General features: G+C 34.7%; 6 protein-coding genes, 1 long non-coding RNA gene and 2 other non-coding genes across 11 annotated transcripts in view; 4 read left to right on the forward strand and 5 right to left on the reverse strand.

The window, feature by feature from the left end:
- Positions 1-739: 739 nt before the first annotated feature.
- On the reverse strand, positions 740-2,739 carry LOC126722836 (uncharacterized). The gene is made up of 3 exons (XM_050425977.1): positions 2,707-2,739; positions 2,116-2,484; positions 740-1,126 (listed from the first exon to the last, which is right to left on the reverse strand). Exons 1-3 carry the CDS (start codon positions 2,737-2,739, stop codon positions 740-742), a joined length of 789 nt encoding a protein of 262 aa, XP_050281934.1.
- Positions 2,740-8,698: 5,959 nt separating this feature from the next.
- On the reverse strand, positions 8,699-11,062 carry LOC126724153 (uncharacterized). Its single transcript, XR_007654637.1, has 2 exons — positions 9,856-11,062; positions 8,699-8,951 (listed from the first exon to the last, which is right to left on the reverse strand). It is a non-coding gene; the product is annotated as an uncharacterized LOC126724153 (long non-coding RNA).
- An 11,711-nt stretch (positions 11,063-22,773) lies between these two features.
- LOC126724155 (uncharacterized) lies at positions 22,774-23,851 on the forward strand. The gene has a single exon (XM_050428495.1). The coding sequence runs from the start codon at positions 23,174-23,176 to the stop codon at positions 23,603-23,605; it is 432 nt and encodes a 143-aa protein (XP_050284452.1). The 5' UTR covers positions 22,774-23,173; the 3' UTR covers positions 23,606-23,851.
- A 3,550-nt stretch (positions 23,852-27,401) lies between these two features.
- LOC126724612 (small nucleolar RNA snoR116) lies at positions 27,402-27,487 on the reverse strand. The gene has a single exon (XR_007655055.1). It is a non-coding gene; the product is annotated as a small nucleolar RNA snoR116 (small nucleolar RNA).
- A 1,048-nt stretch (positions 27,488-28,535) lies between these two features.
- Positions 28,536-28,617, reverse strand: TRNAS-GCU (transfer RNA serine (anticodon GCU)). The gene has a single exon. It is a non-coding gene; the product is annotated as a tRNA-Ser (tRNA).
- Positions 28,618-29,492: 875 nt separating this feature from the next.
- LOC126724156 (uncharacterized) lies at positions 29,493-33,829 on the forward strand. The gene is made up of 2 exons (XM_050428496.1): positions 29,493-30,453; positions 33,566-33,829. The coding sequence occupies exon 1, from the start codon at positions 29,700-29,702 to the stop codon at positions 30,444-30,446; it is 747 nt and encodes a 248-aa protein (XP_050284453.1). The 5' UTR covers positions 29,493-29,699; the 3' UTR covers positions 30,447-30,453; positions 33,566-33,829.
- A 2,703-nt stretch (positions 33,830-36,532) lies between these two features.
- Positions 36,533-37,116, forward strand: LOC126724157 (uncharacterized). The gene has a single exon (XM_050428497.1). The coding sequence runs from the start codon at positions 36,678-36,680 to the stop codon at positions 36,954-36,956; it is 279 nt and encodes a 92-aa protein (XP_050284454.1). The 5' UTR covers positions 36,533-36,677; the 3' UTR covers positions 36,957-37,116.
- An 8,833-nt stretch (positions 37,117-45,949) lies between these two features.
- LOC126724158 (GTP 3',8-cyclase, mitochondrial) lies at positions 45,950-51,075 on the reverse strand. 3 transcript variants are annotated; one of them, XM_050428499.1, is made up of 8 exons: positions 50,946-51,075; positions 50,758-50,831; positions 49,426-50,046; positions 49,070-49,237; positions 48,790-48,981; positions 47,369-47,437; positions 46,697-46,786; positions 45,950-46,533 (listed from the first exon to the last, which is right to left on the reverse strand). In XM_050428499.1, the coding sequence occupies exons 2-7, from the start codon at positions 50,821-50,823 to the stop codon at positions 46,703-46,705; spliced, it is 1,200 nt and encodes a 399-aa protein (XP_050284456.1). In that variant the 5' UTR covers positions 50,824-50,831; positions 50,946-51,075; the 3' UTR covers positions 45,950-46,533; positions 46,697-46,702. The 3 variants fall into 3 exon arrangements, with proteins under 3 accessions (XP_050284456.1, XP_050284458.1, XP_050284457.1); XM_050428501.1 differs by lacking the exon at positions 50,946-51,075 and having other exon boundaries at positions 45,950-46,380; positions 50,758-50,931; XM_050428500.1 differs by lacking the exon at positions 50,946-51,075 and having other exon boundaries at positions 45,950-46,528; positions 50,758-50,931.
- Positions 51,076-66,494: 15,419 nt separating this feature from the next.
- The window catches only part of LOC126724159 (citrate synthase, mitochondrial), a 7,863-nt gene continuing 2,879 nt past the window's right edge, over positions 66,495-71,478 (forward strand). The window contains exons 1-14 of the mRNA XM_050428502.1: positions 66,495-66,601; positions 66,756-66,816; positions 66,942-67,007; positions 67,505-67,546; positions 67,876-67,941; positions 68,119-68,184; positions 68,315-68,428; positions 68,720-68,783; positions 69,102-69,184; positions 70,021-70,070; positions 70,148-70,225; positions 70,826-70,954; positions 71,159-71,201; positions 71,435-71,478. The exon at positions 71,435-71,478 is cut by the window's right edge and continues 43 nt beyond it. Of these exons, the coding sequence (XP_050284459.1) occupies positions 66,772-66,816; positions 66,942-67,007; positions 67,505-67,546; positions 67,876-67,941; positions 68,119-68,184; positions 68,315-68,428; positions 68,720-68,783; positions 69,102-69,184; positions 70,021-70,070; positions 70,148-70,225; positions 70,826-70,954; positions 71,159-71,201; positions 71,435-71,478 (890 nt within the window). The 5' untranslated portion in view covers positions 66,495-66,601; positions 66,756-66,771. The remainder of the gene's footprint in view (positions 66,602-66,755; positions 66,817-66,941; positions 67,008-67,504; positions 67,547-67,875; positions 67,942-68,118; positions 68,185-68,314; positions 68,429-68,719; positions 68,784-69,101; positions 69,185-70,020; positions 70,071-70,147; positions 70,226-70,825; positions 70,955-71,158; positions 71,202-71,434) is intronic.

A 71,478-nucleotide genomic window follows, 5' to 3' on the forward strand; every position in this document is an offset into this window, starting at 1 on the left:
AGCCGATTCCCGTTTTAGTCCCTAAGTTTTTTTTTTTACCGCTTTTAGTCCCTATCCTGAAAAACGCTTCCGTTTTGGTCCCTGCCGTTACTCATTTAACAGAAATATCCTACGTGGCAAACGGTCTAACAGTAAATGCTGACGTGTCTATTAAAATAATATTAAAAAAATATATTTGCATTTTTAAAAATGCCATGTCAGCAATTTAATTTTTGAAAAAAGCCACATCAGATAAAAATAATATAAAAATTTCTAACCTAATTATTTTAAAAAAAAAAAGAAAAGAAATTAGTTAAATTAATTTTTTTTCCTTTTTTTTTTTTGGAAGAACATGAAGAACATGAAGAACATGTTCTTCATTTTTCTTCCCCAGCTAAGCTTGCCCAGAAAATAAAAAATAAAAAATTTACTTTTCTTTTCTTGCATTTTCTTAGCCAATGTAATTAAGGAATCTAATGTATTACATTTTCTTCATTTGTATTGCATTACAAATTTATTTTTAGACTACACCATTCTTGGAGACCAAATAAAAATAGAGCAAAGATTCAAATTTTAACAATCATTTATGGTGTTCTCCTTTCAGTCAAGTTATCAAAATAGCAAAAGAGTAAGCACAAATAGAACACAGAGCATTTCCATATCAGATCTGATGCAAAACCCAAAAGATAAACTAGATCTAGAACTTAAATCAAATCAAAATCTTATCTAAAAAAGACAAACACAGATCTAAACGAAAATGTCAAAAGACAATGTTTTTAGTTATTTCCTTGCTCTTGGTGACGTAGTCGTTAACGTTAATAGCAGGGAACAAGAGGGTACCATTGGCCTGCATCTGGTAAAGCCTCTTAACTCCAGTGGTTGTCTCTTCAAACACACCAACCAATCTTTGCTTCATCTTGTGGTACCTCTTGGGATCTGTCTTCAACCCATCTCTGATAATGGTCAGCACAATCTGGAACTCGGCATTGTCGGTGGAAGCTGGGTCCGGAAGAGTCCCGATCTTCTCAAACAACTCCTCGGCCTTAACGCCCTCGTGGATGAGCAGAGTGGCGTCACCACCGCCCTCGTGGATGAGCAGAGTGGCGTCACCACCGTCATCAACTATGAGATCGGCCTTAACCCATCTCTGATTGCTCTATTTTTCTTTTCTAATGTTTTTAATTTTTTGGGCAAGCTTAGTTGGGGAAGAAAAATGAAGAACACGTTCTTCATGTTCTTCCAAAAAAAAATTAATTTAACTAATGTTTTTTAAGTTCTAGATCTAGTTTATCTTTTGGGTTTTGCATCAGATCTGATATGGAAATGCTCTGTGTTCTATTTGTGCTTACTCTTTTGCTATTTTGATAACTTGACTGAAAAGAGAACACCATAAATGATTGTTAAAATTTGAATCTTTGCTCTATTTTTATTTGGTCTCCAAGAATGGTGTAGTCTAAAAATAAATTTGTAATGCGATACAAATTTTGAAAATGTAATACATTAGATTCCTTAATTACATTGGCTAAGAAAATGCAAGAAAAGAAAAGTAAATTTTTTATTTTTTATTTTTTGGGCAAGCTTAGTTGGGGAAGAAAAATGAAGAACACGTTCTTCATGTTCTTCCAAAAAAAAGGAAAAAAAATTAATTTAACTAATTTCTTTTCTTTTTTTTTTTAAATAATTAGGTTAGAAATTTTTATATTATTTTTATTTGATGTGGCTTTTTTCAAAAATTAAATTGTTGACATGGCATTTTTAAAAATGCAAATATATTTTTTTAATATTATTTTAATAGACACGTCAGCATTTACTGTTGGACCGTTTGCCACGTAGGATATTTCTGTTAAATGAGTAACGGTAGGGACCAAAACGGAAGCGTTTTTCAGGATAGGGACTAAAAGCGGTAAAAAAAAAACTTAGGGACTAAAGCGGGAATCGGCTGAAAATGTAGGGACCAAAATGTGTTTTTCGCCAAAAAAGAATAAGTGTGATACCAACAAAGGATCTTCGGATGAAGAGAGCAGTGTCATGAGGACTCGAAGTGAAACCCTGCTAAGCAACAATTGAGCTGAACTTCTCAAACCAAGCACGAGGAGCCTACTTGAGGCCATAAAGAGCACGACAAAGGCAACAAACTTGACAGCCTGAGTGAGTATAGCTAGGGGGTGGTTGTGTGTACACTTCTTCTTGGAGGTCTCCATTGAGGAAAGCATTCTTCACATCCATCTGATAAAGAAGCCAACGACAAACGGCAACCACAGCAATGAGACATCTAACAGATGTAAGGCGAGCAATATGAGCAAATGTTTCCTCATAGTCAATGCCATATTCTTGAGTAAAGCCATTGCCAACGAGGCGAGCCTTGTATAGTTCAACAAATCCATTAGCCTTGGTCTTGACCTTGTAAACCCACCTACAACCTACTACAGACTGACCAGGAGGCAAATTAACCATATCCCAAGTATGATTTTTGTGAAGGGCATCTAGTTCTTCAAACATAGCTTGCTGCCAAAAAGGGTCAGCATGGGCCTCACGATAAGTGTGAGGCTTATAGGAAGTGGAAAGAGCAAAAGAGCAGTGATAATCAATGAGATAAGGAGGAGGAATGCTTAGAGTGTGGAACGCTTAGAGTTTATCCACACTAGGAGAAGAGATTGTTCTTTTATGACTAACAAGCATAGGAATTTCATCAGTAGTGTAAATAGAGATGGGATGTGCTAAGGATACCTTATCAAAGAATTGTGATTCATTAGGGGCCATATGGTTACGACATGCAGTATCAAAAAACCAAGAAATTTTTCCTGAGGTGATAGAAAGGGCAGTGGAAGTTCGGGATAAAACCTATTGAACTACTGCCTCAATATTAGCTGTAGCAAGTGAAGAGACCAAAGATGGACCTATAGGAATCAATTGATCTGAAGGACACACAACAACTACTTGAAGAAGAGGAGCTTTGTTCTATTCTTACATGAATTTCTGCAATTTGTGACAAATAGAGATATCATGGCCTTTGGCATGGCAAAACTCGCAGCAACTACCTTTGGAAGATTGAGAGGTGGGACGCTTAGAGTTTATCCACAAAGGAGCAGTGAATGCAGCAATGGGAGGTAGTGGAGGAGGATAGGATGTAGCCAACACATGGTTAGAGGATGGATATGTGATAAGTAGGCCAATGATTCTCCTAGGAGATGAGCTCATTGACAGCAGCATTAAGAGAAAAAGTAGGAGACCAGCTAAGTAGAGAAGCCCGAGTAGGCTCAAAATCCTCATGTAAACCCATCATGAAATGCATAAATCAACAATGATCCTGATATTTGGCAAAAAACTCAATGTCCTTGGGATGCTTTAGTGGAGGATCTACAGTAGAGAGTTGTTCCCACATAGAAGAAGCTTGAGAATAATAATCAGAAATAGACTGACCTGTCTCTTGGCATATCTAATAAAGCTTGAATTAAATGTGGAACTCCAGACTTGAATCATTAGTGTAATTGTAGCGATTGGACAAAAATGTCTAAGCAGCCGTAGTAGTACTAAGACGAGAAAAATGACTATGAATGGAAGGTATAGAGGTATTGATAAACCAAGACAGAATCTTACACTAAATACTCTCTCATTCCTCTAGGTGTGCTTCATAATTATCCTTTGTTACAACAATAGTCTTAGAGGCATCGATGTCAGCAGTAGCTTTGGACTGAGGAATTGGCACTAGCTTGGGAATCGAACCAGTTACATACCTCCATAGGTTCCAACCTTTGAAAAAGATAGTCATATTTTGGGACCATGCATGATAGCTAATAGGATCATCCAAGATAACTGTGATAAGACAAATAATGTCTCGTTCGTTTTGTTGAGCCATCATGAAGAAAATGACCACAAAGAGGAATTTAGAGACCTCAAACAAAGAAACAGGGACCAAAAAAGGAATCTACGCGAAAAACTGAGTAAGATAGACCCTGTTGAAATTTTTTAACTTTGGTCAAAAAGTCAATGCAAAGTCAACGGTCAATAGTACTGGTCGACGGATAGAAGTCAATGGCCAACGGTCAGAAGGCAACTGTTGATGTGTGCTAATGTAGGCAGATGATGCAATACACTGACATGGCAGGATGACATATCCCTAAGGCTGACGTCACTTGATGCGAAATAGTTTTGGCACATGACGGCGCTATTTCCGGCACATGGAGCGCGTGAATTGTTCTGGCAACGAGTGGAAGTGCATGCTTGTGAGGCAGAATCTTCAGGCGATGCATGTGGGCACATGTCACCTGATTTCGGGCTGTCACCGGTTGGGTTTTTTCTCAGAATCGATAGATTTGTCAAGGTATGCCTTTGGTTTGGCAATTTGATGAACAGAATGGCAAGATCCAAGTGTTGCAATGGTTGTGAGCATGACAGCGGTAACTCGCATCTGAAATTGGCTACTGGATGAAGGTAAGGGCAGCGGAAGAACACGGGAGATGATCACAAGTACTGGAAAGTCAGAGCTATGGCTCTGATACCATGTTAAGAATATAAAGAGAGAGAGAGAGAGAGAGTGAATAGTCTGTATATTGATGTATATTCTATGTGTATATCACTGTTCAATAGAGAATATGAATATAATACAAATACAGTATACTGGGCTAAGCCCATTGGGCTAGGCTAGACTAAACTATATACTAACAAGTATCACTATAAATAGAGCATCTTAATTTCCTCAATATTCATCCATTTCGAACTTCTGCTAAAGAATCCACAAGCCTCTTCACCTGTTCAAAACTTTTCAAGTAAACACAATGGCTCTTTTCTCAGCCTTGTTCAAATGTTTCGTGCCCTCCTCATCGTCACAGAGAGGATGATGCCATGAAAGCAGACTCTTCAGAGAAACCCAAAGGCAAAGACAAATCAAAATCATCTCGAGCTCCCATTGTACTATCCTACTTCCCAGTTAATTCTAACATCTCCCGCTTTTAGTGATCATATATTATATATGTGACTACAAGTTGTTGAACTGGAAGATGGTATGGTTGTTCAAATTTCCATACAGTCTGCAGTATCTATAACTGTGTTTGAAACTAATTCCTGGGACAGGGAGCACGGGAATAAATAAACTATAGCTTGGAGATTTTCATGGGCGTCTTAGTATGTAGATTGTTGATTTGAGAGTGGGGTCTGTAAATAAATAAAGCTTGAAGAAGATGTTACCATGTATATTTATCTGAATTTGTCAAAGCTTTTTTTTTTTTTTGGGGGGGGGGGGGGCAAGAATAAATATTCAATTTTGATTTTCAATATGTATTTATCAATAATTTATTGTATTGCATTCACAAATTTATTGTAATTGTGCCTATTTTTCTTTATATTTATGCATAACTTGACTTTATTTTTTGAAATATATATACATATATATATATATATATATATTATTTAATAGAGAATTAAATGTGCATGTGAGTACAGTTTCGGAGATGAAAAACTATATCATACTACCGAAAGTCAATGGGAAAATAAATAAAAACTTATATATATATATATATATATATCAAATTCAAATTGTAATTTGGCTCGATTTCTAAGAATATATGGTTGAAATAAAGATATGATGTGTTCAAGTAATAATCTATTGGTACAGTTTGAATCCCATCTCCCCCTCTCCCTCTCCCTATCTATCTCAAAAAGATATAAAAACTTTAAAAAATTGTGAAGCTTAAAAAGAAAAATTTATTCTTGACTATATCAAAGTAGATAAGAAGCAAGGAACCATGCCCTAACAATAGTGCGAATCCTTCAACCAATAAAACAAATTTCTACAAAATTTTCCCAAAAACAAAAAAACAAAACAAAAGAGAATCAACTACAGTCTACAGAGCACTCTCCTTGCAAGGAAATTTGGGCCCATTTGGTACATGCACTTGAACAACAGTTTTCAGTCTTTAAACAATATTACACATATTTTCACATACTTTGAGCCCGTTTGTTATCGTTGTTTAAACAACAATTTCCAGAATTTAAATAACATTATATGTATTTTCACACACTTTTTTACCCACACGTATTTTCAAAAAATACAAATAACGTTATTAGAAATCTCTTACCAAATGGGCCCTTTTTACCCATACATATTTCCAAAAAATACAAACAACGAGGTTACTGGACTCTTTGAACATTGAAGTCTCCATGTTTAACTTGCAGAATAAGGAGAGCAATCCCACTTAAAAACCTCACCGTAGTCATAGCTGGACCTTTGTGTTCGACTAATAGCACCATATGGGCAAGTAGTGTGATCATCAAAATTCTTCATAAGACCTTCGGTTTGTGTCACAAGGATTTTCCCATATCCATGATACATGTAATAAAACAAGCCTTCTGTTCTTTACGCATACTAGAAACTAGAATTACTTTTGTAGTCTAGAATTGTAGGGGAGCAAGCAGCTATTAAACATTTTTTGTGCTGTTGTTAGAAGTATAAGCGGAACCTTCCTATTCTTTCTTGCTTCCAAGCTATTTATTTCCTCCTCCTTGTCCCTCTCCAAAAGAATCACCTTTTTCCACCTTAATAGATATATACTAATCGCTAACCCATGCGATACACATAAAAATTAACTCTAAAAAAAATTTAGCAATGTGTAAATAGACATTGAAATTAATCCAAACAAATAATAAATCAACCAAAAATATAGTTTTTAATAAGAAAACAAAAAATCACATGAACCTAAATAAAAAACATTTAAGGTGAAGAATTAAGATCAACCTACTGAGATGCAAATACCAAAAACCTCAAGACTTAAAATTTCAAAATTTATAAAATCACCAAATTCTACTTCAGAACCAAACCAAATTCAACAAATTTATATATATAACATACCAAATAAATATTTATCGTTTCCTAGACTGGAAGACAGGTTACATCTTTGATTTTTCTTCCAAAAAATAGAGATGGTTTATCTGCCATGTACAATATAAATAAAATAAAATAAAATAAAAATAGAAATTTCAACCCAAAACCAAACCCACGATTATGAACGTGAGTCTTTTTTTTTTTTTTTTTTTTCGTCCTATCATAATTTTTGTTTTTATATAGATTATCAACGTTTGAGTTTAAATTTAAGTTGAACTTATTAGAGGGATAAGTTTCACTTCTTGTTAAGTTTAGATTAAATAAAAATAATTTTATTTAAAAAAAATGATAATGATGAGTTTGAGTTTAAGTTGGACTTATTAGAGAGATAGAATTTCACTCATATAAAAAAAAATAATTAGTAGAAATTTCAACCCAAAACCAAACCCACAATTATGAACGTGAGTCTTTTTTTCTTTTTCTTTTTTTTTGAGTCCTATCATAATTTTTGTTTTTATATAGATTATTAATATTTGAGTTTGAGTTTAAACTAGACTTATTAGAGATATAGAATTTCACTTGTAGTTAAGTTTTGATTAAATAAAAATAATTTTATTTTAAAAAAAATGATAATGATAAGTTTGAGTTTAAGTTGGACTTATTAGACAGATAGAGTTTCACTCCTAGTTAAGTTTTGACTAAAAAAAATAATTTTATTTAAATATTGTACTAACGTGAAAAATTGTGAGAGTTTCAAATGTTTCAATTATATATATATATACATAGAGAGAGAGAGAGAGAGAGAGAGAGAGAGAGAGAGAGAGAGAGAGAGAGAGAGAGAGAGAGAGAGAGAGAGAGAGAGAGAGAGAGAGAGAGAGAGAGAGAGAGAGAATACTAAGTATATATATATAGATATATATATAGATTATTATTATTATTATTATTATTATTATTATTATTATTATTATTATTTTAAATAATATAAATGATATTCATTGAATTTGATCTCTAATTTCTATGCATTGTCTTTAATTTATTTGTCTTCCTTTCCACCTTATGCATGAAATTAAGAAATACCTTCAATAACGTCTTTTTTCTTTTCTTTTTAGTAAATATTTCCGCAAAACATTTTATTTCCATACCCTACTAACTCTTGAAGTGTTAGATAGGTATTGAACCAATGATATTTGATGGCTTATTGTGCATCATTGTAATATTTGGATTTTCCATTTTTATATCCCTAATTGAAAATTCTAGATTTAGACTTCAAAGTCCAAACAACTAACCGATGGATTAATTGTGGTGTCCTCGAGAACTTTAGCAGTTTTAATTAAATAAAAATAATTTTATTTAAAAAAAATGATAATTATGAGTTTGAGTTTAAGTTTAAGTTAGACTTATTAGAGAGATAGATTTTCACTCTAGTTAAGTTTGGACAAAAAATAATAATTTTATTTAAAAATTGTGCTGACATAGAAAATTGTTCGGAGACTTCGGTTTTATATATATATAACCAAAAAAACCTAATGTGTCCACCTCCCACATGTTTTGTCTTTAGTGCTTAGATCATTTTCATTAACCTACTTTGTTTATCAAAAAACTGAATGAAAGTACAGGTTTATCAGTTCAAGTTTATCCAAAAAAAAAAAAAAAAAACACCCTCAAAAAAGAAAGTTTATCCAAAAAAGAAAAAGAAAAATCGAAGTCAGACTTTAAAAATACTATACACTAGTCGCTAACCCGTGCGTTGCACGGGATAATTTTTATAATTTGGCTCAAAGCATATTATGGCTCAAAGCATATTATAATTTTTTTTTAACCCATAATAGTACAGAATGTTAAAGCAAGAGCAAAATGGGGGAAAATATAAGGAGAATACAAATTGACTAAAAAAGGGATGAGAATCTTAACAAATTTAAGTTAAGAATAAGCAGTTGCCAATGTAAATCCTTCAATTTAAGAACTTTCATGGCCTTACAATTAATGCCCAAAAACCAAGTCTTGTCTGGTTGAAAATAGCTACGGAATAAATAAAAAATTTTAAAAAGGGGGGCTCTCTCCTTTTCTTCTAACCTCAAGTGTCAAGCAAGGATCATAGGATGGATTATGGGCAATAATAAAAGTCCACAACACAAATTTGGGTAAAAGAAACTACCTGCAACATTTAACATTTTGTGAGGCAAAAGATATGACAATCCAACTACAAATTTGAGTTAAAAAATTAATTGCAAGTAATATAGAAAAGCATGATTCCAATCCAAAATCTGGATTCTAAAACAATAATAGGTTCAGTAACAAAATATGATCCAACTCAGATTTTCAACAAAGATGAAAAAATTGATGTGTAACCCCAAAGTCTTAGGGCATAAAGTTCAACCTAAGCAATCTATATATTAAACTCTAGGAGTTTAAACTTTCTTTTTCAGTTTTAGATGTCTTTGTGATTCTCATTATAAAAAAAAAAAAGCTTTAAATGTAAATAATCACCCTTTCATCAACATGTTTAATATAAACACAGGCTAGGGAAAAAAACCATAACCAAAAAAAAAAAAAAAAAAAAAAAAAAGAGAAGAGAATCCTATAGAGATGAGAACAATTACATCTCAGCGAAGAAGCAATTAACAATAAAAGAACTAAATTTCTAAACTTTGTTTTATCAACATAGTACAACTTTTTCATTAAAAAAATTAAATTAAAAAAAAAAAAAAAAAAAACATAGTACAACTTAAAATGATGAACCATAGAACAATGGAGAACTTTGTTATGTTTTTTTTTAATAGTAGAAAAAGGAACAAAACGGAATAGTAGAAGAATTAAAACCTTCTAGGTTGTGTTCCTTGCAATCCTCCAAAACCAAAGGAAACCCATCAAACAAAAAAAAAAACATAAAAAATAATCAAGCAATAGGGAACCAAACGAAATAAAAGAAAAATCCATATGGAAAAAAGAGAGGAAAAAATAGGGATGTACAGAGATTCAATGGTGGAGTTTACAAACAAATAGAGAGACAAACGGATATAATTTAGGAAAACAAATTTGAAAAGAATTGGGAGAATTACCTGACATGAGAAACCAATCAAAATCTCATCCTGATTATATTTATGCTGAATAAAACTTTGGAGGCTATACTTATTTTGCTAAATCTTGTCTTTGCCATTGCAAGGTGAAAACAACACAACTTTCTTATATCCTTTATGCAACATAAATTTCAATGAGGTTGATGGCATGCTAAGCATGGCTGTAGCTTTGTACCTGCAATTACATATATGTACTTACATATTTGTATTGTAAGAGTTCCAATTAAAACAAATTAGAGATAATTAATAACTTCCCTAATATGAAAAAAATTCATCAAGAGCATTTACAAATATAATAAGTCTAGAGGATAATTCAGTGATATAACAATAAAGGAAGTGGCAGAATAAATAAAATCTAAATGCATCTTATAGGGAGTAACAATTAGCATAGCTGCTCCTTTTGGAATTTAGATCAAACATATCTTTGCAGCTCTCCATACCATTTTAAATCACAATCATATCATTGAAAAAACTATAACACTATAAGAAGAAACTATACAATGTATAAAAGGAATTGAAATGGAACAGAGCTGATATTGTACAAAATTACAACAGAAATTGCTATGATAAGCCTAAAGACTGAGCTAACCTACATTTTTTTTATAAGTAAGATACACATACATTGGCTGGATCTTGAACCCAAGACCTCACCATCTACTTTGCTCTTACTAACATACAAGCAGGTTTAGAACACAAAGAGCCTCCACAAAGCTGATCAAGCTTGCTCTCCAAAATTCTTCACAGGTTTGATACCCAATAAATTAAATCAAAACCAACCAACCAAAATACAGAAAACTAAATCCTACGAAATGCAAAATTAAAAATATTTTTGTTAGTGTTCATATATTTTGATGAAGATTAAGTCTTTCAAACATGGAAGACTCATAGCTTGTCTACAATTATATGGATAACAACAAATAGAACCCAAAATATATTTAAAACCTTATTCAGAAGTTTTGAATTAAAAAAACACAAATTAGTAAGCCAAAGTGCTAAACTGGACCCAAAAACCACAATTTCACTCCTACTAACAAATAAATAAAGAGAACAGGTTAGGGAGGAAATCCTAAATTAAATTAAAACCTCAAAACACAAAGAGACAAAGCATAGGTAGAATTTGATCTTCTATGGTGTTTCCCTGGGAAAAACAAAAAAGAACAAAGAGGAAACATATTAGCAATTGAAATCTATAATTCCAGCAAACCCTAATTAGGAACCCCAAAATCCCAAAACTAATAAAAACCCCAAATCAATCCTTCAGCCTCAAAGTCATCTTGATTTCGTCCTAATTCAAGAATGTTCAAAAACTATGGAAACAAAAACCACAAATTAATTATAAGCAAATAGATTAGGACAACAGCAACAAAAAAGGAAGAAGATAAGGAAGATTGAGGATTCAAGGTGATCTTACCAAGGAGTTCTTGAGAAATTGAACCGGGAGATTTTGGGGCAACATTCACTTTTACCCTCTGCTTCATCCTGAAAACAAAACCGTCACATGCATGTGATTGGTCCTTATGAAAAACACCAAAATTATTGAATTCCTCTTTGTTCAATAATTTTAGCGGTGTGTAAGAAGAGGTTTAGGGTTTTATCGGGGAACTTACACAAAAGATAGTATATAATAGAAAAATTAGCACGAACAATCAATGTTGGTGATGATGATTCAGTGGCTACGTGATTGACCTGTCAATGAAATATGCAAGAAGCAAAGAATTAATTTAGATAATAGCAGTGATTCAACAACAAAAAAAAACAGAAAAGAAAAGAACGTAATTGGGCTAATTAGTACTCTGATGTTTAGGGTTTTAACGGGTTTGTTTGAAAAATAAATCAGAGGTTGAAAGGGTAGAGAAGAGAGATGAAGGAGAGAAATAAAGAACAAAGAGGCGGTGTGTAAGAAGAGGTTTAGGGTTTGGGGAAGGAGAACAAAAATTTGGGTATCGGGTTTGGTTTTGTCGTGGAAATAGAAATAGGTTTTTTTAGCTTTTTTTTTTTTTTTTTTTTTTTTTAAATAATGCTGATGATTTTTTAAAAAATGATGACGTGGATTGAAAAATAAAAATAGTTTTTTAATTTTTTTTAAATGGCAATGATGTGGAAAATTGTGGAAACTTCAAAAGCTTCGGTTTTATATATATATATATATATATAGATTATTTAGGGGTAAATATAAATTGGCATGTTAAGTTAAAAAAAAAAAAAATACCTGTTTCCCAAAATAAAAAATACCTATAATATAGCTTTATAAAAATAACAAAAATTTACATAAGTCGTACTCTTTTTGTGGAGAATCTAAATTAGTTGAACTTGATGTTTATTCAAAAACAACTAAAAAAAACATCCTACTTGTAAGTAGAATGATGAATTTGAAAAAATAAATAAATAAACAAATGCATTATTTATGTGAATAAACCCCCTTATAGACACCTCTTATTTTAATTGGATTTTCTTGCATTCAAATAAGTGGATTTTCTTGCATTCAAATACCTCTTAGCGTACCCATGGATGAATTGTACTTTTCAAATTGATCTCAAATGCTACAAGTATGTTCACATGTGTAATTGTGCATGGCAAATGTAATTTCTGCCCCCGACTTAACTTCATCCTCCTCCATTATCATCCAAATAATCAAATAATTATTTGATGTTGTGTTCGCACATAAATAAATAAAATTAAAAAAGGGGGGCTAGACCAAGGCATAGTGTACTCGTGACCGACTAGACCAGTCAAGTTGTTGGTGACTCCACGGTTTCCACCTGCTACATTTGCATAACGTAATTCATATGTAAGCTTTGGTCAAGCGCAGCCACAAAACCATTTGACTGGTGAGAACCATCTGGGAATTTTCAAATGGCCATGGACCCACTCAACCTTTGGCCGGTCCTCTCCGTGCTTTCCAAGCAAAGAAATTTGGACACACTCCCCCATCTCCCACCTCTCTCTCTCACTTGCAGTCTCTTCAATCTCTATAAAATAGACCATCTTTCCTCAATTCTCATCCATCACACTTTGCTCACCCATTTCTACTTTCTTTGCCAAAGAAACTACTAGCTTCTTTCACTCCAATCAAAAACTTCTACTAAGTCAATAAAAGAAGGGAAACGTAATGGCACTTTTCTCAGCTTTCTTCAAATGTTTCGTGCCCTCCTCATTGTCACAGGTCTCAGATGATGCCATGAAAGCAGAGCCATCAGAGAAATCCAAAAGCAAATCAAAATCAAAACCATCCGGAGCACCGATTGTTGTATCCTACTTCCCAGTCAATTCAATCCTCTCCCGGTTGTAATGATATACTAATATATATGACTACAAGATGTTGAGCTGTATAATGGTATGGTTATTCCATGCAATCATAAAATTATGCGGTATTTACAACCGGGGACAAAGTTTTCCTCTAAACCAATTCAAATGAATATTTTCTAATTTACTACATGATGATTTATAAGATTATCCACGTGTATTATTATTATTATTTTTTTAAATCACGTGAAAAATGTCATATGACTAATAACGCAAGTGGATAGTCTTTTCAATTTCCAAGTAGTAGGTGGGAGGAAAATTGATTTGGAGATAAACTTTTCCTGTTTGAAAATGCTTCAATTGAGCATGTTTGTCCAAGAAATATAGATAGAAATAGTCATATCATGGAAATCTCAAATATGGCTTGGATTTTTCATGGTAGTCTTTAGCATGTTGTTTTGATGATTTTTTAGAGTGGAATTATGGGGAGGAAGCATGGAGTGAATAATTTGTAACAAAAAAATATAGCATGAAGATGTTGCAATATAACTTATCTGAATTGGTGTAAGCGTTTGCTTGTTTGTTTTTTTTTTTTTTTTTCAAATAATTAGCATTAACATACAATAAGCAATGTAGGATCGATTGCAGCATTGATTTCAATACAATTGGGTATGCGATATTACAATTTCAAGATTTCAACCACATAAAAACGGTATTTTGAATAAGTGTTGGCTTTTTTGGGAGGGACTAAGGAATAAGGACCAAATTTATACAAGTCAAAAACGGCTTCATCCGGCTTCATACGGCTAACAGCATAATATTTTGTGCTTTTGTGAGTATTGCATTAACATTAATTGTAAGCTGTAGTCAAAGCTAGCGCTGCCACAAAACCAAGAGAAACTTAGATCCGTTTAGATAAAATTTATTTTGCTAAAACTGAAAGTTAAAAATTGAAAATACTGTAACAAAATAATTTTTAAATGTGTGAATGGTACCGTGGGACCCATTTTTAATGAAAAAATTGTTGAAATTTGTGGGTTCGTAAATAGTGCACTAAACCCAATGATGTGTTGAAAAATCAAATATTACGGCTACTGAGTGCATGAACAGTAGCCGTAACAATGTTATTTGCTCCTGAAACGTGTGACAAAAAAAAAAAAAAAACGCGCAAACATGCAAATGTGGGTGCCGTTTGGATTCGGCTGAAACTTGCGTCTGGCGTCTGCGTTCCTTCATTTTTTTTTTTTTTTTTCATTTCACGCGTTTTGCAGAAAGGAGGGGACAAATAACATTGTAGCGGTACTGTAGCAGTACTGTTTATATATTGTTTATGGGACCCATAGCCATTTTATTCATAAAAAAATATTAAAAATGGGTCCCACGGTACTGTTTACACATTTAAAAATTATTTTGCTACAGTGTTTTCAGTTTTCAATTTTCAGTTTCAGCAACAATAAGTTCAATCTAAACGGACCCGTGGACGCAGAATCATGTATCCAAACGAATACTTGGTGTTAGTGACAAAGTGTGTGTTTGTATTCAGCTTCTGCGTTTCCAAGCTCCGTTTTGCTCTTCTTCTTTTTTTTTTTTTTTTTTTTTTTTTGTTTTCACGCGTTTTGAGTATTGCGGTTACTGTTCAATGAACAGTAACCGCAAAAGTTGACTTTCTGCGGTGAACAGTGCATATATGCACTGTTCACGGACCCAAAATGCACTGTTCACGGACCCACAAATTTCATTTTTTATCAATTTTTTCATTAAAAATTGGGTCTCACAGTACTATTCACACATTTAAAAATTATTTTGCTACAGTGGTTTCAGTTTTCAGTTTTCAGTTTCAGCAAAATAAGTTCTATCCAAACACACCCAAAGCATCTAGGAAATTTGGAATAATACACAAACGCACATTTCGGGGACCTACTAGTCTACCCTGCCTGGTCTTCTCCGTGCTCTCCAAGCTTTGGACTCACTCCCAATTTTCGTAGTCTGTCACTGTCCCTTACTTACTCTACAAGCAAATGGACTCATTGGTATCACTATAAATAGAGCATCTTAATTTCCTCAATTCTCATCCATTTCAAACTTTCTGCTAAAGAATCCACAAGCCTCTTCACCTGTTCAAAACTTTTCAAGTAAACACAATGGCTCTTTTCTCAGCCTTGATCAAATGTTTCGTGCCCTCTTCATCGTCACAGGTCTCTGATGATGCCATGAAAGCAGACTCTTCAGAGAAACCCAAAGGCAAAGACAAATCAAAATCATCTGGAGCTCCCATTGTACTATCCTACTTCCCAGTTAATTCTAACCTCTCCCGCTTGTAGTGATCATATATTATATACGTGACTACTACAAGTTGTTGAACTGGAAGATGGTATGGTTATTCCAATTTCCATGCAGTCTGCAGTATCTATAACTGTGTTTGAAACTAATTCCTGGGACTGGCAGCACGGGAAGATGTAAACTATGGCTTGGAGATTTTCATGGACCTCTTAGCACGTAGATTGTTGATTTGAGAGTGGGTCTGTAAATAAATAAAGCATGGAGAAGATGTCGCCATGTATAGTTATCTGAAATTGTAAAAGCTTTTTTTTTTTTTTTTGGGGGGGGGGGGGGGGGGGGGGGGGTGGTGCCGGGGGCAAGAATAAATATTCAATTTTGATTTTCAATATGTATTTTTCAATAATTTATTGTTTTGCATTCACAAATTTATTGTAATTGTACCTATTTTTCTTTATATTTATGCATAACTACTTGACTTTTATTTTTTGAAATATATATAAGTATTATTTAATAGAATATTAAATGCTTTCAAGTTAGCAATTTTAGAGATGAAAAACTATATCATACTAACAAAAGAGGATGGGAAAATAAAGGAAAAGCGATATATATATATATATATATATATATCAAATTCAATTCGTAATTTGGCTAGATTTTTAAGAATGGTTGATATAAAGATATGATGTGTTCAAGTAATAATCTAGCAGTAAGTTTGAATCCCACCTTCCTTTCTGCATTTATCTATCTCAAAAAGATATAAAAATTTTAATAAATTATGAAGCATAAAACGAAAAATCTATTCTTGACTATATCATACTAGATAAGGAGCAAGGAACCATGTCCTAACAACGTATTGCAAACCCTTCAACCCAAAAAATAAAAAATAAATCTGCAAAATTTTATTAAAAAAGCAAAACAAAATAAAAGAGGATCAGTTACAGTCTACATGGCACTCTCCTTGCTAGGAAATTTGGGTCAAACGAATAGAGAGAAGCACCTTTTTCCACCTGATATTCCCACCTCCCACTTGCTTTTTCTTTAGTGCTTAGATTATTTTCTTTAATCTATTTTGTTTATAGAAAAAAACTGTATGAAAGTACAGGTTTATCCGCACTGACCGTAGAAGTTTATCCAAAAAATAATAATAATAAAAAAGTGAGACTTTGAAAAAACCATACATTAATTAGGGGTAAAATTATAAAAATAAATTAGCACGTTAAGTTAAAAATGAAAATACCTATAATATAGCTTTATCAAAATAACAAAAATTTACGTAAGATGTACTTTTTTGTGTGTGTGGAGATTCTACATTAGTTGTACTTAATAATGTCTATTCTAAAAAGACTTTCTGCCGAATAGAATTATGACTTTGTAAAAATAAATAAATAAATAAATAAATGGATTATTCATGTGAATAAACTCCTTATAGATAAATATATAATATAAGAAAATAAATTATTTTATTATGGATTTTCATGCATTCAAATACCTCTTATTATTTTCTCAACAACCCAAAAAAAAAAAAAAAAACTCTTATCATTCACATGGATAGATTGTATTTTTCAAATTGATCTCAAATACTACGTGTATATGTTTACATGTGAAATTGTACATGTTAAATATAATTTCTATCATATCTCGAGTCATATCTTGAACTCACCGTTACCTAACTCATCCAAACCTCACCTATCTTATGTAGATATTTCTTTTTCTTTTTTTCTCATACCTTTTGGATGAGGTGGAGATGAAATACCTTGATTTAACCTCATCCTGCTCTGTTATCATCTAAACAATTATTCGTTGATTTGCTTGCACCCAAAAAAAAAAAAAGGCGGGGGGGTGGGGGGTGTGGGGATGTGTGGTAAACGAAGGCGTAGTATACTCGTGACTGACTAGACCAGTCAAGTTGTTGGTGACTCCACGGTTTCCACCTGCTACATTTGCATAACGTAATTCATATGTAAGCTTTGGTCAAGCGCAGCCACAAAACCATTTGACTGGTGAGAACCATCTGGGAATTTTCAAATGGCCATGGACCCACTCTACTTTGTTCGGTCTTCTCCGTGCTTTCCAAGCAAAGAAAGTTGGACACACTCCCCCATCTCTCACTCGCTTGCAGTCTCTTCAATCACTATAAAATTGACCATCTTTCCTCAATTCTCATCCATCACACAAAATATTGCTCATCCATTTCTACTTTCTTCTGCTGCTAAAGAAACCACAAGCTAACTAGTTTCTTCACTATCCCATCAAAAACTTCTTTTAAGTCAAACAACAATGGCTCTTTTCTCAGCTTTCTTCAATTGTTTCTTGCCCTCCTCTTTGTCACGTGTCTCCAATGATGCCATGAAAGTAGAGTCTTCAGAGAAACCCAAAAACAAATCCAAATCCAAATCCAAATCCAAATCATCATCCGAAGCTCCTATTGTAGTATCCTCCTTCCCAGTTAATTCATACCTCTCCCGTTTGTAGTATTACGATACTATATGACTACATGATGTTGAACTGGAAGATGGTTATGTTTATTCAATGCAATCGTGAAATTCAGCAGTATCTAAAGCCGCGTTAATTTGAAACAAATATGTGTCAGAAGTCAGAACGTTTGCTGAAAGAATGATATGAAAATATTTGAAGAGCTTGCAAGGGATAATATTGTAAATATTGTCAACTATGGGGTTTTTCATGGTGGTCTTAATTTAAGGTGTCGATTGATTTGATGATTTGGGACTCTGATTGGAGGAATAAAAGCGCGAAGAAAAGATGATTCATTATGTATTCATTTGAATTTGTCAAAGCTTTTTTTTTTTTTTTATTCTTTTCACTGTATTCCATACAATAAGGATAATCAATTAATCTTTCATTCAATTGAATTTGTAAAATCCTTTTTTTCTCTTCATTGTCTCCCTTTCAAATTACAATAAGGATAATCAATTAAAGGGCGAACCTAGAAAAAGGCATGCCAGTTTGGTAAGTTGGCTATATCTAGCTACAATATGGACAAGGTTAGACTATAAAATATACATAATTTATCCATATGTTACTTAGTAAGTTAATATAATTTCGAGAGCCAACCTTGTGAAAACCGTATTTGAGGCATGTTTACTTTTTTTAATCAGTAGAAAAATAAAAGGCTAAAAGCATTCACTATTTTATTTTTTTTTTTCTAAGGTAGTTTCTTACTCTTCTGTGTATGCATTGCGCATGCATTATTTCATATTTCCTTAATCAATATTTTTTATTTTTTATTTTTTATTTTTTCCGAAAAATTTTGTAAAGATTGTAGTAGTTTCAAAGCACGCGTGTTTAGATTTTATTCCAAATAGTTGGTAAGAATTAAATGATTGATAACCTACCAACTTGCTTATAAGGTGATTGTACTTATGATTATTCATCTTGTTTCTACTATAATAAAAGAAATTCAGTTATTAATATTATTTTGTACATTCTTCTAAAAAATATATATTATTTTGTAAATACATATGGTAGTTGTGTAGTTGAAGTTGTGTAATATTGAAAAGGAAAGAGGAAGGTGATGGGGGGATTCACCGAAGAGGAGGTAGAAGAGTCCCAAAAAAGTGAAAAACGCGTTATTATTATTTGGTCGTTGAAATGTTTGTCTATTCCTCCTCTCTACGCTAATTTTTTCTGCTATGTCTCTCTCCAAAGGATCAACTCAATTGATCCACCTTCAAAAGTCAAAGTAAGAAAACAAAACAAAACAATATAAATTTTAAATATACTTGCACTTGTTTGTCATCTTGGAACCCGGTCATAAATAACTTTTTTTTTTTTTTTTTTTGATGGGCCGGTCATAAATAACTTGATTGCATCACTTTGTTGTTGTTAAATTTTCATTAAACAATAAGATTAGTGAAAAATTCAATTTGAGCACCTTTGAGCATGTTACTTGTCCACAGCGATAGCAGCACAAACAATATGTTTTTTTTGTTGCTAATGCTATAGTTGATGATGTACATCAACTAAACTTCTTTTTAATTATATAATATTTTTTTGGATAAATTCCGGCACACACAAGGAATTGCGTATCCAATATCTCATATACATATTCATCCAAGTCAATTAATATATGCTATGCCCACTATCATAGCCCTATCGAGGCTCCGATGATATAGCAAGTCAATTAATATATGCTATGCCCACTATCATAGCCCTATCGAGGCTCCGATGATATAGGTAGTATTCTATTGTTGTCACATGGTATAAAGTCAATGAATTCACATCAAAAACTCTCTTTTTTGTCTTAAAAAAAATGAAAAGTCCTATCGAGGCTCCGATGATATAGGTAGTATTCTATTGTTGTCACATGGTATAAAGTCAATGAATTCACATCAAAAACTCTCTTTTTTGTCTTAAAAAAAATGAAAAGTCCTATAATATCTATTTTTAAATATTAAGCAGATTTTGGCGGATACAATATATGTTTATCATAACGGTGGTTTCCATGTAAGTGATGTTATCCTAATCATATTTTATCTCAACAAGTTATGAAATATTATGAAATTTATTGTGTTTGTAACTTTATCATTAAGTATACAATTGTTACAGGTACAATTTAGAATTAAATATATCATGTGCATACTACCTTAACCTGTTTCTAATTTCTAGAATAGCTTGAGAATGGATAAGCTTAGGAATATTATTATTTTTATTGCATAATGATGTTTAATTAATAAAAAAATTTAAACTTTTTTTTTTTTTTGAGAAACTTGTTTACTATATTATTGAATTGACATTGAATTTTTAAGTCATTGATATTAAAATTAGTAGTAATTTACTAATTTTAACATTTTCCTTAAAAAAAATTGCATCAAGAAAAATCGAGCCACCTCGTTTCCCAAATTGCAATAAATTAAAAATTCATTGATCATATATCTCTGTCCCTTGTTCCACATGTCATGATCTTACACCAATCAACTTATTGATTCCACATGTCATGATCTTACATAACTTGTTGATGTCAATTCAAATTTCCACATGTTATTATATTACTTGTAAGCTGTGACTAAAGCGCAGGTACAAGACCGTAAGACTAGGGAGAACCATCTAGGAATTTACAAACATTAATTTGGTTCTCTCCTTGCTCTCCAAGCTCCTCCTTTTTTCTTTTTTTCTGTTTGTTATGATGAGTGCTCTCCAAGCATTTGGAGTCACCAGCAATATAAAATTCATTAGTCATATGTATCACTATCCCTTTTCTTGATGCTATATCATTGGCCATTGCCATCTCTGATTTATCATTATAAATAGAGCACCTTACTCCTCAAATTCTCATCAATCACACACTTCATTCATTTCAAACTTTGCTTTGCCAAAGAAACTACAACCTTCTTTCACTCCAATCAAAAACTTCTTCTAAGTCAACAACAGAAGAAAAAAGCAATGACACTTTTCTCAGCCTTCTTCAAATGTTTCGTGCCCTCCTCATTGTCACAAGTCTCAGATGGTGCCATGAAAGCAGGGTCATCAGAGAAATCCAAAAGCAAATCAAAATCAAAACCATCCGGAGCTCCGATTGTTGTATCCTACTTCCCAGTTAATTCAAACCTCTCCCGCTTGTAGTAATATACTAATATATAATATATATGACTACAAGACGTTGAGCTGTATAATGGTATGGTTATTCCCTGCAATGATGAAATTTTACGGTATTTACAGCCGAAAGGTAAAGTTTTCCTCCAAACCAATTCAAATAAATCTTTTCTAACCCACTACATGATGATTTATAAAAATATCCACATGTATTATTTAAAAACAAAATCACACTACTCGTGAAAAATGTCATATGACTAATAATACACGTGGATGGTCTTTTCAATTTTCATGTAGTTGATTGGAGGAAATTTGATTTGGAGGTAAACTTTTCCCATTTGAAAATACTTCAATTGAGCAATTTTGTCAAAGGAATATTGATGGAAATAGCTGTTTCATGGGAATCTCAACTATGGCTTGGATTTTTCATGGTAGTCTTTAGCATGTTGTTTTGATTATTTTCTTAGAGTGGGGTTATGGGGAGGAGGTATGGACTCTGAATAATTTTTAACAAAAATCAACAAAAATAAAGCATGAAGAAGATGTTGCAATATAACTTATCTAAATTAGTGTAAGCATTTGTTTATCCTTTTCAAGTGTATATTTGGCTCCATATTAAAAAAAAAAAACCAATTTATTTTACTATTCAGCTTATTTTTGGTACTATTCATGAGTCCTACTGCACTTTTTGATACTATTCATGAGTCCCATTGTACTATTTTAGCCAACTTTTACGTTTATCTACAGTACTTTTAACAAAAAATTTTCAATTTCAACAAAATAAACAGATTCCAAACAAACCCTAAATATAAGCATTAACAAGCAATAAGCAATGTAGGATCGATTGTAGCATTGATTTCAATACAATTGGGTATACTATATTACAATTTTGAGATTACAACCACACAAAAAACTGTATTTTGAACAAGTGTTGGCTTTTTTTGGGGAAGGACTAAGGACCATGTTGTATAAGTCAAAAACGGTTTCATATCGCTTCATTTCAGCAAACGGCTAACAGCATAATATTTGTGCTTTAATGTGTAAGCAGAGACAAAAATTAGAAAACGAAAGGAACCTACCATTCCTTGTATGCGTACCTTCGCTTGTATGCAAACTAATTCGTTATACCCTTTTGTCTCTCTACAAACAATCCAGTTAATCTATTCACCTAGATTACATCAATATGATGTTATCACTTATCACATTCTCTTGAACCAATGACCAACACGTTCAAATTAGCTTCTACAAGAAAAAATTGACCCCTTCCATTACCAAAACCAAAATAGCACTTAATCAAAATATTCAGTAGAGGAAACAACATCAAAGATGCTTCTTAAGTTTATATTAGATCAATTAGAAAATAAATTCTCTTCATATATTAGACAACTTGTATTGATGTTTCATTCGAGCAGATTTTAGATGAGGTTTTCACTTTTCAATTAGGTTTTTATTTTTTAAGAAATTGTAAAGACTCGCTCGAGATTGAACCACATCACCCGCGATCTCAAAAGTAAATTAGTAAATTAGTGATAAATAGTCCATAATTACCTTTTTCTCTCATGTGTGCGTGTGCGAGCACGCTTGTGCATGTGTTGTCCTTCCCCACCATTTCTCTTCATTTTTACCTTTCATTTTTAAACAATAATTTATTTTCTTCTTTTTTTTTGGGTAGAAAAACACAATAAATTTCACAACTTTAATCAAAACATTTGAGATGAAGATGGTAAGTAAAACAACATTATTTTAACATAAAACCACCCAGAACATCAACTTCATTGTATAATAATAATCACAATCTACCTTCTCATCTCAGTAGTTATAAAATTGGTGGTAAATCTAGAGACTCATTATTAATCTTTTACTTTTATCACACTCTTTTGGAGTACTAGGGAGACAAAACTAGATAAAAATGTCGTTGTCTAGAGTCTCATCCTCATCCACAATCTTGATAAATCAACGGGCCAAATTCCAGCTTGTAATCCAACTATAGATATTTGTGTAAGATTCGCTGCTCCCCACGTATTTGCCAAAGACCACAGTGATAGCTCCTCGTGAATATTCCACCAACCAAAACCATTGCATTTACGTAATTTCCACAACCTTCAACCACCTCATACAAACTCACTCGTGTCTATCTTCACAAGCTCTTATATTGTCTTTGCTACTTTGTCAGCCATACAAACATATTGAAAGAGAGAGAGAGAGAGAGAGAGAGAGTAAGAAAGAGATGGGGGTGGTGATAATAGATGGATCAACGGTGCGTGACTTTGTGAGCGATGAGGCTCAGTTCAAGAAGAGCGTGGACGAGAGGTTTGCAGCTTTCGATCTCAACAACGATGGTGTTCTTTCGCGCGGCGAGCTCCGCAAGGCCTTTGAGTCCATGAGGCTCCTGGAGACCCACTTCGGCATCGATGTGGTGACCACTCCGGATCAGCTATCCCAGCTCTACGACTCCATATTCGAGAAGTTTGACTGTGATCGCAGTGGGACTGTGGATGTGGAGGAGTTCAGGGCAGAGATGAAGAAGATCATGCTTGCTATTGCTGATGGGCTAGGGTCCTGTCCCATTCAGATGGCTCTTGAAGATGGTGATGAAAGTTTGCTTAAAAAGGCTGCAGATCTTGAGGCTTCTAAGTCTAATTCTAAGGCCTCCTCCTAGTCCCAGTCCTCATCATTCCTTAACAATCTTATCCAATCCAATCTCACTGCTATGCATTGCAGATGCTTCTTCTGGGCTGGGTTTCTAGTTTCCACTATATATATGCATTTTTTTTTTGGTGAAAAAAAAGTAAATTATGTATATATATGCATATTATGAGTGATGTTTTTCGTGTAGTCTTTCTCTCTATTATGTGCAATATTTTTATCTAATCTAAATAAGTGCGCAAGCACAAAATTAAGTGCCTGTTTGGTTTACTCAAAACTCAATTTTCATATCTCATTTTTCATCACTCAAACTCAGTTTTCATAGACTCGTATCTCTATCTCTACTTTTTCCTTAACTCTTATCTTATTTTTGTTTGGTTTCAAATCTGGGTGAGCTTAACTCAAAGAAACCAGAGTGAAAAACAAAAACAAAAAACAAAAAAAAGAAGATGAAAGAACCCAGCCGTGAAGAACCAAAAAAAAAAAAAAACAAAAGAAGCAGCTGAAGGAACCCAGCTTGAAGAAGAAAAGAAAGAAAGAAAAGAGAAAAGAGGAGAGGGAGAGAAGAAATATCAGTACGGTGGAGAGAAAAAGTGAAATAGAAAAAAGATGTTTGAGCCCATGTGTGGTCTTGAGTGTGAACGTGGGTCTCAAAATTATCAAGTGGGTCTCAAAATATAAAAAAATGTGTAATTATTTTTAAAAATTGAAAAGTATCGTATAAAATTCCATATCAAATGGCCCTCTTGTTTTTGTTTTCCATTATCCAAATTTAAAATTTTGAGTTTTTGAGAGATGAAAACAAAATATCTAAAACCAAAGTCAAACACTACATCATTTATGGGACACACAAGTTTTGAATGATAGATCATGAAAATTAAGTGATATTCTAAGTTGTTCATGACTCCAACACCTAACTTTTAGGAATGGACTATTATTCTAACACAACTTCACGTCTGTGGATTAAGACTATTCCTTTCTATATGCAAGGTGTCCTATGGTCACTAGTGTGCCAGTGCACAAACGAAATGACAAATACAGTGGTCGGGTAGTGAAATTAGTGTGGATTACACTGCCTCTAAACTTTACAAATTTTCAACGCAACTCACAAGAAAAGGAATGCTCATGTCCCAAGGGGAATGCTCGGATGGGGACAGCAGGGAAAAATTTTTGCTTGACGAGCCTGTGTTAATGGGCTTCCAACAAAGGTTAACTTGCAGACGAGAGGAATTAATGATGGTGTGCTCTGTCCGGGTTGTGGAGTTCCAGAAACCATTTCTCATGCTTTAATTGATTGTGAGGTAGCCAAAAGAGTGAGATTGTTGGAAAGATTGTCCTGTAAATCTAGTGTCTAATCACTGGGATGTTTCTGACTCAACTCTTGAAATTATTGCGGTTGGGACCTTCACGGATTTGGAAACTTTTTTTGTGACGGCTTGGGTGATATGGTATAATAGGAATCAGATTGTGTTTGAATACACTTGTCAACTCCCCTATCAGATATGGAATTTTGCTATGGATTATTTGAAAGATGTCCATGGAACTAGGAGAAGTCAGCTCCTACATCGGACTGTGGAGAGCGGCAAGTGGGAAACTCCACCTCGTGGGGCCGTTAAAATCAATGTTAACGGAGCCATTTCTGAGCAAGGAAGAAATTCTGGGATTGGCGTGGTCATTAGGGACTTCAGAGGAAAGGTCATCGCTGCTTGCTCTAAATATCTCGTTGGTCTATTCTCAGTGATGGAAGTGGAGTTGCTGGCTGTTGAAACAGGTATTTTGCTTGCAAAAGAGTTGAAGATACCAAATATTGAAGGGTATTTCACCGAAATCCCAACTTGTGAGAAAAAAAAAAAAAAAAAAAAAAAAAAAAAAAAAAAGAAAACACACGCCAAAGAAAGCAATCACACGCACAAAACAATATTTACGTGGTTCAGCAATTTGCCTACATCCACAGAATTGCAGGAATTTCATTATTATCAGGGAAAACTACAAAGTGCGAATACAGATATTCTCACTCTCAAAAACACGGCAACACCACCTTTAAAACCCTAATCACCAAAGTCGGTTCCTATATACAAAACGGGCCCAAAAAATTTTCTCGGGGGCGTTGCCCCCAAACCCCCAAAAGGCTTGTCCATGAGCACTCCAACTTGGGCCGACAACTCCATGGACTAAGCCTCAATAAATCTCTTATTTTAAATCACGCAATATTATTCGAGTCAAATCAAGTCATCAAACTAGATCAAACAAACTAGGCTCACACAAAGCCCAACAAATATCATTATTGAGTCTAATGCGTTGGCAGTAATTCAAAGCATAGACAAAAGGTGAAATTGGTGGCTACCTTGGTCATTTAGTACATGGTATAATTCTCAGCCTTAAGGACTTTATTAGCTAGAGCTTAAACCATGAGAAAAGGAACTACAACAGAGTTGCACATGAGTTAGCACAAGAAGCCAAAAAAAGAGAATAATCGAAGGTTTGGAAAGGGACTTATCCTTCCTTGATCTCTCAACTAATCCAAAATGATTGTATTTAGTTGTTTTTTTTTTTTCTGCTGGTTGTCATCTCTGTTGGTGTTCAATTTCATGTTGAATGAAAGTGAATGTTTTCATATCAAAAAAAGAAAAAAGTATATTTATTGATCAATAGCCTTCCGTTTGAAAAAATGTAAATACACAATCAGCACAAATAAATTTTGATAAAAAAGAATGATCTATAGTTAAGGAAAGACTATTCCATTATAAAATTGAAACCAAGCCCATATGGATACTGGAAGCAGAGTATTGGTCATTAGTGAGATAAGAAGCAAATTTTTTTTTTAAAAAAGAGTGATTATGTTTGCAAAACAACATACTTTTTTAAAATATATATTTATAAGTAATTGCAAAACATCATCTTTCCCAGGAAATGAAAAAGAATTTAAGTTACCAATAGATAAGACCAACCATTCTAAACTACATAGATTCAAATACTTTTCACACTTAAGCATGAAATAATTTCATTCTAAATCATAAACTTAAGCTTAACCTAAAATGAAAAAATATTGGTTTTCCATGGATTACAGAGAACTCATGAGCAGAACTGATTTGATCTTGTTTTTAATGTCATCAATGCTATATAAGCTCAACAGCTTAGATAACAAATGAAGCAGAATGACAAGACAATGGAACATTATCATGGAGATTTGCTTAAACTAATGAGACTCTTAATTTCTCCACTTTTTCAACACATTTTACTGAAACAAGGCCAAAAGATTTGTAGGAATTCATACAGACACTGTGAAGCAATTCCAGCTTAAAGCCAATAGGCTATGAATATGAGTACATGGAGACAATTCAAAGAGCTCAAGCTTATGTAAACACAAACTCTATTGTCCAACCACTAATTCCAATCATTTCATTTACAAGTAAGCAGACGATTCAGAGAATGCACACATGTGACATTGTGTCCTAACATGTGAATAGAACTAGTTGATCATGTAATAAAAAAACTATACCAAGTAATTTGTCAACACCCACCACCAATTTGTGTAAAATCTATTTTCTTTTGACAGTAATCATCAAGGAGAAAATCTCTTATGTATGGCAAGTTAATCCACCACCACAGCACTGCTATTAAATAATTTTTTTTCTCTCACATTAGTAATATAAATGATCAAACCAACATTCAGTACTGGACACTTCAAATGCATCAAGGAAAAAGTCTTAGTAAACATGTCACAACACATGCAGTCTAGGAATAGCACAAGGAAGAAATCAAATGCAAAACATAAAACACTATTCAAAGTAAATAGAGTTTAAGAGAAAGGGGTCAGAGAGTAATCATTTCTTATGACATCTACAAGCCTTAAAGCTTTCATAGTTTGATGGTATTGACATCATCCTCACTGCCTCTACAACTTACCAATTGAGAATCAAAAAACCATAAACTAATAATAATAAGTCAATAGCAGAAATTCCATGGCAGATACTCAAACCGTAACAAAATGGAATTAGGCACACCTATTACAGAAAAAAAATAAATTCTTTGCCAAGATATGCCAACCTACACAAATGGGGTAGAACATATTAAGAAGAATATCTTAAGAATAATATATTAAGATATTACCATAAATTCGTAGAACATAATATATATAAAAACACAACAGACACGATAGCCTATTGTATTATATAAAACCATAATCTATGTATTTATGGTAATATCCTAATATATTCTAACAGAATCAATCTATGTTTGTACCAATTCACTCCACCCTTTCCTATTGTTCCGGCAGTACAAAATAAAAGAAAGCCAGTTGCTTGAAGTACCCTCCACCAAGGGTGCACAGATCCTGACTCTCACATGTATGTTTTAGGATCCAAATACCTTGAACCTAAAAGCATGTGAGAGGGGGGCACATGAGCACATGGGATAGGGTATCTAAGCACTAAAGATAATGGTTAATTGCAATAGAATTGGTATAAAAATTTCAGACCCAGTCTCATTCCCTAATGGCTACATTAATCAAAATTAATACCTAACCCAAAAGGGGATTTAACTGAGAATCTTATTCTTACATATAGGAGCATCTGAGAAAGCATAAACCATATGAACATCAGAGACTCTAATTTATTGCCTTTTTGAGATTTGAAGGGTGTGTGAGATTCTATAATGATGTAATGAAAGTAAAAATAAATAAATGCGAGAATAAAGACTAAAGCAACATGAAGCAGTAATAGAAAGAGAAAGATCTAACCTTTGATTGAAGTTATTTGAAACTTGATTAAAGGTTTTAACTTTGATTATAAGATATGATGATAGAGAGAGAAGTGTGAAGAAGGAAGATGATAAAGAGAGAAATAGGAGCCCAAAATAGTAAAAGGTTAAGCGAGTATTAAGAGAGAGAGAGCGCACCTTTTGGTATTGGGAGTGAGTAGAAGGTGAAGATAAAAAAGAAAAAACGTCGCCTGAGAGATTCGAACTCTCGCGGGGAAACCCCATGTACTTAGCAGGCACACGCCTTAACCACTCGGCCAAAGCGACGCTTCTTGTTACCACGATTTCATTTATTCGTATCTATACGTTACACTACCTTAAAATAAGACCAATGTTACTTTTGGGTCTACAACATTTTTACAACAAATCATATATGGTTAATTGTTAGTTGTCCAAATTTGAACCTATCACTGAGATTACTTTTTTGCCCCAACAATAACAATCCGTAACAACTTGCCACTTAGGATTTATTGTGAACATAATATTTCTCTTAAAATAATGCAAGAAAAGGGAAAATTTTGCAAAATAGCATCTAACCAAAGTCCAAAGTCATTTAGATATGTAGCATTTTTTTTAAATTCAAATTTGTCAAACTCAAGTTCCGAATGAAACTCGAGTTCTAAGCAAAATTTGAGTTTTAAGTGTTACGTTTGATCAAATTGTCATAATACTTGGAATTCAAGTTTAGTAAACTTGAGTTCCACTTAGAACTTGAGTTTGTCAAACTCAAGATATAATAAAAATAACTTTGGCGGTGCTTTGTTCCTAAATTATTCGTAAATTTATGCTAAAATGCCGAAGAAAACGACAGTCAACTCAACAGTGAAAGTGAATAGCATTAAGCTAAGCATTCCTATTCCTAGCATATAGTATTTTTTTTTTAGATTTAAAGAATGAGACCCTCCACCAGTCCACAATTCCCTCTCCCTACCCTATTCCACTCCACCACTTACGATACAGCTGACCGACCTACCATAGATGCATTGAAACTTCCTATCTATCTCTCCTTTCTTTATGGAAAATGGGACCCACTTCCCCTATCAAAAATAAACCCACCAAACCAAGCAAAACAAAACAATACAAAACAGATTACAGAAAAGTGTGTTATCTTTCTCTCCTTCAATTTCCCAATTTCCAATTTCTAATCCATCCCGCCCCCACACCCACCGTCACCGTCACTATCACCACACAATGTAGTACTAAAACTGAAAAATACTCCTTACTATTGTCAATTTACTTTATGAAAAATATTAGGTAGAAAATAGTAGAGAGAAAGAGAGAGAATATCCTCTCTTCCTGAGTCGTGAGGTTGAGGCCAGCACCAGCCTCAGCACCTAGCACCTAGCAGCATGAACAGCACCAGATGCGCCACCGACACCAGAATGGCTGCTGGGCTTCCTGAGAGCGAAGAAGAAGAAGAGATGCAAAGGCAAACATACACATACTGGTGCCATGAATGTGACATGAGCGTTAATTTGATCTCTCTTTCTCTTTCCCATTCCCAATGTCCTCACTGCAACAGTAGCGATTTCCTCGAGCTCATGGATTCCACCATAGCTACAACAACTACCCAACAACAAGACTCTTACTTTCTTGACAACCCCACCCTCCTCCACCGCCTTTTCCTCCTCCACCACAACGAAGAAGACAACATCAACAACAACAACCACGTTGACTCCTCTTCTCTCTCCACCATCACCATCTCCTCATCCATGCTGGACTCGGACCCAGTCCTTCTCTGTGCCATTTGCAAGGACGACCTTCTCCTCCACTCTCAAGCCAAGCAGCTCCCTTGCTCCCATCTCTACCATTCTCAATGCATTCTCCCCTGGCTCTCTTCCCACAACTCCTGCCCTCTCTGCCGCTTCCAACTCCCCACTACCACCACCGCCGCCGCCGCCGCCACTACCGGGACACTCTCCTTTCTTGATTTCCTCCATGATGAGGTGGAGCAGGAACAGGATTGGCTTGGCTTTACCAACACTCTCAGGCACATTGCCCGCAGACAAACCATGGTTGCTGCTGCTGCTGCTTCTGGTGATCAACATTTGGGCCTTAATGACAATGACCACAATGCTCATATCATTCTACCTTAATTTCCTGGTGGGTCTTTTTATTTTTCAATTTTCCAATTTCATTCTTTGATTTTCTCTACCAAAGTTCACGTCTTTATTATTTTTCAACAATTTTCGTATGTGGGAATTACAGGCCTTTGCATTTTTGTTCATGATAAAAGTAAAACACTTTCATTAGATCAGCTGCATAACTCAAAGCCACGCATATAGCTTTGCCTCTATCCATGCTATTCTAGTATTTAATTCCTCTTCTTCCTCCACGTGTGTTTTCTGTCTTTTGAATAGCAGGAAAGGTTCGCTCTGAAAAGGAAAATTAATATAAACAACTTTACTTGGGTATTAAGTATTAACAAAGATATTTTCATGCCTTCCAAAAGACCATAACTTCTTGTTTCACACAATTCTGCTGCTGACACTAGATAAAGAAACCAGCTTTAAAATAATGATTATGTATATGAAGCGGAAATATGGCCTTACTAACTATACTCCTTCTAGTATAAAGTCAATATAGCTTTAAAAGTGTGAAGAATTATTTGTTTGGCATTTTCAGGGTTTCTAAGTTGACTATCTATTTTCAAGTACTAGAATCAATGCTTGTTTTACCCCAATGGTTACGGCTTCCAGTAACTATACTTTGTCTTAGATTAAGCTCATAGGTGATCATTTTTTTTTTTTATTATTACTCATAGTTGTGCAATTTGTTGAATCTATTACCAAGCAACCCAACCTTTAATTTAATTCTTATTTTCTAGTTATATGACTAGAGTTCTTGAAGCTGTGAGAGAAATTTGTGTTTTTTGTTGAAATTGGTTGTCTGATGGGTTATGCCTCATGTGCAGCATCTGATGCTTGGTAGTTTATTGGCCAATATATAACAATTGTTTATTATGCTTTGAAGTAATGGAAGTAGTGATACCTAAATCTTTCAGGTTTGATTATATTTTTTTGTCAACTCACAGAGTATTATGGTTCCAATTAGGTAAATAATATTTCTCTAACACTTTTAGAAAGATAAATTTATGGTTCCCTATGGTTTTCCTGTACCTTAATGATAAAGTTGCTGTAGATGTTTCCACTAATGTTCTCAAATATTGCATCTAAAAGCATGTGTTTATGCTGCCTTATTTCTGTCTGATGAAAAATAAGTCTGAACACTAATGGAGCTAATAAAAAAGTACGAAGAGCAATGAAAAAAGATGGGCACAATGGAGAATTTATTGGTATGTGTAGTGCAGCAGCAGTTGAATTATAATAATGGTCATGTCTGTGCACTGTAATGCCTTTTTTATTCTAATTCCCTCTGAAATTATTTTGGACTTCAACACAGCATCTTCAAATTAAATCAGTAAGTTAAATTGAATTGAAGAATGCTATATAACTGCAAGTTTAAGTGAAATAATATTTTTGACAGAAAATTCCAAATATCTTTGATTTGTGGGTTGAGGTCATTAATGCTTGGACCATGATTTTGATTATTACACTTGTTTAGTGGATATAATCTCTCAGATGTTCTTTTAAGCAATTACACTGACCCTCACCCTTGGGCTTGGGGTACATTTGTTGTTCAGCAATATCAAAATGAAAAATTGTGAACAAATTTGAAATTTTTTTTACTACTCATAGTTGAGCAATTCATTGTGATGATATTTGATTGCCGCTCCTTATGCTGCTGCTACTTTCTCTGGCTCCCCCTTAAAGAACAGCTTTCAACTTTCTTCCTTCTCTTTGCTATATAAATACTTTGGTACTGAGAATATAAAATAGGAAAGGTCCTAAATGTATTGGAAGATATAATGGTTGAAGAGGAGCGGTTGGGGGTTTGTGGGAGATTGCAAATAAACGTGAGGAGATGAGGTAAAGGGAAAGAAACCCACCAAAAAAAGGGGTAATTGTAGTAGTAGTAGTAGTAGTAGTAATTGTTGCAGCAGTAGTAATGAGTGTGGCTGTTCTGTAGCACTTGTAATAGAAGACTTTTCCACCAGCACATCTGCCGTACAGTTTTGTATTTCATCAAACAGCTGCGGGAAGCATCTATATGCCCTTCTTGTATTTTGGATTCAACTTCATTATTCTTTCTGGTTTATATTTTTTTACTTTATTGATGGTTTCTCAACCACTTCATTTGATCATCAACAACCATCTATATTGTAGCTCAAGAGCTTTCATTAGTCCAATTGGTCCAGAGTTCCAGTTTGGAGTTGTCCTCCAACTTAAATCAGGATAGTACATTTCTATAAAACTCACATCAAATGTATGCTCGCACAAAATTAAAACTTGAAGTTACTTCGAGCCAAACAAATGAAGACATTATTCTTTTCTGAATTTTGCAAATGGGAAAATAAATTTTTTTTTTTTTTCATTTATTTCATTAGTCCTTTCTTGTTTAGATGCAATAGGTAACTCTGGTGTCTCTAAATATTCACCTAAAAATCTGTGACAAGGCAAGCAATGTATCTGAGAGAGATGGGGGACAGGCTTTATACATATTAAGTAGGCTGTGTTTGGTATCAAGTTGTTGCCATATATCTAGTTCTGGCATTTTTATGGCTTAATTCAGTAATTATGTTGGAATTTCTTAAGTCTGGATGTATTTTCAGTCTGCTCATTAGTTTGTATTTGCTAATTGACACATTGAGTTTTTTTTATTTATAATATTTCTGCTACTCTGTTTGATAATCAACATCCCTTTATCTCAGCTCATGCTGAGATTAGTTTGATTGGTCAGAGCAACTTGAAATGCTTTATCACCAGTTTGAAGATTTCCACCAATTCGGTGTTATGTCAGGATGGTACATTTCTATAAAATATAGATCTATTTTAGTTATGTGCTTTCCTGTATCAACTTTAAGTTGAATTCTATGCAAACAAATCAAGAAATCATCATGTGTATGCGTTTCTATGTTGCAAAGTAAACATAATTTTGTATCATCTGTCACCTACTGCCTTTCATTGGATAAACACCGGTGGCCCAGGAATATCTTCCCAAAAACTGTGACAAGACACGAGTTGTATCTGAGAGAGATGGGAGATGTAGAGATCAGAATTACTCATATAATGTACATAGTCTTGGTTGATTTCTACTTCTTGCTGCATTTCAACTGACTTCTATCTCATTTTGATGTCCTTATAACTTATTGCAGGTAATGTATATAATTTGTTATTAGGAGAATCTGAATTCAGTCATTGAAGAGCTTCTGATGAAGTGTAAATCTGCAACGGATAATTGTACTTTTTTCCTGTTCCATTTTTGCTAGGTATAGTGCACCGCCCAATAAGATGATAACCTGGTTTTATGTGTGACTATTGTGCAATACCTCTCTCTCTCTCTCTCTGTCTCACTGAATTGAATATTATGTAAACCAAACTCTCCTTCGATTTCAATAAAACAGAAGGTTAAGTTGCTATTTTAGTGTACCAGTAAAGCTTTGATCTGAGTATTTATTTATGATTTCACTTCTTTGCATAACTATTTTGATGCCACCCATGGAACTTTACCTTTTACTTTAATACACCCTCTAGAATTGCTTTTGCAACTGCATCATTGCCTTCTTTATTGTACAATAATAGAATTTGGCTTACGGATTTTATAGTAAATTCTGTTGTGTTTGGATTGTAACTCTCAACATGTTTATATGAGGTCCATTTGATTTTGTCATCCACTCAGCTAGGGGTGTGCATGGCTCGGGTTGATGAGATTTTTTTATCCAACCCAACCCATCACAGGAGTTCAACCGAACTCATATGAATTAGGTTGGGTCGAGTTGAACCCATGAGTTGGCCAACTTTTTTTATTATTATTACTACTATTATTATTAAATTGAGCAGAAAAAAATTTATTCCACTTGCCACCTGAGTTGATAAGTAAAATATAAATAAACTAGTATTTCAACTTAGTTATAAACAAAATATATCCAATTGAATTGATAAACAAAATATACATGAATTAATATCCCAACTCAGTTATAAACAAATATAAATGGAGGGGGAGAGTGGGAATGGGAAGTGGTAGAGAGAGAAATAAGATTGTTAAGGTTTGCGAGATAATTGAGTTTTATATAAGAGCTTAATAGAGAAAAAATTAACTAAAATATTATTAATTATAATATTAATATATATAAATATATAATTTGAATTTTAAATATATAAGTGGGTCGGGTCGGGTCAGGTCGGGTTAGGCGGGTTTGTGATTATTACGACCTAAACCCAACCCAACCCACTATTAAAAAATTTTGCATAATCCAACTCAACCCACCAACCTCTAAAAACCGACTCACCAACCCAACGAATTGAGTTGGGTTAGGTTGATGGGTTAGCTACACACTCCTACACACTTAGCTAATTGATTAACGTCAGGCCAACCCCAACCATTTAGGTAGGATCTGTCATGGGTGTCATCCAACTACACAAGGAAGAGTTGCTTGTGAAGAGGTGTATAAAATTTTCTAACATTTTCTTCTACTCAATTCTCTCCCCCACCAATGAGCTATAGCTTGACCAACACTTCATAGCTCCTACACACGGAAGAGTCGCATGTGAAGGGACATATAGGGTCCGTTTGGATTGAACTTATTTTTGTTGAAACTAAAAACTGAAAACACTGTAGCAAAATAATTTTTAAATGTGTGAATAGTACCGTGGATCCATTTTTTATTTATATTTTTTCTGAATAGTGTGTGAACAGTACTGCTACAGTTGTGAATAGTAAATTTTGTCTCCCTAAAACGCGTGAATGAAAAAAAAAAAAAAAACGCTGAAATGAAAACACAGACGCCGAATCCAAACCGGCACATAGTATAGAGTTTTATACATTTTCTTCTTCACAATTATTTCACAGTGCTAATGAGCTATAGACTAATTGACAATTCCTTATTCTCCCATAATAATCAGATGAAGGGTAAGGTGATGTCTTCAAGACTCGCTAGGTGCAGGTGTTCATATCAATTTTTAAAAATAAAAATAAATAAATAAAATCTCTCACAGCATGTCATTGCAAACCACGCAAGAGGATTATGCATGTGAGTTTTGATTTGCCCAAGAATTAGGCAAGTAGTACAACTCCAATCATATTGACTTGGAATTTCTTTGTGAAAGAGTAAGAGACTTCTTTGGAAATGGGCAATTTCATTTCAAAAGGACCGTTATACAGTCAGTTCAAAAACTCAACCCAAATAGGATCGAATTCTATTAAGATAAGCAATTTTGAATCTTATTGAACAAAATTAAAACTCCTTAGGTACCTTTTTTTTAAAAAAAATCAGCTCTTTAATTAGGTACTTGATCCTAGAAAAAAAAATTCTTGTAATACTTATCAAGGAGAAAAAGTGTAGCTAAGGGACAAAGAAATGTGAGGTGGCACCACATAAATATATTGGCAGTCGTATGCGACTCTTGTTGTCCAAGTTCATGGTCAGCATTGTTGTGGTCCTTGTCACTTTCACGGCTCTTTCCTTTACTCTAAAATCTAAATCCAATAATGCAATGTGAATCATGTGATGTTTTAAGGTTGGTTGTATATGCTTTTAATAATTTAGAACAGAAAAGGGATTTGGCTACCTTATTGTGTGGTTAACAATGACTATTAGAAACATGAAACATAACCATCTGTAACTGCAATAATTGATGCCAATGCTACCCTACCATACAAATTTCACAAAAGATAAGGCAAACATAAATTGAACTACAGTACACAGACACCTACGGTCTGTGATCATTATCAAATGGTCTCATTTCATTTGATGACTTACGCGTACTCTTTGCAAAGCTTATTGGATAAACAGATAACACGTGGTATCTAGAATATGGTTGTCATGGACATGAAGGTGGATATACTTTTAAAGCCCCTCTAGAATGAATTAATGTCAAAATTGACCAATTCCCACCTTCAAGCTTTAACCTCTTCAAGTTCAGAAGCTTCTTCGAACGTGGGTGTCACGTTTGCAATTACGCTTGATGATGGCTAAATCGGTGCACTATAATCAGTCAATTAAATTATTAGACATTTTGCTTTCTAACAAGTAACCACGTGTCATGAATTGGCTTGGTTTACACTGAATGTTAAGTAATAGGCGGCCAAGTCAATAGTCAAAGAGGAAAGGCTTGCAAATCTCTTTCCAGCTTTTATATAAGGACTTGTGTGCATGGTCTTAGCTAAATCCAATTCATCATTTCTCACCTCTCTTTTGCTATCACAAACACACATACTTGATCAAAACTTTAGCCTCTCCCAGTCCAAAAATCTCATTATCAACAAGAATGATGATGATGGAAAGTGATTTAGGACACACGCTTATGAAGGTGGCTTTGTTTGTTCTAGTACAAGCTTTGGTGTATCTCATACTTTCAAAGTCATCCAGCATCTTCTCCAAAGACACCAAGAGATCATTTAGTTTCAAACCAGCTCGGTCTGTAAGTATTAACCGAATTCTTGCTGCAATTAGCGACATGCCTGCTGGTGGCGAGCCGTCTCCTCGTCCAGGAGGCCTACAGTCTCCAATCAAGGAAAATTCAAAGCCTCATGATCACGCCTCTTAGGCCTTTTTGTTTGTTGTTGGTTTTGGTTTTCATACATACTTCCATTAGTTTTTCTTTTATACTTGTATTAATTATTTGTGGCACAGCTTTGGCTGCTGGCTTCTATATTGTAAGATTGGTTGTGTTGATGTGTAAATGAATTAGACGGATTCTTTGGTTCTGTATTGTTTCATTGGACAGAGCTTGTTATTGTAGCAAGTAACAAACAGATTTAGCTTTCATATAAAGTCTTTTTAGCACCACTTGTTACACGTTTTCTAGTGATATGATGGCAATCGGTGAGTGGTTGCAGGATATAAATGATAGATCCAAAAAATGTTTTAATAGGAAGAGAAAATTTTAAATTGTGGATGTTAGACATATAGCCAATATCATATGGACAGATGATCAATATAGTGATTCAATCCACTATTCATGTAGATCAAACATAAATTCATTATATATGTGGAGATCTAATGCTGTGTTGAATTTACTGAACATATCCTCTGCATGTGGGAGCCCATTCCCCCCTCTTCACATAGTTTTTTTTTTTTTTTTTTACATGTAAAAGTTCTACAGGTTCCTTAATTGAGAAGTTATTTCCATCAACCATTACCTTTTTTTTTAGTGCAGTATTACCCGATGTATAAAATAATTTTTCCATCATTATTGCTCATTGGGGTCTCTCTTTGGAACTCTTTATTCAGAATACAAATCTTCTATACTACTTTTTGTGTTCCACTTTATATTTTGCCAATCACAACTTGCAGTATATTTATTTAACTTTCTTTATAATTTCTTTATAGAATAGCCAAAGCTTAAGGATTTGAACTCATCTATCCTTGTTATATTTAAGAGCATCAGCAGTAGTGAAGCTAAAAATTTAGCTATTTGACACCACAAAAAGTTACTTTATCTATTTTACCTATTCACTTTACAAAACATCTAGCGACAGTAGATCTATTTTAACTTTTAACACAATAAAATAATATAAATATTACAATAAAATAATATATCTATTACAATAAAATAATATATTCACTACAATAAACAAACATCACAATAAAATAATATATTCACTAGTATTTTTCTGGTAGTTGGGTGTCTGATTCAGTGGATTTTATATAAATTTTATGAGCACCACCTCGACACCTCCAACGAGCAGGCCGGCGAAGTAGAGAGGAGATGAAGGATGCCGGAGAGAGAGAGAAAGAAAGAAAAAGAGAAAATATTATTTTAATGAAAGAAGAGAGAGAAGTTTAATAAGATTTCTTTTTTTTTTAGCTTCTTACTACAATGCACAACCATAAATAGCTGTGCACTGTAACAAGAAGCTAAAAAAATTTTAGCTATAACTCCACTATTATAACATACATTTTTGTATTTTGGTAAAACTAAATAGTTATGTAAGCTAAAATAGTTATATAGTTATTTAACTTCACTAGTATTAATGCTCTCTTGGCCTCTTACAAGTCTTTTTCTTTTTTTTTTTCTTTTTTTTTTTTAAGGCAAACAGTGTTAATTTTGATGGGCTTAATTTCTTTCATTTTTCTTCAAGAAAGTTTTGATCCAAGAGAGGTACAGGTTTGGTCAGAATTGGGTCCATCAATCTTTTAAAATCTTAAGTGGCTCTCGATTAGGAGGCATATAAAAGTATAAACAATATCTCTTTTGGAAAAAGAGAGAAAGTTACAAACAAACAAAGGGCCTGTGAAAGCGTGGGTAAAAAGAAACCATAATTGATTATGGGCTGGCCGAAGTATACCTACCCATTTGGAGGCTTATAAAGAAACCTGTCATTTTTAATGAAGAGACAGAAATCTTTGATCCATCCATGATTTTCTTTTCTAAATTATTTATTTTCTTTGATGGACTTCCTTTATTTACCTACATACCCTTCTTGATATATGTACACAACCTTAAAATATCTCCTTCCCTAATTTTGCTTTTTATTTCTATATTTTTAATTTCTATTATCTTCATTTCTGCTTTTCAGTGGTATTTTAGGTGCACCTTTGTAGCTTACTTTATTTTGAACTCTTTGATTGTCAAAATACTTTATCTCATTTTGAATATTTCATAATTTTATGTTCCACAAATCATAGTTTGTAAAAAAAAATAAACTTCTAACAAATAGGATACTATAATTACTAATGTATAAAGTAAAACATTAAAACTGAAACAAATGATTTCTATTTTATATACAATTTTTCTCTCTCAAATTTCTGCTATTTAAAAGAAATGTTCCTCTTGTGATTTTCTTTTTTCTTTTTTCTTTTTTCACTTACCATAAGTCTTCCTATAATGGAAATTTGAACAATCCCACTAAGCCAAGGTTTTTCTTATAATTTTCTGCCTTAGTACGATGGCAAGCTCCTTCCACCAAAATTGATAGGTAGCCAATTTAAGTCAAGAGATTAGCCTCTTCAAATAATTTGGGGCAAGGTTGTGCTTACCATGATCTCTCTTAGACTTTGCAAAAGTGATAGTTTTGTATACTGAGTATAACTTTTTTATTTTAATTCGTAATTGAGTTCACAAATTGAACAAGAGAGGGCAAGCTGAGAGCCTGAAACTTGCAACATTCTAATCGGCTGCTAACTTGAGAAGGCAACTTAACAATCTATATTTGTAGTTACTGTAATTATTTAGTTACGCAAGATTTTTATTTTTATTTTTATTTTTCCTAGAGGGACAGATACAAGCTTTTGACATTATAGAATAATATTGTAACATCACTAGGTAGAATGATTTTATCAATCCAAGCATTGTTCAACTCTTAAAACGGTAATTAAATGAATATTATCTTGAGAAATTCGCATATATACCTTTCTGGTATCAATAATTTAAAAATCCAATGTCAATGTCTACCAACTGTTGATATTATTAACTAATCATTTTTAGTAGTTTACTGTTTAATTATTTGCGAACAGCTTTTAATTGTTTGTTTAAATGAGAAAGAAAGCCGCAAAGTGACAAATTAGTATGTCAAGATTTACCATCCAAGTAGGAAAAAAATAGTAATAATGAAAGAGATTTGGTTGCTACCATAATCTTTCAACTGAAAATGTTCAGTTAGCCGCATCAAAGTGACTGTAAAAGAAACGGGAAGTCCAAAACAGCGATGGGGCTACCTCCTCCCTTATAAAAAAAAAAAAAAAAAAATCATCATTTATCGGAATACTTATAATAAACAATCATCATTTATCAAATTTTAATTCTACTATTACATATGATTGTGACATTTGCAATGAAGTCATACCTCTTTCTTAAAGGGGCCGGGGTTCAATTTAGATTACCCATCATGAAATAAAAATCATTGTTTAGACTTTAAAATCTCTCTCTTTCTTTTTAAAACCCAAAAAAGAAAGGGTAACTTGTCAGTTAGTAATTCATTTTTCTTGTTATTGGGATGCTTTTCATTTTATTAATATAAATGGGGTTTTGTATAAGTAATGATATAGCTAAATGTTAGGCACCTATATGAACGATATATCAACTAAAATTGTTTCTTTATGTAAGGTACACCCCCTTCCTATTCAAGCATCTTTAAAATATCATAAAACCTCTTTACATTTATTTACATTGGTCCCCAAAAAAAAAAAAAATGAAATATGAAAAAGAAGAAGTTAAGTTCGAACCCCCTTTCTTTAATGTTTAATAATTTAATCTTCTTGAAAAACAAAGAAGTATAATAAGGAAAGTTTGGATATAAAGAAAATAGAGCATTCCATCAAAATCATTAAAAAGCTTGTTCTTTTTTCGGTAGGACCTTTAAACTTTAAAAATAAAATAAAAAATCACTCTCACTAAGAGAGTATCAAAGTTATAATTAGAACTTAATGTATCCTCTTTTTTGGTAACTAAAACAAAAAAGGATTCACAAGACCTCACGTGAACCTCATAAATGTAATGTTATTTTAGGAGGCCCCATTATGTTACTTTTTGATATCCGGCTGTAATTTTTGTTCAGTCATCTGTAGAACAACCTTTCATGTTGCTAAAAAGTTAGAGGAGAGTGAAGGTAAATTTTCTAATGCAAACTTCAAGCAACTTTCCCTCTCTACTCATCAATGGAAGTGTAAGAGTAAAGTGATAGTATATAGAAATTTGCGCTTGACTGGATTGTCATCCTCTAAATTATGGAACAGCACAAATCTCGTGCTCTACTGATTTGCGAGTACAGTGAAAATGGTTGTAAGAGATCCGTGGCCCGTGCACATATTGATTTAGCCCCCACAAGTAGATCCAATTAGTACATTTGTTTTGTGCAGAGGCTGGTAGAGCAAGCAGTAGAGTACATATACGGTACAATGGTTAATTAAGCTGGCCACGTGAAAGAGACAGTAGATGTACCAGACTACTAGTGAATCCCAGATGATACTAAACTTAACACCAAGTCTAGTGCTGTGAAACAGTACGTGTGCCTTCACAACTATAAGTAGAGTACATGGTACAATGGCTAACAATGTTAGTTTGTTCTGTTAATAAAAAGTCTTTGTTTAGCCAAAAAATCAATGGCTAACAATGTCTCCTTTAAAGCTTTTCTTCGACTCCTTTCCTCCTTCTCAGTTCTAACTTCTAACCTTACATGCACTAACATGATCATAGCAGAAACTAAAGTGTAGTAAGCTGAAGACATCTCTAGATTTTAATAATCAAAAAAGCTCTCACAAAACTAATGGTGTAGTTAACTCATTTTTTGAATGCACAAGATGAGATTAATTACTAATTACCAAAAAAAAAAAAAAAAAAAAGGAACGCATAATAAGAGATTGTGGTCAATCATGAAGTTCTCACATCGTTTGGTATGAATTTTTTATACAAAACTTATTTTCTATGTAAAAGCATTTCCTAAAATGATAGCCAAGATTAGTTTATTTAACATGTGGCTGTATATTATCCACGTTAATGTAATGCAGGAGTTAGGTAAAATGAACTTGGACGAGTACTCTTATGTTATAGATGCGGAGTATAATGATTAGACACCAAATTAATGGAAGGAATATATCTATGTATGCGTGTATGTAACTGTAAGCAAAGCCCAATTGCATTCTATTACTTCATTGACTCTTGAGATTGTAGAATATATATATCCAACCCTGGTTTCCAAAAGACATGTACAGCTTAATATTGCCTTCAATTATCACTTGTATTATCAAAAAAAATCTCACTTGTATTTTTTAAAACAAGTTCTTAAATTTAACATTCTCCTATATATAGTAGCCTCTATATCCACTAGTCGTTCTTCAAACATACACAATCAATAGTATCAAACCACCCCTTTCCTACCCACTCTTTCTCTGTCAATCAAGTTTGCAAGAAGATGATGAAGCCACATTCATGTAGAACAAGTTCAGCTGCTTCTACTCAACTTTCCATGCACAAACACTCACGGGAGATATCAAAGCTCAAGCCAAAGATTCGTATAATTCACATATATGCACCCGAAGTCATAAAGACAGAACCTGCAAATTTTCAAGAGCTTGTTCAGAGACTCACGGGAAAACCTGCAGAGATGATGAAGAGTAATAGGAACAGTACTACATGTTCAACAACAACAAGCCCACCAACCAAAAATATAATGAGTTTCTACAGGGAGCCAAGCTGCAGCACCATAGAAATGCATGATGCTTTTGCCAATTTGCAAAATGGGGTGAGAATAAAGGAGGAAGATGAAGAAGAATTTTGGAGAAATGAAAACTTAAATGGCTTCTTTGATGGTTTCTCTGACTTGGATGGTTTCATTGAAGAGTTAATTTAAGTTACTTGATTGTTAGTTGAAATGCATTATCTCCACAGAAGATTTTAAGGAAACTTCCTCTTTTGTTTAGTTTCAATTTTTCTTCTATTATGTAATTAGAATATATATAGTGAAGGTATGTTTCTATGCTTTCTGTACATTTCCTTCTCCTCAGCATGACTGAGTCGATTCACAATATGATATATAATCACAAAGGATCATAGATTTTATGAGAAGGGTCTCTAATTGAATTGCTTAAGATTTACTATTTCATCTATATAAGGTTCAAGTGAAAGTTAGATCTTTAGTCAACTGTAACAGATCAGCTCCAGTGTTAGCCCATTGGTACACCTTCTATGGTTACCTAGCCAAATTAAAAATTAAAAAAATATATATAATAATGCATTTTTAATTAGCACCAAGCTAGAAAAATATTTTATGTTACTATATAAATTGATCAGCAAAAGAAGTATAGGAAATGTCAAATTGTATTTAATTAGTCGAATTCTTTTTCTTTTTTCTTTATTTGGTTTTTTTTTTTTAATCTTTTTTTGGGAAACTCAATGCAATAATATGTTTGAAAATTGTATGTATATCTGTCTATATATATATACACACACCAACACGATGGATGAGTATTGGTAGAGAGGAGCTGTACCCTCTTCACTTTCGCCAGCTCCTTGTGAAAGCAGCGCACAAATTGAAATTAGTTTAGATCTAAAACCATTATACATTTTGACTTTTGAGTAAATAAACAAAAAGTTGCACATTAAGATACTCACCGACATGCTATGTTTACTTCCTATAATAAGGTTAGGATATTCTTTGACTACATATAATATATAAATTATTTTATGAAAGGCAAGCCTTCTACCACACATGAAGTTGTTGCAAATAGCAAAAATAATATATAGAATGGATGACATACATATATACACTCAACTATGCAAACGTCATGGATTATATATGCAATTTGTTTGATTAATGCCAGGCCCTTTTGTCTCTTCTACATCTTCTCCAACTAAGATACAACTAGAAATTAACTACTAAACAATAACTTTTTTTTTATAATAATAAACAAGAATTAAGATGAAGTATAACGCATGCATGTAAATTACTTTCATGGATTTCTTTTATAGGAAGAAAAAGCTAAGAGGAGTGATTACAGCCTCGATCTTGATGAAGGTAGTAATCTGAAAAAAAAAATCACCTACCACTTTATTACATGTTTTTTCTTGAGGTTCATGTAAAATAAAGTAGAACATCCAAGTTTGATGAATAAGATTAATAAGTGACTTTGAGTCTTTTAAATTGACTTTGGTAAAGCAAAAATGCTCTCGCGTGAGTTGATTTGGAAATTATTTACTGCCTATCTTATATTAATGCAAGCAGCCGAGTGGGTTGGATTTAATGGAGCCTCTTTTTGTACTTTGTGTTTGGAAGTTTGGAGAGAGAGAGATTACTAATTCTCAAAGCAAAAAGGAATGAACTTTGAACTCAATGGGATTGCTCCAAATTGGAGTACAATTGTATGTCAAAGCTAGCCAACTAAGTTAATTCATAAGTAAAATACAACAAACTAATTATCTAAGGATGGGGTTGGAAATCTTTTGTAGCATCAAGCATTGAGATTTAGAATTCAATGCTTGATACTATTCATATATAAACTTCTTTTTGGGGGCAAAATTTAGGTTAGTTTCTTAGGTACCAGATTCAGTTCTATTTGACAAATAAAATTATTAATTAAAATTCATGACCAGTCATTTTTATATGTAATTCAATAGAAGTCAAGTAATTATGATGAATTTTAGACAATGTCATTTATTATGACAAAGTTTTTGTCTAATTTTTAGAGTATTCATAAAAGCTAATAAAGCTTGGTTAAAATATACATCAAACTCAGCATTTTTTTTTTTAACCAAGACCTGCCTTCATACTTACTCAAAAAAAAGACCTGCCTTCGTACATAAGGTTGCCACCGATCTGAGAGAAATTGGGTTTTGTCCATTCACTGAATTACAAGTCTGACTCAGAACTAGCATTGACTTCGGCTTTAATCAGGCCGAGTGTCAATGTCTTTATATAATTTGTCGATTTCTTATTAACTTTGTGCGAGTGGGACTGCCTTTTGTCAAGTTGAAATATAAAATAACAAATTATTATGGTTTAGATCAAAATATCCAGCAGAGAAGTGACAAAGATTCCGGAGACAAGTCATTGCAAATTGCCATCTTAACTTGTTAACAAAGACAAATGAAGGATACTGTATAACAATTAAAGGTGTGGGGGTGGAGCAATGAGCGATGACTGTGAGCATTACTTCAGGCACAACAACAGCCACTCACTAATTAACTATATACACTTTGTTTTCCATTTTCCGTGGAAAAATATATATATATTCAGAGAAACTTTAGTGGTGTATTTGGATGACATGCTTTACGTATTTGGATTTGAATTTGGATAAATATCCAAATATTTTGTTGTTTTGACAGTAAAAAATGTCAAGAATTTAGATGACAAATTCATCAAGAATTTTAAATCTTTAAAATGCTTGGATTTAAAATCAAGTCATTTCAAATCTATTAATTTATTTGATACACTTCTATTTTAGCAAAAAAAATAAAAATGATTCAACAGAGTTAATGGCATCGAGCCTATTTAAGGGGCCTTTCTTTCAATTTCACCAAAATATACTCCTACCATAACAACTTGATTCAACCCCATTGTTTTGTTTTGTTTTTTTTGTTTTTTTTTTTTTTTCATTGATCGGAAGTGTACTTCAAATATAGGCACACATCCTTTTCAAAAAGTTTTTTTATAGGGAGTGAGAAGAGAGAGAGAGGAGGTTAAACTTTGGGTAGTGTTTATTTTACACTATGTTTTTGTAACTCAAAAACGTGAGTTTTCAATTATAAAATCAGTGTGTGTAAAACACAAAACAAGTTTTTGCCTTAAACTTTAACTCACATAGACCCGTAAAGAATGTTATTATCACTAAACTATTACTTGAATCTCATCTATTTAACAACTTATTAAATAAAATCAGCGAGGATAGGCTTATTTTTCTATTTGCTATTTCATGGAACCACCACTACTACCATATAATTCTCAATAAAACGTACCACCACCAACCTAAAAGACGATTTGTCATTCTCAGCTCTCCACCAAAATGAACTATTACATGCCAAAATGGAATTCCAAGATTGCTGAGAAACTTCTTCTTCTTTGTTTTTAATTATGCACGATTTCATTAACCAGGAAAACCATAAACATCCTTCCTCAACTCCTCCAACACAGGAGGAAGATAGCACTTATTACAACAAACATAAAACCTATTTGCAGCAGCATATAACTTATAACATTACTAAGTAAAGCGCAAGTACACAAACCAAAGGTGGCCTTCTAGTGTCTCTTACTTTTACTTGAGAAATACACACAAGTTATGACAGTCACTAAATTCAACAGTATACCACACACATGGGTTGGTTAATATAAGAGGTTTTTGCAGAAGTGGTCAAAGCATCATCTGCAGCCAGCACTAGCCAGTTCAATAAACTGACATGACCAGGATAATATGAATCCTGCGTACATGATTTTCATGCGAAGAGGGCAGTCTGTTTGTCTATTTCCTTGTTACAGCAAAAGCAAGAATGAAGATGAATTTCAAAGGAGAGAACTAGCGATATTCTTTCACTGAAAATGCTGAAAATAGACCAGAACTTTAAAAATAAATAAATAGAACAAAATAAGTCAGAGTTCTTCGGTAGTAAATGAGTGACTGAGTTGTAATACTGCTTGAATATACACACTCCAGATAGTATAACCAAGTGATAAAGTGTTTTCCCCCTCTCTGTGCTGAGATCAACCAAACAAAAAAAAAAAAAAAAAAAAGTTTGTATGCAAGCAAGTTAATCCTATTGAAACTAAAAGGAAACCCTCATTAAATTCTAGAATGAAAATTTTTACAAATACAAGTACAAAGTAAACAAACCAAAGACATTTTTGAAAAGGGCAATACCTAAATTTATCCACCAATATGTATCATAGGCCTATTTACAGTCCTTGCAATGTCAAACATTCCAGCATGTGAAGCTTTCTTTCTCTTCACCTGAAGCAAAATAGGAATAATTAGAAGTAGTAGTTGCCAAAGATTGCATAAGGAAAGCTTCATATCCAAATCCAATTAAACAATTATGGTCCATTATGTTGTCGTGTGCCATAATTCTAGACAGGAACATGGCTTCCGTGTTCTGGGGACAGGAGCATGGCTATGTATGTGCATCATTGTGAACTTTCTGGCACTCAACAAACATGTTTGTCTAAGTTTACCCTTTTGGCATACAAGAGAGCCATAAAATGTAAACATAACAGAAAACACTAACAAAAAGCATAATAGCTTTATAATTCTAAATACTTTTCTAGGGAACTGAAAAATTAATTGCTTCATTAAGTCTCCATCTGAGTATCGCACATGACTGTCTCCTCAAATGCCCATAATTTTCAAGTGGCTCTACAACAAGTCATAGGCTATACCCATTAAATCAAAAGTAGCAGCAGATTCCCCAATCAATTACATCAATAACTTATAGTAAAACATCTAGTACCACTGAGAACATGAAGCTTTCATGAATTTAAAAACTAACGGTTTTTTCAAAGTTCTGGCATCATGAAAAGACTGTAAAATGCATACCGCTGCCCCAATTACTTCCTTCAGTGCATCATCGTCAGCACCAAGCCGCAGGGGATCTCTTAAGCTAACCTACAAATAACAAAGTCTAATAAGAATAACAAGGAAGCTGCATTTCCATATTAGTACTCAAAAGAAAGGGCAAATATTTCAGCTACAACTTCCATTAGGGGAAATGTAAAGGTTTGCCTAATTTTTCAAAGCTAGCACCTCATAGCTCACTCAAAACATGTTAAGTCTTCAATCATCTTATTACTTTGGTGCAGATAGGAAGAAGTTTGATAGGGCCAAAAAATAGCCATAACTCACCTTTTACTTTTGGAAGTGCTCAATTGGAAGTTAATACACTTAAAAATGTTTCTCACCTAGTTTCATCTATGAATAATCAAAATATGTTTAATCATGACCAGAATAGTTTATCTGATACCTACTGTTATCAATCTGTGCAGAAAGGTATCCCAAAATCGGTTACAAAGCATTAAGCCTTCATCATGTTAACCTAAAAGGGGTTTTTTTTTCCCCTTTTTTGACAGGTAGATACTTTTTTCCTTTTATTTTGATTGATAATTACACAGGCACCAGGTGGGTTATGACCTCGACATCTACCTTGCTCTTTTTTTCTTTTTTGGTGACATAGGAGAATTTCACTTAGACTAGTTGCACATCATAGACAATAATGTACAACAATCCTCACTATTAATCAAACTCCTATGGCAATTGACCCCACCTACTAGAACCAATTACTGGGAAATCCCTTTTCTCCCCTGATGGGCTAAGCAATTTATCCTCATGCCCAGGAGGCGACATCTACCTTGCTCTTACAAGGGAAGGAGGTGCCATTTGGGCTAGAGCTCTTTGGCAATAGGTAGGTACGTATAAAAGTAAGGTGACTAGCAGAGTTGAGAAGTGTACTACTCTCATACACAACTAAAGAGTCATAACAGTTATGCATGGTGGATTAACATCAGACATAGAGCTATATCTATCATAGCCAAATGAGCGTTAGTTTACCTTGAAGGGATTTTGTTTTTTTGGTATAAGTTTTCTGTCCCTAAGGGTAGAGAGAAAGGGAATTTTGACTATTGACCTCTCATGAGGCGTGGTCCCCAGCTGATCTCTTGGGAGTTGGGGCTAAATCATCCATAAGTTTGGTGATTCAACAAAGATATCAAATGCATATGACCTCAGAAAGACATGTTCCCACAGCAAGATTTTCTTTTTTAGATAAATACCATTCATGCAGCCATATGTGATTAAATCCAGGAGTTCACCACCAACCTTTTTTATGGGGGGAAGTAAATGCCATTAGGTCCAAAGAGCATTGGCAATAGCAATGTACCAATAAGAAATGCTAATACTCAAACAAAATCCATGTCTTTATGCTAGTAAAAATTGAGAGCATATAAAGCCAGAAGAAAATTCACCTCTGCAGGACCAAATAAGCAAACTTTGAAGTTCCCATCAGCTAAAAGTCGCAATCTATTGCATCCAGCACAAAAATGTTCAGTCATTGATGTGATAAACGAAACTGAACCACAATGCCCATCTATCCTGAAATTCTTTGCTGTGTCTGTCGGGTGATCCTTAAGTTTCTTTAGGCCTGTAAACTGTTTTGTCTGTCCATTAACAATGAGGAAATTAGCATATGTATAAACAAACATTCACAATCATATAAGTGGGTCACTAGCCAGAGTTCTACCTTACCACTCTATCCAACATTTCAGAGTAGGGTACAAGTTTCTTGACATTCCAAACATTCCCATCAAAAGGCATGAACTCAATGAATCTAACATTAATTGGCTTTTCACGTGTTAACTCTACGAAATCACAAATCTCATCCTCATTGAACCCACGCATTACAACGCAATTTACCTGAAAATCAAAGTTTTATCATAACAAGTCTTGAACAAGACTAAGAGTAGTACTTTTAACATGCACCCACACCACCCCCCCCCCCCCCCCGGTGGCGAAAAAAAAATTCTTTTTATTTGTTAAGAACACAAAGAAAAGTCAGGAAATATATATAACTATAAGCACAAATTTGAGAGGATAAAACATGCCTTCACAGGATTGTATCCAAGGTCTACAGCAGCATTGATTGATTCCATAACCCTTTCATGTCCTTTGCGTCGGGTTATGAATTCAAACTTAGCTGGCACCAAAGTGTCTAAGCTGATATTCAAGGATGTAAGCCCACACTCTTTCAGCTTTGGAAGTTTTTTTGCAAGAGTAATTCCATTGGTAGTAATGGCCAATGTCTTTAGTCCCTTCAAGTTTGACAACTGTAGACATATGTCCTCAATATCCTTCCTAATGGTTGGCTCCCCCCCAGTCAAACGAATTTTCTCCACTCCAGAGCTTACAAACAGATTTGCCAGTCGAACAATCTCATTCGGTGAGAGTAGTTGAGGGCTTGGAGTGAGCTCCACACCCTCCGCTGGCATACAATAATGACATCGCAGATTGCAACGCTCTGTCAAGGAGATCCTCAAGTAAGTGTGCAGCCTTCCAAATGAATCAATTAGCATATCGGAAACAGGACTATCTTTTGAAGTATCCTCTGACAAAGTAGCACAAGAAGTAGCATACATCTTTGCGAAGGATCCGTTCAGATAACTACGGACTAAACCTTGACTATTACTCTCTCTGGATGCATAATATGATTCAACCTCACAATTGACCTGATTATAAAGTTCCAAAATTGTTAGCCATTTTGAAAATTACCAACATCAATCACCCCCCAATATCAAAAACCAATCAATTGAGAAAATCTAGCAGAAATAATAAACTTAAATTCACAGACAGCATGTGTGGGGGCTGAGGAACCAATCCTCAATCACTGGGTGAAAAAAATCAAACACTTGGAAGCTATGATGTTTAAAATGTTTGGACTTGATACATAGAATTCTGAAAGTTTATTTTTGTGAACAAATTAAAAATGGCATTCTTTTTTTTTTATGTTTGTTTAAAAAAAAAAAAAAAAACCAGGAAAACCCCCAGATGATTTGTTTAATATATTGAAACATGGGTCAGAGCTAAACCATCATGAATTTACCAAAAAGTGTGTAATGATATAAATATATATCCTATGGTCAGAAACACACAGTACAATCATCTGACAAATGTGTTGCTGAGTATTGACAATACATGTTTTATATTTTATATACATATATACACGAATGTAACAGTGAAATAAGAAACATAAAATTATGGTAAAGGAACAGTTTGGAACTGGAGCACAACAGTGTTAAGATAAAACAAATCTGAAACTCAAAATAATAACCCAACAGAGAAAAAAAAAAGGCATAGCATGAATATGATTGAAAACAAAGCAAGCAGTATAACATAAGCCCCAACAAAAATAAGAAAGAAAAGAAAGGATGTAGACATACCAGGAAAAAATTGGATTTTGTGAAAGGCAAAGGGCAAGCAAGGAATTTGGAGACGTAACGCCTCATCGTTGCCGCTGAATTGTAAGAATAAAAATAAAAATAAAAATTTGTTAAGAGTGGAAAAGCATTTTGTTGAAGGAAGGTATATCTGTGTATATGTATAAAAGGAAAGGAAAAGGAAAACTGACCTCTCTTTTGGAAGGAATCTGTGAGTGCAGAGAAAGAGTTTATGGCTTTTGAAATGTCTCAAAAGGCCAAAGAACCAAAACCAAAAAGCAACGGTGGGAGATGGACATAGAAAATAGATATATATATAGTAAATAGATGTCCTATGAAGTTTGGTATTAGATATTATTTTACATGTGTAAAAATAGGCATGCGCACGGTTGGGTTGGGAGTAAGGAGTGGAGTGGAGAGTCTTTTTCGACATTGACAATGACAATGAACAGACATGTCCAACTCATTCACCATTCATCTTCTTCTTATTATAACTTCGCTGGCTGCTCTCAAGTTGTTCTTTCTCTTTCACCTTTTTATTTCTGATCTTTAATCTATTTCTGTATTTTACAGTTCACACTTTAGGGGGGTCTCCTCTCATATCGTCTTCTGCAGAGCTAAAACTAACACAAAAGGTTGCACAAAGCACTGCACTGCAGATCCATCCTAGACTGCAAATGGACTGTTTGACTTTTCTTTTATACGAGACTTATTTAGTTATTATTATTATTATTATTATTATTATTATTATAACTCCGCTGGCTGCTCTCTATTTGTTCTTTCTTTTCCACCTTTTGATTTCTGATCTTAATCTATTGCTATTACAGTTTACACTGTAGGGGGGTCTCCTCTCATATGGGCTTTCTCCGGAGTTAAAATTAATACAAAGCTGATCCATCCTAGACTGCAATGGACTCTTGACTTTCTTTTTTATGTGAGACATGTATTGAGTAATGCTAGAAGCCTAGAACCACAATTTTTACCGCAACTTACTTACGTGGCAAGTCATAAATAATGAGTTCAGATCTCTACCACTTATAATTTGTCATGTAAGCAAGTTGTGATCCTAGTATTTTCCTTAGTTGTTAACCAAGAAAGTCCGTTGTGGAATTTCCAACTTACTACCTAAAAAGAAAACAAATTGCTAGAAAATACATCTGTCAAAATTCTATAATGTCCTAATAATGAATTTTTTTAATATTTTCAAGTGAATTAGTGGCATATATTTTCGTTTTCATAGTATTTGTATTAAACAAATCTTTATTCACACCAATGGTTACTTAAATTATTTGTAATAATGGGACATGATATGGATATTATCAACCTTTAATTCACTTAAAGGGTTAACATCCGGTTTGTCTTTTACAATCTAAAAAATTATTTTATCTATTTTATCATATTATTTCACAACTTACAAAACATCTCATTTCTTATTTTACAATACAACTCATTACGATAACATAAACTACCCAATGAAATAATATAAATCAACAAACACACACACACACACTCTTTCTCTCCAACCTAGCAACCGGTTCCTTTCTCTTTATAGCAACTGGATGGAAAAAATAGCCCGACCCGACCCAATCCTAAGGGGGTAGGTTTTACCTTATCTATAAAACAAATGGGGTGGGTATAGGTATTAGCCTTACTCCCGTACCTGACCCATATACATCTATTAATATTGTATAATTTTAAAAAACCTTAAGTACCTAGCTATATATATCATACTTTCTCTAAAATTCCAAACCCTAATCTCACTTTAGTACATTCACAGCCACCCTGCCTCCCTTACTCTCACTCTCAACTTCTCCCTTCTCCCTGCCTCCTTCACTCTCAGCCACCAAGTCTCCACCTCATCGTCGACACCACACATTCTCCTCCCCCTCTATCACCATGACTCATTGACTTGGGTATTTCTTTTTATCCTTTATCTTTTATCTTTTTATTTTTGAGTTTCATTTTCTCTCTTATTGCAAAAATGATTAGGATTTATGTGTTGTGTAGTTGAAAGTCAAATAAATAACGATTTTTTAAAGGGCATGGTAGGGCAAGGATAGGGACAAAGAATCCCCCCATTTAGTTAATGGGACAAGTTTGGGTGATGGGTCGGGGGAGGGGATAATGATACCCGCTCCAAACCCTCCCCGTTATCATTCTTAATAGCAACCTATAAACTAACAACTGAAACCAATCAAAACCATCAAAATTATCAACCAAATTGAAAACACCCAAACCGTTGAAATTAACAATTAATCAAAACCACCGAAACCATCAACAGATCCACCATTGCTACTGCCAATCGGAACCTCTGAAACCAACAACCCAACAATCAAAACCCACCGAAACCAGTAACCGATCCATTTGTCACCCCCAATCGAAACCACCAAAACGATTCACCCAACAATCGACTTCCATCCTCAAAGCCAAAACCCACCGAAATCGACTACCAACGCCGATCCACCATTGTCACCACTGTTGTCTACCATAGAGAGAGAGAGAGAGTGACAAGCCGGGAAGAGTTTTTTGGTTGAGAAAGAGAAACAGAGAGAAGAGGCAAAAAAGAGAGAGTGAGTGAGGAGCTAATAAAATAAAGGATTTTAAATTTAGAAACCATGAATAGTATTGTCTAAAAGAAATAAATTAATGTAGCTCAATTGTTAAATTTTTTAGATGTAGCAATCCGGTTGTTGGGGTTTTTTAGTGGATTGGAGTTCTAAAATGCTAAAATTTAGTCTTTAGCAATTTGGATACTAATGCTCTTAGCAAGATCCTAAACTTTTTTGCTTTTTATCTTAGCCTTCTTTTGGTAAATAATCTTTAAAAAACTAAGTTTTAGCCTTTTGTTATAGGTTCAACATAAAAATTACCAAAAATTATCTTCTTTGATAAATAATATGCAAATGGATTGCCGTAAATAAGTTATTCTCAATCACACAAGAATTGTGTGTCACAATTGCCACGACTTTGATTTCAACCTATCCAAGGTAGTTACAACAACTTATTTCCAACCCAAGACAACCAATAAAAGCTATGACAACACTCATTTCAACCTACCCATAGACCAATCAATCAACTAATTAATCACATCTTAATAATTACACTAATAGTTACAATCGTAACACCCCATGAATGATGACAACAATGATTCACCAAAAGGGCTATCTATGAAGAGCCATATAGATCAAATCACCAAAACGATTTCTCTTTCAAAAGATTCTTAATCAATAGAAGATCAATGGCCAACACTACATCGGTATCCATATATATGACCATTTTGTTCTGCAGGTCTCCACTATGACTGTGCACATTAGAAGCTTCCAAATAATTTATCAAGGCAAGATCTAAACCACTTAGTATACGTTTGGATAGAAATTATTTTCCTGTTTATGTTGTTTTATGTTTTCCTTTTTTTTTTTGATGCACGCATTTCAACTTTTAGGAGAAAAAGTGTATTGTTCATGCACTGTTCACAGAATCCACAACCACTTTATTCAGAAAAAATATTAAAAATGGGTCCCACGATACTATTCATACATTTAAAAATTATTTTATTACAGTGTTTTTAGTTTTCAATTTTCAGCAAAATAAACTGTATCCAAACGGACCCTTAATGACAAAGAGATTGACCAAGCTTGTGTGGCATGATCTGTTACTTTTTCTAACTTAGAGCATTTACATTCCAAAATTCTATCTCATCCTATTTAACCATCTCAAAAAACTATTTTATCAATTATACCATACAATTTTACAATACTCTCAACATCTCAACTTTTATTTTACAATACAACACATTAAAATAATATTTCTACACAATAAAATAATATATCCCAAAACCCAAATAAAAACAAAAATCCAAAACCCAAAAACCCGATGAGAGAGAGAAAGGAATTGATAAAGTATGTGAATAAAATATTAGGTTTTTTTTTTTTTTTTTTTTTTTAGAATTGAGCTACAATACTGTTGCACTATTGTAAATTTTTTTACAATAATTGGTTTTTACAAATCCGAATTTGTGGGGAGTTTTGGACCTTTATGTTAAATTTTTCGTACATATGACATATGCTATTTCTATTATGAAGGCTCTTATAAGAGCCGTACATTTTATTTTTGGTAATGTAGCCATGTAGGTACCGTACTTGTAAAATAATATACCGCATTTGTTACTACAATGAGCTAGAAGTTATACATGTATGAATTATGGAAAGGGCCAAACCAAGCACGCGTGAGTCTATTATGAGTGAACCTGAGCTCGAGTCTCTAATCATTTGTACAAATTTGGAAATTTTAAAGCGTTGTGCGTTAGCACAACTTTTGACTTTTTTTATTTTATTTTTTATTTTATATATATATATATATAGTTTTTTTTTTGGTCTTTTTCTACAACTCTATGTCATTTTTTTTAGATATAGGACCAACTTTATATAGAGGAAAAATATTAAAATAACTTAAAAGGTTAATTTTATGTCATTTTTTCTTATTTTTTTTATTAAATGAGACCTACTTTAAGGTCTCGTTTGGGAGAAATGAATGAAATAAAAATGAATGAAAAGAATAATTTTAGAATATTCTTCCATTCCCTTTTTGGGAGTTTTCATGGAGGGAATGGAAAGTCAATTCCCTTGTTTAAGAGTTTAACGCTCTGTTTGTTTCAACATTATTGTTTTCTAGAAAATGGTTCATTTTTTGAAATACATTTTCTAGAAAACTATCTCATTTTCTAGTGTTTGGTAACAACCTTAAAAATGAGCTTGAGATTGTTCTCTGGTGTTTGGTATGCAATTTTTTATTTATTTATATTTCTTGTATAATTTATAACATGTACACACATATATATAAATTGACAGGGGAATACATCTTCAATAAGTACAAATAATAATAACTTTTAATTGTCTACTATTTTTACTAGTACACTAATTGTTTACTATGGTCAACTACAAGTTTTCAATATTGCTCTAAATTATGTATTTATGTAATGTATCTGTATAATATATCTGTGGGGCCCAATAATTTATGGGCCCGGCCCGCTGGCTCATGGGGAGTCCACAGGCCCAAGCCGAAGAAGGCCATGGCCCAAGCTCAAAATGAGAAGCATAAAATGGCCCGGAGATACAGCCGAGGACAGCTTAGTCCTCGGCAGACTCAAAGTCTCATTGATGAAAGTGGAATACGAGCAAACTTTAAGGATCAGAAAATATCTCAGGGAAGTTGTCCTTAATACCCTTCACTGATAAGACTCTACACCTGACAGAACCTGATTCGTAGGCTTTATTAACCATCCCCAACAATTCCGGGATTAGACTGACGGGACAAATATCAGTCCTGGAAAAGTTGACCCTACACGTGGATGAAGGACAGCAAACGTAAGCTAGTATAAAAGAGAAGATAAACTAATAAGAAGGAGATCCCCCATCTCACTTCCTGGGAAAAAATTTCAGGGATGAGAATGCCCGGACAATACACGTGCACCACCACGAAAAACCCACCGCCGGGTAACCGGAGAAAAACATTAGTGCTCCTCGGACATGATCTGAGGAGTCTAATCCCTCAAGTTACAAAGCTGTGGGGCTTGGATATCCAGGCTGAAGCCTTTTCTTATCTGAGTTTCCCTAAAGTCCGGTCTGGACCAACGCCCTGTGACCAAACGCTAGCCTTTCAAGCCCACTCTCTACAAAAATATTATTATGAGGGATCCTTCACGTGCGAGCCCAAACGTCATTGTTGGGCCGTTTGAGAATCGTGTCCTTACAATTGGCGTCGTCTGTGGGAAGGCTTGCGCGTTGGCACGGGTGGCGCATGAGTCAACTCTCTAGCAAGTAGAGATTCGCGAAATTTTTCCCATCTCCGGTGACCTGCAGTTGTCGCTCCGATATAAACTGGTGCCAGGGCTTACATCCTGTAGTGCCAACGGCACGGGCAGCTCTAAGGGCTTCCGACCTCAAGTCAGCTCTCCCAGTCATGGCCAAGGGGCTGACCTGCGAAAAAAGCAAATAAGTACTCAAAAAAAAGTTTTGGACAGAACCAAGGCCTTGCATGGTCCTCGGACTCAAGCCTATGAGGAAACCAAGTACTCAAAAAAAGTTTTGGACATAACCAAGGCCTTGCATGGTCCTCGGACTCAAGCCTATGGGGAAACCAAGTACTCAAAAAAAAAGTTTTGGACAGAACCAAGGCCATGTATAGTCCTCGGACTCAAGCCTATGGGGAAACCAAGTACTCAAAAAAGTTTTGGACAGAACCAAGGCCTTGCATGGTCCTCGGACTCACGCCTATGGGGAAACCAAGTACTCAAAAAAAGTTTTGGACAGAACCAAGGCCTTGCATGGTCCTCGGACTCAAGCCTATGGGGAAACCAAGTACTCAAAAAAGTTTTGGACAGAACCAAGGCCTTGCATGGTCCTCGGACTCAAGCCTATGGGGAAACCAAGTACTCAAAAAAGTTTTGGACAAAACCAAGGCCTTGCATGGTCCTCGGACTCAAGCCTATGGGGAAACCAAGTACACAAAAGAAAAACCATAAGTTTTGGACAGAATCAAGGCCTTGCATGGTCCTCGGACTCAAGCCTATGAGGAAACCAAGTACACAAAAGAAAAACCATAAGTTTTGGACAGAACCAAGGCCTTGCATGGTCCTCGGACTCAAGCCTATGGGGAAACTAAGTACACAAAAGAAAAACCATAAGTTTTGGACAGAACCAAGGCCTTGCATGGTCCTCGGACTCAAGCCTATGGGGAAACCAAGTACACAAAAGAAAAAACATAAATTTTGGACAGAACCCAGGACTTGCATGGTCCTCGGACTCAAGCCTATGGGGGAAACCAAGTACACAAAAGCACAGTCGGAGCTCCCTCCTTCCCAGTCGACCGCTCGGATGGATTATTTAGGGATTATCAGTCTTGGACGGTATTCGCGCGTTTATCACAGAATATTCAACTGTTACCCCGGTTAGTTTCCTAAATTTGATTTACTATGAATTATCGATATAATGCCTGGTAGTACTGGTAAATTAGAATTAGTTAGATTATGTTTCAAGGTATCTTGCTCTAAATCTTCTTGAAGCAACACACATATGGAGCACACCCATTCACAAAGTAATGTTGCCCAAAGGATCAGTACTCAAAACATGTAAATAAATTTCTATTTTTACTAAAACAAAGAAGTAGTACAGCGTACAATGAAAAGCTGGAATCAGCTTATGTCAGAGCTCACTACATAATTGAGTAGGAAGATGCAGAGAATAAAACAAAGCCGAGGAGCAGTACAGACGAGAGGTTGGCTACTAAAGCTAACCACATAACCAAAAAGAAAGATACAAGAGAATAAGAGAAAGCCGATGAGGCGGGTCAGAGGAGAGGTTGGCTACTGCTCCAAGACCTTATTCTCCCTCAATGCTTTTACATACCCATGACTCAGGCAGCAAAAGAAACCCAACTTGAGCCTGACACCGCTGAAGGAAAGGTGCAGGGAGTTGGAAGTTGAGGGGCTTTCTCTAAATATTTGCTCGCCACAAGGCAGAGGCGCTGACGGTGGAGAATCTTTCTTCTGACACACCAAAATTCTGGCATGAACAGAACCTGCTTCGGATTTTGACTAAAAGAGGGAGAGACACCCTTTCCCCTCGGTCGAAATGGAGTATTCTCCTGAACTTATGCTTCCTGTGCCCATACCTTACTATTTTGAGTCTCATGAGGACACGGCGCTTCTGTGGCGGAGAGAATTCTTTCTTCCCAACCCTCGTCTCAAACATGTTATGCTAAGGGAGAACCGCACTGAGTATAGGAGCTGGGATTTGGGAGGAAGTTGAAGGAGTTGTGTATAGGTAAAGCAACTGCCTCTCCCATCTATTTAAGGGAATAAGGTGGTGGCATTTAATTCACGTGGCATCCCGAGGGACGCTACAGACAAAATGGCTCTGGCACAATTTCCCACGTCAACTGCAACCACAAGATTAAAGGAGCCTTGTAAAGGCGCACCTCGAACATTGGGACGTCAGAAAGTACCGCGTGGCCAAAGGCTGCAGAAATACCTCTTAATTCGTGGACCTAGTGAATTCGCGGCCCAGGCCCGTTCTGCATGAGGGCCCAGGGATTACGGCCCGCGCCAAGGAATAGCCGTTGCCGAGGACAACCTCCTGCTCGACGCCTCGTGAAATGTCTGATGAAAGGGAGAAATTGAACTCAAAAAGTTTGGGACAGAACCAGGCATTGCATGGTCCTCGGACTCAAGCCTATGGGGAAACCAAGTACTAAAGATAAGTTTTGGACAGAACCAAGGCATTGCATGGTCCTCGGACTCAAGCCTATGGGGAAACCAAGTACTAAAAATAAGTTTTGGACAGAACCTAAGCCTTGCATGGTCCTCGGACTCAAGCCCATTGGAGCGACAGCTACTCGGATGGGAGAGTACTCGGCTCAAATACTGTAAAATGTGAAGGCCAGCGTGTTAAGATGGCCAAATGACCCCCTATTCAATAGCCTAAGGAAGCTGTTCGTTTTGCGGACGACATGTCCTCGAATAGTTACTTCTTACACCGTATCGAACACTCAGTCCTCATCTCGGCTAATTTTGAGGTAAGTGTCGTCCCTCCCTAGTCGGCATTGCTATGTCAAATAATTTTGTTAAAGTTATGGTGGCATCTTTTTATTAGCAAGTATTTTGGCCTTAGTTGTCATTGATTCAAATGCTATACTTTGCGCCGAGCAGTGCTCGCAAATTTATTAAAACATATAAACAGAACATGCGAAGTAGAATAACAATAACTTTTATTAATATGAAAAATTATTACAACGTACAAAGAAGGGTTTAAACAATCCTATACAAAAAATGAATTGCCGAAGCAACAATAGCATCCGCGATACAGATAAGTAAACAGTCAAGTGTCTTTTAAACTCGCCTTCAAAGTCTCTCCAATCTCTGCCTCAGTACTGCTCATATCAGGAGAAGAACTTTCTTTAGAAAAAGATGAAGGAGAAGGAAGAAGAATTGGAACACATGGAAGCACTTCAGCAAGCTCTTGTCATCAAGGAGCGCAAATGATGAAGAAGATGGAGGACATGAGTAGGAAGGAGGAGAAGAAGAGGGAAAATGTGAGAAGGAAGAAAGGGAGACAAAAGGAGGCGCCAGTGAACGAAGAGAGGAAGAAGCAGGGGCACTTAGTCCCTGCCCCAGTCCTGACTCCTAACACACTGACGCCATGTTAGATATGCTCATGAGAGAGCAGGTGGTGGTGATAATGGATGTCTTTGACTCAGTCACGCCGAAATTAAGATATGACGAGTCCCTGCTTCGGATTTTGGCTAAAAGGATGGGGAGACAAATCTTGAGTCTCCGCCATCCTTGTCCTGACCGAGCCATCTCGAGCTTTATTAGGACATGGTGTTTTTGGGAATGAAAGGGTTTATTCATGGCCGACTACTGTGGTGAACCTTTTATCGGATAAGGTACAACCAGAGGGAAGGAGTGGACTCTGGGAGGAATATGAAGGATTCAAGTATGATAAAATCAGTTTTTGTCTTCTCTCTTTATATAGGGGAAGAAGACAAGGGTACATAACACGTTCGGATCCCCAGGGAAATCTACAATTAAGAAAACGCCGTTTCGTTCTCCCACGCCATCAATAGCCGTTAGATCTGGGAGGTTTCGTAAAGGGAAGATATTAAAGACGCGCCTCGGATACCCAAACGGCATAAGGGCAACGTGCGCAAATTCAGGGGAACATCTCGTAGACCGGTACATTCCCTGGGCAGGCGAAGAGTCGCCCGCGTCAGTCAAGGGCTGAAATAAATGAGCCACGATAAAGGCTCGGTATTACCAAAACCCACATTTCCAACCAAGATGTTGGACAGCAGGGTTTTGAGGGGCTATTGTGGGGCCCAATAATTTATGGGCCCGGCCCGCTGGCTCATGGGGAGTCCACAGGCCCAAGCCGAAGAAGGCCATGGCCCAAGCTCAAAATGAGAAGCATAAAATGGCCCGGAGATACAGCCGAGGACAGCTTAGTCCTCGGCAGACCCAAAGTCTCATTGATGAAAGTGGAATACGAGCAAACTTTAAGGATCAGAAAATATCTCAGGGAAGTTGTCCTTAATACCCTTCACTGATAAGACTCTACACCTGACAAAACCTGATTCGTAGGCTTTATTAACCATCCCCAACAATTCTGGGATTAGATTGACGGGACAAATATCAGTCCTGGAAAAGTTGACCCTACACGTGGACGAGGGACAGCAAACGTAAGCTAGTATAAAAGAGAAGATAAACTAATAAGAAGGAGATCCCCCATCTCACTTCCTGGGAAAAAACTTCAGGGATGAGAATGCCCAGACAATACACGTGCACTACCACGAAAAACCCACCGCCGGGTAACCGGAGAAAAACATTAGTGCTCCTCGGACATGATCCGAGGAGTCTAATCCCTCAAGTTACAAAGCTGTGGGGCTTGGATATCCAGGCTGAAACCTTTTCTTATCTGAGTTTCCCTAAAGTCCGGTCTGGACCAACGCCTTGTGACCAAACGCTAGCCTTTCAAGCCCACTCTCTACAAAATATTATTGTGAGGGATCCTTCACGTGCGAGCCCAAACGTCATTGTTGGGCCGTTTGAGAATCGTGTCCTTACAATATCAATATTGCATAATGTGTGGGTTTGGATTCAGCGTTTCCGCTGAATCCTGCGTCGCGTTTTCCTCTTTTTTTTTTTTTTTTTTTTTTTTTTTTTTGCTTTCATGCATTTAAGGGAGGAGACAAAATTTACTGTTCATGAGACAAATGTCACTGTTCACGCACTGTTTCGGTACTGTTCATGTACTGTTTATGGGTCTCACGACACTATTTACACATTTAAAAATTATTTTGCTACAGTATTTTCAGTTTTCAGTTTTCAGTTTCAGTAAAAATAAGTTCAATCCGAACACACCCAATGTATATACCAACAAATGCAATTCCCCTAAACAATTATCATTTATTATATAACAATATTATTAATTTACCGTAAATATTGTCCTATGTAAAAGCAATTTAGAGCTGTGGGGCCTAATAATTCGTGGCCAAGGCCCATTCTACGCTTGAGCCCGAGGCCTAAGCCGAGGAGAGCTATTGCCGAGGACGCATAATGAAAGCCCAAGAAGGGCACGAGGACATGGCCGAGGACGATCTTATACTCAGCACCTCCCAAAACGCTTGGAGAAAAGGGCAAACTCAGTACAGGGGCAGGGCAAGGGAGAAAGCTGCCAACATCGTAATACGGAATCCTGCATCTGACAAGTCCATGCTCCAAACCATGCCATTAAACTTTTCCAACAACCCCCAACCACTCTAGGTATGGATTGATAGAACAGGTCTACACCCCAGAAAGAAAAACTTACATGTGGACACTAAAAAGGGAAATGAACGCTAGTATAAAAGGGGGAAGAAAGCAAAGGAGAAAAGGCATCCCCCAAGAGGAGAAAAAATCCTGCTACGGGAGAAAAGGAAGGGTGCAATGCTCCTCGGACACTGTCCGAGAACTTAGATCCTACAACCCACACTAGTGGAAGACTTAGCTAGTCAAGCCAAGTCCGCCCACATAAGAGCTTCCATCGAAACCCCGATTACACCGCTCACTTGTGCCCAAGGTCCTACCTTTCAAGCCCACTCTCTACAAATCATATTGTTAGGGCCCTTTACATACGAGCCCAACGTCATTCTTGGGTCGTTAGAAATCGTGTCCCTACAAGAGCCATTGAGGCACTATATTTAAAATTCTCATCTTTTACTTCATTCATTCATTCTTCTTCTTCTTTTTTTTTTTTTTTTTTTTTTTTTTTTTTACACTTTTATGTGCAAAAAAGAAGTAACTTCTACCTGAAATCCATCAAACTGAAAATTTCTTAGAGAACAAATAAAATCAAGCTTGAAATTCAAAGTAAAGAATTGAAATCTTGGTAGAGATGAATGAAATAATAACTGCTGCAAATCTATTCTCCTTTGTAAATCGGAGCTATTCATTGATCAATGAGGGAAAAAAAATATAATTAGAGAATTGTATTATAGAGGAGAAGAGAAATATGGAGAAAAGAGAGACGAGAGACAGATAGAGAGAGAGAAAGATCTATGGGAAGAGGGGAGACCAGAGTTAGTGACAATGAGGGTGTGAGGACAAAGGAGAGAAAAAGTAAAAGGAATGGAGAAAAAGTGAGAGAGCTTACTATGAGAGAGAGAATGTGCCAAAAAATTATGTTTTCCGTGGCTATAGATGAATATAATATTTATAGGAAATGCAACACATAAGAGAAAGATTGTTTTCTAATTTTTTTTTGGGAAAACAGCCTATAGAAAATAAGCTTTATTTTTATTAGTTTTTTCCGCTGACTAAAGATAGTTTTCCGTTGACTAGTTTTTTTTGTTTTGTTTTGTTACCAAACATTGAAAAATATGGAAAACTATCCTTACAAAATGTTTTCCAACGAAACAAACAGAGCGTAAGTGGAAGAGAATGAAATAGATAGGAGGGAACACTCATTCCTCTTTATTCTCTTAAACCCTCAAATTTTCATTCCCCCCGAAATTGGGAGGAATTGGAGGGAATGAAATTAGGTTTAATGAATTTTTTACTAAAACTCCCAAAATACCCTTACATATTCAACCTTTTATTTTAAAATAGAGGTCTAAGAGTAATATTGTCATAGAATGATTCCATTCCATTCTCTCTATGTTACTCCCAAACAAGATTATTTACATTCCATTCATTTTCATTCTTTTCCATTACTTTATTTTAAAACATTCAATTAAGGTTACTTAATTCCATTTCATTCCATTCTTTTCCTTTACTTAGGCTGCGTTTGTTTTGGCTGAAAAAGATTTCAAGAAATTATTTTACACCCAGCAACGTGTTTGGTAGTGCCTATAAAATAAAGTCAAACGAAAAATCAACAACTTTGACCGGAAAATAAACCTTTTGACCCGGAAAATATTTTACACTTCTATTTTATTTTCAAATGATTTTCGGACTCAGACACTGAAGAGAGAGAGAGAGAAAGAAAGAGCATGAAGAGAGACTAGAGAGAGTGAGATCGGGCTCGTGCCGTCGAGCTTAGACAACCACCCCAAGCCCAGACGCGCCGTTGAGCTCGTGCCGGCAAGATCGCGTCGTCGAGATCACGCTGGGGAGATCGTCCCGCCGAGATTGCACCATGAGATCGCACCCTTCTAGATCGCACCGTGAGATCGTCCCATTGCCCTCTAGATTGAACTCTTTTCGTCTCAATCTCGGCGCCGCCTGAAGCCTGCCGCTCGAATGGTTTTGTGTATTGAGAATGGTTTTGTTTTGATTTTTGTTTCTTTAAAAGTTTATATATTGAAATTTTCTATTATAAAATTTGTTTGGATGCTGAGAAAATGGTTAAGAAAATGTGAGAAACTAGTAGAAAAATAGCATTTTTAGACTGTAACCAAACACATGAAAACATTTTCTAAAATAATTTTCATAATGCAGCCAAACACTTGAAAATGTTTTACTTTCCCAAAAACATTTTCACCTGAAAATATTTTACACTCGGAAAATATTTTTCGTTCAATCAAATATAGTTTTAAATATATTCCATTCTCTTATGATCATTTCATTCTATACCATTATGAACTTCCAAACGAAGCCTAATAAATCCTTATAAAGCAACCTTTGCCAAGTTTAAAACGGCAGTCTTCTTCAAATTTTTGAGGTGCTTTTGCTTATTCAAAATTGGAGCCTAGCGTTGACTGTTGTACACGTCCTTCACTACTGTTTTTCTCGTTCTCATGCGAAAGCTCAAGAAGGAATGGAAGACACAACTTGGGGTAGGCAGGTGTGTGTCACTGTCAAACTGTCAATGTACAGCAGCTTCAGGTAGCTTTTTTTGACTCTTTATTTTTTTGTTTTTTCTTCACCCCCCATTCTCTCTTTGGACCATTATTAATATTATTTCAATATTCAAACGTTGAACACGTAACATGTCAAAGGGCGGCGTTTGATTTGTGATTTTTAATCGTCATTTACCGACAATTTCAAAATGAGAAAGTTCTTTATCAAAAAAAAAAGTGAAAGTTTATGAGACAATCTTTGTGTTAAGTTACAACTCTTGCTACAACCTTGACATTTATAATTGGGAATATTAAGTGTGGCCGAAGAATTGGTGGAATCAATTCAATCCTAAAAGTGGCTTTAATTTGATCACACTGATTCTTTTGAACTATCTATTTTTGAGACTTTAGAAGATGATCACATGGATTTAAAGTTTTAAACATTTAGTAACCACAACTGGTGCCAGGGAATGATAATAAAGCAAGCATGGAGCATCGTATTCGTATGCCTAGCATTCAAAAAGAATCAATCATTGCGTAGATGGTCTAAGACCCTGAAACTCAACCGATGAAAGAGCAAGGCTTGGTGCAGGATACAGGAGCACAGAACTCAAGCCATGTCCTTGATGAAGCTGCATAGGGTCTATACAATATTACTTATGTCTATTGACTTATTTTATTAAAAATAAATAAGTTTAGTAAAAATACACATTGTTTTAAAATAAAAATTGAAACTTTAAAGAACTATATATAAAGTGGCCGTGAAAATTGAGTTCCAACCCAATCTAGTTGGTAAAATGTGAGTTTTTAAATTACTGTGGGAAGTGGGATTCTTTGAGGTAGGAAAATTAAGGAAATCATGGTGTTTCATCGGCTATAGTTTTGTACAAACACTAAAGAAAATCATTGTGAAATTGATTCTCTTTGCAGGTTTATCGGTGATACTTATAATGATAAAGTCAAACCCGTTTTAATTTCACATATTGTTAGATGCTATTTTTAGGTTAGAATTTCACACATTATCTTTGAAATTTGAAATGATATTTATAGGCGTTAATTGGCTATTTTCCCACCCGGATGTATCCTACCAATCTCAAGTTTTAGGTAGATATGACTCTTGTTATTATGACACATCGATCTACAATAAAGAAACTTATTGTATCACATTAAATACGATGTGAGGTCATTATGGTGCAATAAATGTATAAATGACTATGTGAGAGCCTAATCCTCCTTTTGAGACAAAAGTCGAAGGCCTAATCTCCTTTTTAGGCCAAACTTGTTAGCACGATGTTAAGATTAGGTAAGGAGATCAACGAGATTAGAATACTCGAATGTTTCTCTGGTTTAGTTTATTATCGTTTTACATTAGCTTCAATTTGACCCATAGTTATGATTAGAACTAACAAAGCCTCAATATTACTAGCTAGCTGTAGAGAAGACCATATGAAATAATTTTTGCTACATAAAAAATCTTACTTCTCTTGATCCACTTTTTGCTTAATGGCCTATTTTCTTTTTCTTTTTCTTTTTTTGTAATTGGAATAAGTAGTATGCAAAAAACAAAAATATAAAAGCTACTAAGTTTTATATATATTTTTTGTTGCACTATTAAGTTATATATTAATAGTTTCTAAAAAAAAAAGTTATATATTAATTAATAAATAATCACAAAGAGTGGTGTGAAGAAGGGCAAATTGAATATAAGGAGCAAATGTTATTAATGTTCTCAAAAAAAAAAAAAATAGTAATTTTTGTAGGTATTTAACATTTAGGGTTTATTAAAAAAAAAAAAAAAAACTTTATGAGTTGTTGAGTGTTGTGTTGTGACGAGACAACTAGCACGGTCTACGCCTCTACACGGTGAAAAGGGTTAGATATAAAGATCCCGTAAAAGCTTTGAAGTCTTTCATTGATATTTATATTTATATATATATATATATATGTATATATATTCTTTCTCCTCGTTTCTCGCTCTGTGTAGTGTCAAACTTCTCTCCATTGTCTCTCTCTCTCAGCTCTGACATTCCTTCTGGTAATCTCTCTACTCTGCACTTTTCATTTTTCTAAATCAAATCCATTTTCTTGATCCAATCCTAAACTATACTTCCAATTTCCCCTCCTTTATATAATATTAATACTAAAAATAGTTGTTTTCCTTTCCTTTCCTCCATTATTTGTGGGTGTAGATAAACATAAAAAGCAATGTTCAGAAGCGTCTCTTTGCTTTCCAAGCTCCGCTCTCGTCTTGTATGTATTCCTTTTTTAGCTATCAACAATTTACTCTGATTTCTTTTTTTTACTCTAGGGGAAACAAATATATATATATATATATATATATTGAATAATAAAATGTTGTGATGGATTGATTGCAGGGGCAGCAGCCAAGTCTCAAAGATTCAGTCAGATGGCTTCAAATACAGTCCTCCTCCTCTGATCTTGTATTCTCTCTTTTCATTTCATTCTCTATACAATTCACTGCACCAAACCAAACCCATTTCTCAAATTTATATGCCACATATCACATCACTGGTATATAGGGTCACATTGTGAGTTCAACGCCTACTACATGCTTGTGTGTGTGACTTTACCAATAAAAAAAGATTTGATTTTTACAGCTTTTAATTCTATTTTCATACAATTTATGTATGTTTAACTACTCTATATATGACAACTGCTATAACTTGTACTTATTATGTACATGCCTGTGTATCAAAGTGCTCAACTTTTTGTACCATACCTCAAGGGTTGTTGTTGATTAAAGTTATTATCCAAATATTTTGGAAGAAGAAAGTGCCTTTTGAGCTGGAGCTCATTGGCTGTTATTGATTTACAATTACTCGTGTTTGGGAATTATAGCTTATTTTTTAATGCCATTTCTTCCATAAGTAACCTCGCTCATGCTAGTCTTTTTTTTTTTTTTTTTTCCTCTGTGCAGGACCTACGTTCTCAGCTGGAGGAGTTGATTCCTGAGCAACAGGCATGCGTTACCAATTTTTAATTTTGATTCCTTTTTCCTCCTTGCTCGTGCAATTAAGTTATTATTATTATTATTTTTAAATTATTGTAGTGTGATTTGAAATTGCAATACAAAACTGGCACAACATGTGTATCCGTTTTTTGCATTCTTTGGGTATTTTGGAAAATGGGTGCGCATTTGATTAAAGAGCTAGTTTAGACTCCCTTACCCTCTTTCTATTTCATAGAGTAGGTTGTTAAGGAATGTTTTGAGCCAAGGAGTCAACATGTATCTAACAAAAATTTTGATTAGAAGTTCATTCTCTATTTTGTGATTTTATTTGGTTACAGGAGCGCTTGAAGAAACTTAAGGCAGAACATGGAAAAGTGCAGCTTGGGAATATCACTGTTGATATGGTAAATATGCTTTTGTGATATTTGTGTTCATTTTACCATTCTTATCTAGTGTCTATGGCAGAAGTGAGCTATAACAGTTTCTTTCTTTCATTGTAAAGAACTTAAAAATCTCAAGAGTAACATAAAATTATGTTTTGCAACTTCTCACTGAATTATCTGTTTATCATGATTGGGTAGGTTCTTGGTGGAATGAGAGGAATGACTGGTTTACTCTGGCAAACTTCACTACTTGACCCAGATGAGGTATACATTTCAAATATTAAATCTTGGTATCTTTTTTTTGCTTGAATTTGATGGTTAGTTGAGAAGTTATTGGGAAATTTCATAAGTTCTGTCTGTCATAGATCTGAAAGGTAGGCTTTTAATTTTACAGGGAATTCGCTTTAGAGGTCTGTCTATCCCTGAATGCCAGAAAGTATTACCAGCTGCAAAGCCTGAAGGAGAACCTTTGCCTGAGGGTCTTCTTTGGCTTCTTTTGACAGGAAAGGTATGTTGTTCTTGTGTTTGATTTGAGACAAAAAGCCATTGTATGATATTTTTAGAATGTAATCAAAATAAGAAAATAGATGAAGTTACGTATAACTTGAACTAAGGCTTAATATATATCTGAAACCTTTTCTTGTATCTGCTCACCTTATATGTGTGGTCTCAAGCCAAATGACTTCATACTCTTAAATTGCAAGTTTGGACACAATACTCATTGCCTATGCCCTGAAACCTTCTTTTGCCTTTGTCTTTTTAGAGGTTTTCGTATACTTAAACATCCTTTGTACCTCAGGTACCAAGCAAAGAGCAAGTAGATGCATTATCCAAGGAGTTGAGAAGTCGTGCAGTCATCCCAGGTTCTGTAGTGGACTTTCTTATTATATCTACATAAAAAAGCAAATGTTTATAACTGAATTAATACCGATAGTTCAATAATGTGTTCCATTCTCGTTGCTTAATAAGTCAATTGCAAGTAGTCTGGATGAGATTTTATATAGTAGAGTGTATTTGTATTATTGTTCATCTCCATCACAATCAAAATACCATATTCTTATTCATTAACTTTTAATTGAATGTATTTGATTTTCTTTTCTTTTTGTTTTTTAAGTGAATATTTAGAAAGAATAATTTTTAGTTTTATGACAACCCTTTGGGCTTATCATTTCTGGTTGCAGATTTTGTGTACAAGGCCATCGATGCTCTACCTGTTACAGCTCATCCAATGACTCAATTTGCAACAGGTGTTATGGCCCTCCAGGTTGGTAAATGGACTTCTGGATGTACACTATTGTTTAATTAATACACCTTTTATTCTTCCCCTATTTGGTTCTTTTGCGAGCCAGTCTTCTTCGTCAATTTGAATTTGCATTACTGTAATCATTTGGTTTCGTTCTTGTTGTTGCAACATCGTAGGAGTTTGTCTGAGTTCTATACAGTAAAATCTTAGGGATCACAACTCAATAGAATGTTTGGTCTCCTCCTCATCTATAGAATCTTTTATGCATCTTTTCTTCATATTGTTTCCAAAAATAGTACTTTGAAAGCCATTCTTTACCGTCCTTTTATCAAAGAGAGTCTATATAGACCAATTTAATCACTCTTGAATTTCGGTTAAAAAGGATGACACTCCAAAACCATTGTCGTGTCCTGTGTCCATGCTTTTTAGATTTAGAGTAATCAACTAAAAATTATTTTGAGAGTTCCATTGAACATTGATGTGCTTTTATTTTGCTTGATCTTAGTAATCCACCCTGGTGAAGACCAATTTTCTCACCTTAGATGTCTTTGTGTGGAGCTGTTACTCAATCAATGCTTCTTGGGGTTCTTATTAATTACCTGCATATGTTTTTGTTTTTCCACAGTTTAATTATTTTGGAGATCTTATTTTCTTCTCCTTACATCTTGTTATAAAGGCACCTTGTATTAAAAAATATTTCTTGTGCTCTTAAATGAAGCAATGAGAAGCTAAATTATTAAACTAGGAAGTGAGCCAAGTGACACATTGAGTTAACAATACTTTTGGTTGGTTTTATTGATTTTCTGAAAGTAGATGATATACTTACAATTATTGAATGACCTGATATTGTCCTTCAGGTTCACAGTGAATTCCAGAAGGCATACGAGAAGGGGATTCATAAATCTAAGTAAGGCTCTTTTAAGTGCGTATGTTTTTCTAATTTGACCTATTAATTTACTAAGCTTGTATATACTTTGTCTTTAGGTACTGGGAACCAACATATGAGGACTCTCTTAATTTGATTGCTCGAGTGCCATTAGTGGCTGCTTATGTCTACCGCAGGTAAGCAAGGATATTATTTTTCATTGATTATCAAAATTTGGTGTAATTGCATTTTGGACTGGATCTGGAATGAGGTAAACTTGATGTTATAAAAGCTTTTATAAATGTTAAATGTAAGGATGGTCCCTTCTGGTGTACAAATAGACATAATTTCCTTTTGTAATTTATTATTTAAAAAAAAAAAATGTTAAATGCAAGGATAGGTGCCCACTCATGCAGCAAGCCCTGGTTGCTTGCTGCTGTTATGACATATTGGCATCAGTCCATGGCTGCCCACGCTCGCAACAAGCCATGGGTGCTTGCTGCTGACATAGCCTGCTGGCCACAGCCCATGCATGCAGCAAGCCAGGGCTGCATGCTGCTGGCAGCAGCCCATGGTTGCCTGCTGCCACGGACAAAATATCTGTAATTTTCTTTGCCATTGAAGTGAACTTGGCCTGTCTATGGGCAAAACATAGTTGACTTTTTGACATGGTCTCCACCCCCAACCCACAGGCAGAGGTCCATATCTGACCATATCTCTACTGACTCCTTACATGATATTGTTTTTGGATGGTCTTGAATCATTTTTGGATTTATTTTCTTTCCTATTTGTTGAAGGATATACAAAGATGGCCAAGTTATACCACTCGATGACTCACTGGATTATGGTGCAAATTTCTCACATATGTTGGGATTTGATAGTCCCAAAATGCTAGAGCTTATGAGACTTTATGTCACCATCCACAGGTTTGTGTGTGTGTGTGTGTGTGTGTGTGATGTGTTGATGAAGAATTAAAAAAAAAATTATAATGGAAGGGAAACCTCATGTACACAGGATGTGTAAACGAAGGTCTCCTAACTATTTTATATAATATTCACTTCTGAACGCAAAACATATTGGTACATAGACAATGGTGTGACTGAACTTGTTATTCAATATTGTGTTTACAGTGATCATGAAGGTGGAAATGTTAGTGCTCACACTGGCCACCTTGTAAGTTACCTTGGTTTTCTTCTAAGCATTTTAATTAATTAATTAATTAATTAATTAATTAATTTTTTCCTTAATCACAAGTTATGCAATAAGAATCCTAAAATATATGTAACAGTGCTAAAATTTATGAATGTTTAATTGATATTATGACATTTCATTTGTTTTTCTTTTTTCATCATAAACTTTTTGTACAGCTAAATGCTGATGTTCAGTTGATGTCCTACTGAATTCAGGTTGCCAGTGCACTTTCAGATCCTTATCTTTCATTTGCTGCTGC

Source organism: Quercus robur, chromosome 4 (assembly GCF_932294415.1).
Source record: "Quercus robur chromosome 4, dhQueRobu3.1, whole genome shotgun sequence".
Lineage (NCBI taxonomy): Eukaryota > Viridiplantae > Streptophyta > Magnoliopsida > Fagales > Fagaceae > Quercus > Quercus robur.

What these genes read in the sequence shown, in the direction of transcription:
- LOC126722836 (XM_050425977.1), bottom strand. Translation starts at nt 2,739, where the DNA reads ATGGCCCCTAATGAATCACAATTCTTTGATAAG. An exon ending in AATCACAATTCTTTGATAAG is followed by an intron (nt 2,485 to 2,706) that starts GTATCCTTAGCA and finishes CCTTTTTGGCAG; the next exon opens with CAAGCTATGTTTGAAGAACT. An exon ending in ATACTCACTCAGGCTGTCAA is followed by an intron (nt 1,127 to 2,115) that starts GTTTGTTGCCTT and finishes TAGAGCAATCAG; the next exon opens with AGATGGGTTAAGGCCGATCT.
- LOC126724155 (XM_050428495.1), top strand. Translation starts at nt 23,174, where the DNA reads ATGGGGGTGGTGATAATAGATGGATCAACGGTGCGTGACTTTGTGAGC.
- LOC126724156 (XM_050428496.1), top strand. Translation starts at nt 29,700, where the DNA reads ATGAACAGCACCAGATGCGCCACCGACACCAGAATGGCTGCTGGGCTT.
- LOC126724157 (XM_050428497.1), top strand. Translation starts at nt 36,678, where the DNA reads ATGATGATGATGGAAAGTGATTTAGGACACACGCTTATGAAGGTGGCT.
- LOC126724158 (XM_050428499.1), bottom strand. Translation starts at nt 50,823, where the DNA reads ATGAGGCGTTACGTCTCCAAATTCCTTGCTTGCCCTTTGCCTTTCACA. An exon ending in CAAAATCCAATTTTTTCCTG is followed by an intron (nt 50,047 to 50,757) that starts GTATGTCTACAT and finishes CTTTATAATCAG; the next exon opens with GTCAATTGTGAGGTTGAATC. An exon ending in AGGAAGTAATTGGGGCAGCG is followed by an intron (nt 46,787 to 47,368) that starts GTATGCATTTTA and finishes ATTTTGCTTCAG; the next exon opens with GTGAAGAGAAAGAAAGCTTC.